A 71,397-nucleotide genomic window follows, 5' to 3' on the forward strand; every position below is an offset into this window, starting at 1 on the left:
TTACCATTTACACACCAGCTTTCACAGAAAATTGCTACCTTTAAGGAGTATGCTCCCAGTGTGACAGTTGGGCAGATCGTCCATGTAGCCCACACGAACACGAAGTGTCTGTTACCGACTACCAAAAACTATGATAAATAGTAACGAATGAGCTACAAAATCACTATCAGTTTTAAGTTGCAGGTAGAATAAGTCTGTGCCTTTGTATAAAATACTATAAAAATAGTAGAAAGTGAGCAACCAGCTGAAAGTTAGTCGAGGAGACCTTAACCGCATATCATTTGCATCTCATTGTCGGCTACATGGACTGTGTGTCGACAGTTGCTTCATGGCTTTTGACAACGACCATGCCACTGTTTGGTCACAAGGCCTCTCTGCAGTGGACATCACCTGGAACTGATAACAATCCCTCCCAGGGTTAGCAGCTAACAGTGACCAACTACACACGTACACCATAGAAGTACACTGAATTCATAACAGTTCATTCAATTTCCTCATAAAGTAAATCATCAAGTCATTATGACCGAGGATACACCTTACTACTTAATCTTCAATCTTAAAATTTTTGCCTAAGTCCTGCTCTTTTTCCTTTTTTTCCTTTCTATTCATACATACACCCAGTTCAAACGTTTTTTTCATTCTCATACTGTGAATGCTTCTTGATTATGCTGGTGTTAATTTAATAGTTTCCTCCAAGAGACAAAGAACAAATTGTGACAAAGTTTTCAACATGATGTTATTGGAAATGTTTATTATATAAACACCGCTATGCTATTTACACTGTCTTTGTTGAAGCAGAGGGAACATTCCGGTACACATGACATAATCTTGACCAATTTATCATTTATGCTAATTTTAACAAATAGTCTTTTGACATAACTACGTTGAATGATTTTGCATGCTGTGAAAGTTGACCCTTAAACATAGAAAAGCAAGTTCCCTCTTATTGTAAAATGTTTTGATTAATTACAGCAAGATTATTTCACAGTATTTCAGTTCAAGGTCATGGAAAAACTTCACTCCAGAATCCGAAGTGGGAAGCCAAAAGATGTTTCCACTCTCTTACATGTAGTTCTCATGTAAACATTGCCAAGAAAATGAGATCAACATAATCAAGTTCTCAGAAAGATTTTCATTTTACTAATAACTATTTTGATGTGTAACTCCTGATTAAAGGGATGTAAATAAAAGACTGCATGGAGACACATAGCCCATGAGATAAATCATAGTATTCAGAAATTTCTGATAAAATTGCTTTCAGTCTTGTTACAAAGACAGGCATACACAACTGGCATTGCTACTGTGCTACTGGTGATTTTGAATATCAAAGGCACACAAATATTTATGCTTAATCTAAAACAGAGATGCCATGATATTAGGTCCACAGTTTTATTTTTCAGCAAATTGATGACACATGTGAAGCTAAGTACAGTCTCTTTCCAATCATATTTCCATTAAAAGCATTTTTCCCTTCTGCCCCAACCTGTTTACACCAAAGTCCCTGAAGAAACGGACCACCATCTGTCGGTAACATAAGGTGCGGACCAAACCATTGTGATGAAAGGGTAAGTTTTCTTTGTCTTTAACCCAGGAATGTGATAGATCATCCGATTTTGGCCAGTTGTGACAGTGATGTAAGCCTCTCCATAGTACCACCACCCCTTCAAATGTGAAAAACATTAGCCAACAGATGTTGCCAACAGATCTGTCCATATTTCAAATGACACACCCAATAACATATAGTACTGTGCACACTGAGGCAGGTGTTTTGAACACATCAATTTTGTCTACATACCTGTAACATGAAGACACTTGGAACAGTACCCTGAAATATGTTTTACACTGTATTACATGTTCACCAACAAAGCAAGATTGATAAAATTCCTGTGATTATCTCTTGACTCACTAACAGTCCATAATAACAGGCTAACTGTGATATAACAATTACTGTGGACAAGCCTGATCTTCTCGAAATCTTAGCATGCACCAATGTTCACCAATAGCTATGGACAGTGACCCAATATATTTGTATGGCACGCAGATCATCAGGTGAAGACACACTGAGTTACGGTATTTCAGTTACAAGCCAGTGTAGCCAAACACAGCAAAACTTTCAAGTTGCTCCTAATTTTCAGGGTATTTTTGTTTGTCTCTCTTCTGTATGAAAAAAATCCTGCGACTTGCCCCTCTGTCATGGAGGCACAACTCCTGGCAACCTGTTACTATAATATTAACTCTGTACACACATCTCGTCTTCACGTATTGCTTTTAGTCCAAAGCATACTGTGTGTACACCTGATAACGTACATGCTTTGACATCAACAAACAAATCACTATCCTATAACATGTGTGTATGTTTGACTTGGTAAAGTGTCAGTCAACCAAAAGCAATATTCTGAGGAGACGTACATCGCGACGTTCTACAGTTGAAAACTACTTAATACAAGGATGAAATTGAAATTTTACAGGCCATCATTGTAATAAAATTCCTTATGCTATCATAAATATAAGCATCAAAAAATGCCACATTACTGCATACATGTGTATGAATAAGATGATGCAGGTGTGAAAAAAAAACTGAAGTAACTGGTATTGTATTTTGTGAGGGAGCTCCAGACCTAGAGTGGTTGGGTTGGAGGTGCTTGAGCATCCTCACATGAGTGAATCTTTCACCCTAGCATTACAACTGAGTGATAAAACTAGAGTACACTAATAAAAGGACTGACATGCTGAGTTTAATACACGGCGTCAAGTGCTTGATCCCATTTTGAGGGCAATGTTTTCACTTTTTGCAATGCTCACAGTTTCCATGTTATGCATATACCTTTCTATGGTTAGGCATTCAGGTCTTCACAGTTTGCAGCTGCTGGGGTCATTCAGTCATTGGCCGTCACTCAGTGCCACCACACCGGGTAACTGCTTACCTAAAAAAAATTGAAAACAACAAAGCATGAGTTTGACATCTTAAAATGGATCTATGACACAGAAAAGGAAAAAGTGTGATATTGTCAAGCTCAATTATCAAGCAGTACTTAGGTATCCATCAGATTGCAACTCGTTAGACTTGCACAATTTCATTTATAATAAATGTGGCATAAAAACATTCCAAGGCCCTCATAGGTCACAAGAATGCACTGCATATATGAACACTTCATGTTACATCAGTATTTTGAGCCATCAAAACAGCCATAATGTACCATAAACATGATATTGAATTTGTACAGTAATTTCTCAGAGCCAGTACAAATCCCCCCATTGAATTCAAAAATCACAAATCACATTTCAAGACTTTTGAATACCACTGTTGACAGTTACCTTCCAGCAGCTCAAGACTAGCCCCACCACCAGTGCTGACATGGCTCACTTTATCCTCCGTCTTCCATTTTGCAGCACAGGCGGCTGTATCACCTCCACCTGTCGACAAAAAAATTATCATAAAACAGCCATTAGGATATGAACATACATTCTGCTATCAGATAGCTTACTTGTACATTTTGAGCTGCAAATTACATCCACATGATATGAACAATCTCTTCAAAAGTTTCTGCCTCCTAGTTTCACTTCCAAATTGTGGATGTCACTTCTGTAATGTTCTGCAAAGAGAGCACCATTTCTTATAACATTGTACGTGAATTAAGTTTTCATAAAGTTATATAAAATAAAATTTCTCTGTATTTATGTGTGATTTATGTGTGATTCACAAAACTTGAGGATGAACTTCCCGCAGGAGAAGTAGTTTCTATATGATGTATGTAAGTTTATGTATATATCATGCATACATTTTATATATCATATGCATACATTAATGCATACATGTATACATTGTAATACATACATATAAATGTGTGTGTTCATTCATTATCTTTGATCATATTTGATTAGCTTTTGTGTCTCACTAGATTATCTCTGACACACTAACAAGACAATATCATTTCTGTATTTGACTGTCTTACCAATTATGGTTGTGGCTCCTTTCTGTGTAGCAGCAACTACTGCATCCATCATTGCCTTGCTGCCGGCTGCAAACTTCTCAATCTCAAAAACTCCCGGTGGACTGAAAAACAGAAAACAACTCCAGACTCAGCATCTCCCATGTTGCACCATAGACAGTAGAGGGGGTCCTTCTACTGTCTATGGTTGCACGTATCAGAACTACGGTAGTAGGGTTGTTTGCAAATGACCTCGTTGTTCCTTTGGGGAAAGGTTACACATCTGTCCCCAGGGGTGGGGTAGGGGTAGGGGAGTCTTTGTTGTTCTCTCATGGAGGTAATATGCAATGCAATTTGTCTGCAAATTCACATTTCAATTTTGGAAATTACGCATGCAAGAATGATTACAACGGATAGGTCACTGCCGAAGTTACACAGAATACTAGAAGAGACACGAACAACGCAGACAAGAAGCTGCAACAACAGCCATGCATGCAACACTGACATAATTTGTCTGAATTTCTAGCAGCAGTGTCCAATGTAGCGCATGTGCAGCTATATTTAGTAATGAACCTGTGACCCAGAACCACCCTGTTGTGAAACATCCAAAAAGGGTTCTTTCACAATTTTTCAAACATAGCACTCAGGTAAGAATGAGCCTTGGGGACAGATATTTGGACTTTCAATTTCACCAATTTCACAAAGCACTTTTCTGGTCTACCACTAATTTGAGTTCACTTTGAAGCTCATGGAGTAAATAAAGTTTTTACTGTATTGAAAATCAAAAATTTCATTATTCCCTATAGAATTAACACAGGGAAGATGGCATTTTGAATTTCAAATATTGTAATATTTAGTAATTTGTATCTCTGGTTGACAAATTTTGCAAAGGGACCCCTCATTTTGCATTTCAAAAGTGAGAATGGTTTATAAATTTCCTGGAGGAAAGTTTCAGCAAAAGTTTAAGCCTTTCAATTTCAAGGTGCATTCTACTTTGAAAACAAACAATACTTCACATTACTGCATTAACAACCAAACCAAAACAAACGATATTATCACATCACTATAGGGATGATAAAATTTTAATGCTAACAGACTAGACAATTGGATGATGAACCTACCCGTTCCAAACAATGGTTTTGGCTCTGGCGACAGCCTCTGCGAAAGCTTCAGAACTCTTTGGGCCAACATCTAACCCCTGTAACAGGAAAGTATCAGTGATAAATACTTCCTAGTCAAGCTAAAAACGAAACTGGTCAAATTGTCCCTGTGGAATAACCCCCTTGTTTAAGAATGTCTTCTATAAGTTACATAGAAACATCCCCCTACTGTACTGTTAAATTCTAACAGGTTAAACCCGGAGTTCGAATGGACCACAATACAAGCATAACTCTGTGCACAAAACGCACACAGAGCTATGTGCATTTCTGTACACGTTTGTACACATGAGTTTGTTTGCTGGCATCACGTGATATCTTGGGTGTACTGAGACTGCAGAACACCATGTGTCTATTCTATTTTGGAGTAGAACCCTTGGACTGAGAGTGAATCCAGTATTCTGGAGTGTTTTGATCTCAAGTCTACATGTACGTGTAAATGCCAATGTCTTTCCTCTTCCTGTACTGATTTCCAAGGGAACACAAACCCTGGACTCAGGAGTCATATTCCATAAATTATTCAACAACTGACATATCACAAATTAACATTTCTAATCCAATGGTGTTGGGTAATTTAATGCCTTCCAATAGAGAAACAGGAGTCTTCTTGTTCACAATATAAAGCCAGGCTTTAGCCGATCAGATAGCAGAATTGAGACAAGGAATTTATACACACAATAAAATTTCACTCTCACAGTGACATACCAGTGAGCCGGCAGGAATTCCTGATTCTACAGTGGCTTGTCCTACATTGGCATCCTCGCCAAATTTATCCCCTGTGACAAAGTCTACGGGCAGGTGAACTTTGACCCCATTCTTTTCAGCTTTTTCCATCAGATTCTTCACGATCTTGGCACCGTCTTCATCATAAAGAGAGTTTCCGATCTGTTAGAGGAAGGGAAAGAAGACAATAAGAAGATTAACAGGACAGGTGAGTAAATAATTAATGAGAGGCAGTTCACACATGTTTGCCAGTTCATCCAATAGATGGAGAGAGGAATTGCCATTAAATCTTGCAGATTTTCTTAACACTGGATCCCGCTTCAGTTGAGAAATTTAAATGGCCCAAGTCTTTTTTAAATAGCACTGTTCCTGATTTCAAGTTTGTTTACTGAATATAGCTGCACACACGTGTCATCGGACACTACTGCCTGAAATTCAGACAAATTTTATTGTTGCATGCTGGACTTTTGTTGCAGCTTGTACTCTGAGCCATAAATTAGTGTGACTTTGGCAGCCATTGTAACACCTGTTCAGCAGGTTTAGTTTTCGTTGTTCTTGCGGAAAATTTTGACAAATATTTATTTTTGCATATTAACGAAAGAAAAAATAACGTTATTTGCGAACAGCACTATTGAATGTTCAGTATGAAGTCTATCTCTACTGGAAAGCAAAAACACAAATGTTAGACCAGAGATATCAGGGTGAAAACTGTTTCTGGGATTTCCTTTATATGCCTTTGTGTTGTTGTTATGCAATGTTAAAGGTGTTAGACTAAGGTGCTTTCCAAGGAATTGTAATTGTCGCGCCATATAATTTGAATGAAAACTAGTAGAGAAATCTACTACACAGATTTGAAGGGTATTGCTAAGGTTTGTCAATGCATAAATTTCAAACGGAAATCGTGCAGTGTGTTCGCTAAAGGGAGGAAAAAACCGATTTTGGAAGGTTCAGCAAAACGCTTGTCACGTGACTATTATGCAAATAATGACTATGTACTGTCCACAGTCGGATTTCCCAATATCAGGTCTTTCAGAAAATATGTACTTCTTTAGGGTTTAGGACTTCTATGACTAAGAAAAAAATTAAAATCTGAAAGTGTCTGTAAGGTATGTAGCTATCTTAAATTATTTCAGTAGTGTTAATTTCTTATTAATTTGAAGATCTCAAATTGTAATTACTTTTTTCTGGTCAAATTATTAGGGTTTTTACAGTACATCTACAGGTAACACACATGGATATAACATGTATACTTATGAAATCATAAACCCCACATAGCTTAACCTGTTCACCCCCAATTCCCTGTGAACAGGTCTACAAACACCATTGATAACAATGGGTTTGGGCTAAACCATGTTGGTGAAAAAGGAAGGGGTCGTTGGAACTCTGCTCAGTGGTTGCCAGGGAACCTACGGCTGACGTAAACACTGTGTCTAGGACATGTTGGCGATTGATGAAAGTTACAACATTTTTGTTAACAATGAATATCGTAAAATTTAAATGTTGCAGCTATGTTGAATTGATGCATCTAGATATCATGCATGAAATATAATGTTTGTAAACAAGAAAGTCGCAAACACACAGTTCCGATGACACTCTCCCTTTCAGACAAACTGGGAACACATGGATATAGGCCACCAATTCACACATAATGCCAAAGACATCTTACCTCCATTCCATTGAGAACCTTCAAGAAAGTGAAAGCCATACCACCTCCAATGATCATTTCATTGACCTTGTCCAACATGTTTTCAATCAGCTGAATCTTGTCCTTGACTTTGGCTCTGTAACAATCAGAAATTTCAAGGTTATGATCCATCAACGTAGCCATAAAGAAATAACTGAAAGCGATCAATTTTCCCTCTCTCTTTAATATGGGTCAATCTTTTATGTGTTTGCAAACCTAAACAAATATTAAACATCTATTACCTGGTCATGAGGGCTATAGCACACGTTTATTACCCCGAGGGCTGTGTGTTACCAGAAACACATCGCTATTCCCCGAGGCTGTAGGCCGATGGGTATAGCGATGTGTTTCTGGTAACACACGGCCACGAGGGCTAATAAACGTGTGATATAGCCCGAATAAAGACCAGGTTATAGGTGTTTTATAACACACCACATGCCCATGTTGTATTATGTTATAGTTTTTAATGGGTTTTGATATTTTGCACCGCAACAATCAATTGTGACAAGTTTACTTGGCTATATTTCTACAGCAGTTACAGTTGTACGTGGTACCAATTTTTTTTAAAAATATCCTAAGCATACCAGCAACATTCTTGGTTGCACTTGAATCTTTTTCTTTGGTAAGCTGTTCAAGTTCCTATACGCTGTTGCAATGTTGGAAAATCTGTTTTAGAGAAAGGCTCGTTGTTCATCCCATACGCACATCACATTCTAGTCACCCGCCATTGTTGCAAAGCTGCAGATGACACTACGGTCACGTGACCGGGCACTTTTCCAAATTTGGTCAAAACTATTTCCCTAGGGAAATAGCTTTTCAAAAACTACCCTCTGATGTCACTTTTGTCAATTCAGTGGGGACAAGACGTATCTATTTTCTCGTCACGTGACGTATTCTGGCGAATCGCGACACGAAATGAGCATGTGGCATGTTATAAAATGTACTAAACATACTTTTCTACGCTTGATTTTGCAAGCTATTTTGGGTGAACACTGCAGGGAATGCTGGGTAATTTTTGGATTATCTTATTGCCATTGCATGCTCCTACAGCCCTGTTTAACCATTATTCTATTACTTGACTTGTAATCGCCTACTTTGAAGATGAAATTACCAATGGACATACACCTGCTTGCAAAGCTGTCAAAATTATTAGACACTCCCAGAGTAAATCCATGTCTGTCCAGGTAAGGGTAGTGTGCCCTCTATCACAAATCATCTTGTTCTAGTCTTAAGTCTTTTAAAATCAAATGTAAGTCACATTGTTTCGGCAAAATCTAGTTCTGAAGTCATTTTTTGGCTTTTTGGGATTTCACAGTTTGTTACATGTTGTCTTTGTATATAAATGTTTTTTTTTCTGTTCTTTTTATTTACATTTTAACATACATATTATACATATGATTTTGGTGTGTCTCAACACTGTGTGAGAAGTGTTTGGCTCAACAGTCTATCGAGTTTTAATGAAGTCTAATAGTGATAATAATACTAGTAATAAACAGTTACATGTTCATTTGATAATTGTGAAGTAAAACCCCCTTCCCCTCCAAGAAAAAAAGACAACTGGACTGGACTCCCAGTATGTGCAGTAAAGTGGTAAACAGTTTTATTTTCCATAATGTGAGGATTTAGTGCTGACTGACATATATTCTTACCCCTCTTCTACTTCAAGATGATGCAGAGTACTTTAACCTGTTCACCCCAAACTCCCTGTAAACAGGTCCACAATCACCATTGAAAACAATGGGTTTGGGTCAAACCATGGTGGTGAAAGGGTTAAAGACAGTAGAAGATTTTGCATGTAAGAATTTGAAGTCCTTACCCTCCAAGAATGGCTAGAAATGGCCGGTCAGGACTCTCCAGTGCCTTGGCAAAGTATCTCAATTCCTTGTTCAGAAGAAACCCACACGCTCTCTTTGGTTTGTCCACCCCGACCATTGAACTGAAAGAAACCATGCAGTGACAAACTAAACATCACGTCACTTCAGGGACATCAGTGGTATTCAGAATGGAACACCAATAATACTACGTGTACACACAAGTTTTAGGAAGAGGGGCAAGTTCCCTAAATGTCTCCACCACTGCAGAGGTTACGATTCTCTTACACAGAGAACATGGAGCTGAAATTTGAAAACTTTGGACATGGTATGAGGACATTTGACATAATTGGTTTTAACTGAAATGGCACCTGCCAAATTGCTTTTAGCAAGACCAAACAGGATGATGTGTTTTTGTGACAACGTTGTTTTGAGATGAGATGGTTTCGGAGGAAATGGTACAGGTATGAAAAACCCATGCCCTGTCTGCATTCAATCCTTACAGGGCAGTTAAGTTTTGGATTCAACATTAATAAAATAAATCACATTGTCACATTTTAGTACATTAAAATTTCAAAAGTTGATCACTTACACAGAACATCCGGTAAAGTCATAATACTACATTACTGAGACTTGATTATATTAAGTTATCTATGTTGTATCACCAGTAAAAGTGACAAATAGAGAGGCAACACTGAACAATAGTCAACAAGTTCTAATGGGTCCAGTTGCTTCACAAAGCTTTGGGGAGGGCCCTTATCAAAAACTGAACTGAGGTCAAGTTGCATCACAAAGTTTTGGGGAGGGCCCTTATCAAAATCTGAACTGAGGTCAAGTTGCATCACAAAATTTTGGGAGGGCCCTTACCAAAATCTGAACTGAGGTCAAGTTGCTTCACAAAGTTTTGGGAGGGCCCTTACCAAAAACTGAACTGAGGTCAAGTTGCATCACAAAGTTTTGGGGAGGGCCCTTATCAAAATCTGAACTGAGGTCAAGTTGCATCACAAAGTTTTGGGGAGGGCCCTTATCAAAATCTGAACTGAGGTCAAGTTGCATCACAAAGTTTTGGGGAGGGCCCTTACCAAAAACTGAACTGAGGTCAAGTTGCATCACAAAGTTTTGGGGAGGGCCCTTACCAAAACTGAACTGAGGTCAAGTTGCATCACAAGTTTTGGAGAGGGCCTTTACAAAAAACTGAACTGAGGTCAAGTTGCATCACAAAGTTTTGGGGAGGGCCCTTATCAAAATCTGAACTGAGGTCAAGTTGCATCACAAAGTTTTGGGGAGGGCCCTTATCAAAATCTGAACTGAGGTCAAGTTGCATCACAAAGTTTTGGGGAGGGCTCTTATCAAAATCTGAACTGAGGTCAAGTTGCATCACAAAGTTTTGGGGAGGGCCCTTATCAAAATCTGAACTGAGGTCAAGTTGCATCACAAAGTTTTGGAGAGGGCCTTTATCAAAATCTGAACTGAGGTCAAGTTGCATCACAAAGTTTTGGGGAGGGCCCTTACTAAAATCTGAACTGAGGTCAAGTTGCATCACAAAGTTTTGGGGAGGGCCCTTATCAAAATATGAACTGAGGTCAAGTTGCTTCACAAAGTTTTGGGGAGGGCCCTTATCAAAATCTGAACTGAGGTCAAGTTGCATCACAAAGTTTTGGGGAGGGCCCTTATCAAAATCTGAACTGAGGTCAAGTTGCATCACAAAGTTTTGGGGAGGGCCCTTACCAAAAACTGAACTGATTTCAAAATGAATATATGGTCCAGTATTCATTAGGTACCCTGTCTTACCTGTGAGCTCTGTGTGCAGTGCCAAATGCGTCATTGACATAGATATCACCAAGCTTTGAGAGTGACTCTCTGAATGCAGCTACAGCTTCAGCACTTGCCTTGATCTGTAAAATATATAAAATAAATTTAAAATCCAGTCACAGAACCACATAACTTGGAAGAGGGGTGGCTTGATAAATATATATGTTTACATGACCATGGCGGGATCCCGAATTTCATGCTTAAAAAATCTTGCAAATCTTTGAATTTCTTCACTGTGAAAGAACATCAAGCAGACACAACTACAGTTGCCATCCCTTTATTGTCTTGTCTTTAGCATTCACATATGCTAGTCATTTGTTTTCTGGTATTTTTTTTAAATCCTTTGAATTTGGCTAACAGAGATAAAAACCTTCTCACTTTAAAAAGAAATTTAATTAGCCAAACCCTATGACTGTAACCCTCTTGTTGAAATTATTTTCGTCAGTTATTACATATGCATATCATGAATTGTGCCAAGTTTGAACAAAAATGGCACATATGTGGACAAGATATAGTTGCCCCTACATAGTACATTGCTGATTTGGCAGATGCATGGGCAGATCTCCTTGCCCAACCCAACTGTTAGTCATATTTTGTGATTTGATGAGTGGGCAGCGCAAAACTGCCATCAGCAAAATCTTTTAGTATCACTAACTTTTATAAAAAATAACATACAACTCAAAAACAGTGTGCATTTGAAATCAAACTATCAACATTTTGTTTAGATGCAAGTGCCAAGTCACTCTACTTTATTTGGTGTCATAATAAAATATGCGTCTTCTCTTTAAATGAAGCAATGCTCAACAATTGTACGTACCTTTTGGCCACTTTCATCTGTCCCTTTTCCTTCTTCCTCAATGTGGAAGCGGAGATTTTCAAGCAGGATAACTGTTCCGGCAGCAGGATTGGCACATGCTGCCTCCACCTCAGCCCCAACACAGTCTGGCAAGAAAGTGATCTCCCTGGCACAAATAACACAAAAAGCAAACAAACAAAATAGGTAAAATCAGAGTATTGTTCAACCGCTAACACAGAATCTTACAGGACATGGTTACACATGAATCCAGAGGAACTGCCTCATAGCTATTTGCAGGAGCATAGTCCCGTATGTATTCTTTTCTCTTCAATGTTATTGTTAGAGATGAGTCAGGCTTCAATACTGAGTCAAGTCCATACAACGCTAAGAGACAAGTTAGATTTTAGTGCTGTGTTAAACTTGATGGGCTCCAATGTTACCTCCAATCTTATTGTTTTCGTTGAAAGCACAAAACTTCCAGTTAAAAAAAATGATTACAATAAACAAGTCCAACTTCAAAGTTTCTAGGGCACTAAATTAACTTTAAAACAGATCTCATTTCAAGTATGCATACATATATTTCAAATCACAAATATGGACTAAGATGGCGTGATTTAAGATGAAATAACATGCATACATTGATGGAAACTACAGGTACTGGCGCGCTAGAGTTAGACTAAACACCAAAAAATAACACAGCAAGAAGCTTTGGGATTATCACATTTCTTTTAGAGTTTGAAACTTACCAGGCTGAAAGATCTGTCATGCGAGGGCGCTCTCTACAGGGGGAGTGTAGAGAGCATTCTCAAGCCACAGATCTTTCAATCTAGAAACTTACTTGTTGAGAAGTTTCTTGAGTTCCTCAGCGACAGGAGCCAGAGAGAATTTATCTTGTTTCCTGCCATCAGGTCTACCAAGGTGACTCATCAGCACGACAGACTTGGCGCCTTTTTCCAGGCAATGTTTGATAGTCGGCAGAGCTGCAACAATTCTGGATATGGATAGAATGTTTATCAAAAGTGTTGAATAAGATTGCATTCGGTGGTTCAACTGACCAGCATCAAGGCAAATCTCATGAACCTGTAATATACCTTGGTTGTCTTGCATTCATTTTTATAGCACACCTCATCCATAAGCTCTGTCATGATTTGTCATTGTATAGTCACAGGTCTATAATGTGTTATTTTGAAGCAAATACATGAAAACAGCCAGTTACTGATCAACAATAATGGAACTGTTACTTGAATGGGTAACAGTTAAGACATCTGTTTCCTAGACAAGTTTGAAAGTGTCGTTTGCATATTTGCATATATGTAAATGAAGATGGCAGTGTTATCTGCAGCTGGGACAGTGACAGCAGATGAATTTCTAGATTATTCAGTAAGGAAAGTGGACAATATTTCATAACACACTTCTGCAAGTTGCGCCTTTGGAAACCGACTGCGTAATGAAGGTCTAACAGTCAGTCCCTTGATAGTGAACCAAGCATATGCCATTACCCTCATGGAAGTCAATATGTGTATAATAATTACATTTGCATGACTACTCACTCATCTTGGCAAAAACAACAGTTATCAGGGACTTCAGATATCTAGGTTTGCTCAACCCTGCTTATAAACAATTATCCATGATAAACAAACAAGATAGAAGGTAATCCTAGATGGTCAAAAGTTGCAGAAGTGTTTCTCTCAATCTTCCAACTTGACCCAGTTAGAGGCATGCAAATTTCACTGACCATGCATATTTTGGTGTGGAAGAACACACCCTCCACCCACTGTGGTGGAAGCAAGTAAATAAAGAATTTTGTTAAAAAGTACACAGTTAGTCTTACCTCTGATCACTGGCAACCTTTCCATCCTTGATAGGTACATTAAAATCAACCCTTTTGGGAGAGAAAAATCAATAATTTAACTTTCAAAATTTCATTTCCTGGTCAGAATAATTTGTTACAATATTGCGTTTGACGTTTGTGCTCGTATTAAGGTAGGAAGTGAACATTTTGATGAATAAAGAATTACTGTAAATCAGGGAAATCATACAAACAAATTATAAACATGGCATAAAATGAAACAAATCATTGTTGATGACACAGTCCCCACTTGTTAATGAGTATTTTGATTACAAGTCATTGGAGAGGATAGAGTCCTGTTCATTAATTGGGTCTGTGATTAAGAATGAGTTCCATGGTGGTGAAAATGTAAAACCAATGTGGGCCGTCACCCTAATTACAAAAGGTCATTGAATAGGTCAATTAGTAATTAATTGACAGGATGTTGCAAAACATTTTTGCATTCTATTATAACACTGACAGATTATCACTTGTACCACATTTCATAAACGATACCGCTAGGTGTCAATGAATTGTATTACAGCACTGTGAGATCAACATCTGTACAAGTTTCATAAAATTTGATGAAACATTTCTTGACATATTAGCCTTATTACAAAAATTCATTATATATGCAAATCAGCAGTTAATTGACATGATACTACTACATATCTATGCACACCATTACACTACCGAAACATCAACATCTGTGCCACATTTCATCAAATTTGATGCAGCATTTCTACATATATCACAGTAATTATAGTGGTCACGTGACCTGACACGAAGGCATAGCCAGAGCACTTGGTGTCCTGAAATCTTGTTATTTTTTTCGCATGAACGATTCGGGTTTTGCCTGTCAATGTTTCCGCAATATATATAAGACCTATCTGAATCATGGGAATTGGAATTGTGGCTTGGAGAGTTGCCATTGGCGTGTTTTTTCACCCTAAAAGTTGGCGAGCCGTTTCAACTGAACGGTACACGCCGCATACCGAGTGGTCCGAGGCAAACGAATTCCTGTACAGGTGTGTATGTTGCTGCATTGTCATTACTTATGTAATGCTGGCTACAAATGGCCTAATTTTCTCCGTGGACATTTTACATGCATGGATGGAAGAAAATGGTAAATTTGACATGAACATTGCTCAAGATTCTTTGGGCACCATTTTCAAAATTGCGCGTTGGAGGCGTGTGATTTCATCGGAGACGACAACATGCTCAACCGACAACCAACGTGCACAAATATTGTGGGCATGTTTGAAGTGACGGCGAACCCTCATGTTTCCCGTCTGCTTCAAGTGAGCGGAGATATTGAGTTAAATCCAGGCCCAAGAAGGCAGACAACTCTCACAAGTTCGGGAAATATTAGACGGCCGATAGTTGGCAGCGAACCGTCAAGCCCTACCCACGTTGCACAGGACGTAGACGTGGAAGGCAGCCATATGCTAAATATACTGGTTGACATTCAAAACGAAATGAAGAACTTACGACGCGACCTCAAAGCTGAGTTAAAAGATGTACGAAAAAGTGGCGAATATCAACGATTCTGTGGCTTCCTTGCGGGAAAATCATCGAGACTTGCTTGAAGAAAATAAACAACTACGACAGAGAATAGAGAGACTTGAGGCTGGATGTGACAGGCTACGGGGACAAGGCGGTAGGAACAATTTGATATTTGAAGGCATTTCAGAAAAAACGAATGGAAACGAATCTTGGGAGGAATGCGAGGATAAAGTCAGGAAATGCTAAAAGACGAGTTGAAGATTGAAGATGCTCACAATGAATCTGTAATTGGCATCGAAAGAGCACACCGCCTACCTAATTCTCAAGCCGGTAACTACCCTCGCAGAATAATTGTGAAATTTCTGTCCTATAAAACGCGGTCTTTGGTCTTACAAAAGGTAGAACAATGTTGAAGGACTCAAACTTTAAAATAAAAGAGGACTTCTCCCCGTTGGTTCGCGAGAAGCGGAGAAAACTGATCCCTTTCCTGCGGGAAGCCATAGCAGCTGGTAAACGAGCAACTTTAGTTTACGATAAATTGCTGATAGACGGCGAAAGGTTCAAATTCAATGAAGAGACGCATAACATAGTCAAGTTATAGGGATCAGGCCAGGTCCGTACAGCCAACGTACATAAGATGAACTTAAATCATCACGAAAACCTACACTTTCGATTGTCTCTTGGAACTCAAATGGACTGAAAAATTTGTAAACAATTCTGAAATCAAAACTTTTCTGTCAAATTTTGATATCATTGGCATTTGCGAGACTTTTGCTAAATCACTTACTGAATTTGATAATTTCCTGTTAGGGTATACTGTATACTCGACATGTCGTACGCGACGTTCAAATGTTGGAAAATTTTCGGGGGGAGTCAGTGTCTTTGTGAAATCAAGTCTGGTGCGTTATATGAAAAGAATTCGTAGCTGTGATGATTCAATTTTTCTTATTTTGTGTAAAGAAGCTTTCAATCTAATTCGTGATATTGTTATTGGTGTCGTTTATGTTCCACCAGAGGGATCCTCTGTGTACAATTCAGGTGAACCAAATGGTATCACGCGGTTAGAAAGCTGTTTAGACGATATCGCTGTTAGTCATAATAATTACGACTTAATTTTAGCGGGCGATTTTAACGCTCGCACTGGGGGTTTAGACGATTTTACCCGCTATGATTCAAACACAAATCGTCTCTCTTTGTTTGAAGATGATACCGAGTTCTTTGATCGGGAAAGAAAGTCAAAGGACGAAGTTGTTAATAATTTTGGTAGAGCTTTAATTGACTGCTGTTGTAAATTTGATTTTCACATTTTGAATGGTCGTTTTCTAGGAGATAGCAAGGGTGAATTTACATGTACTGCAAATCAGGGCGCCAGCATTGTAGATTATATTTTAGTCTCCACTGTTCTTTTTGAAAATATTGATGATTTTGTAGTTGACAATGTTGATGTCTCAGATCACTTCCCTGTCTATTGTAAATTTTCCTTTCCAACAAACACCAATTTGGACACTGATATTACTAGGCATATTAATGTATTTCCATGGTATAGATACAAATGGAAAACTGAGTTGTTAGAGTCAGTTCGGGCAAAGCTGCAAAGTGATAGTGCTGTTGACCTTTTAAGTAAGTGTAAGAATGAACTTGAAACTGGAAATGTAAATGGTGGTTTGCTAATTTTCAATAATGTAATAGCCACTGCTTGCAGTGAAATGAAATCACGTCCAGGTGTTGGAAACTCCAGTACAAAACGTAATTCAGTTAAACCATGGTGGGATTCTGAATGTGACGACCTAAGGAAAAGAAAATTTGATCTGTTAAAGAAATTTCGTTTGTCTGACAACTTTGATGACTTGGCAAGTTACAAAGTAGTTCGTAACCAATTTAAACGTCTTTGTGTCTTTGAAGCTAAAATCATACCAAAATAATCAAAGACAAATGTTGATTGAGTTAAGAAATGATTCCATGAACTTCTGGTCTCTCGTCAAAAAATTACGGGGTTCTACTTCTGCAGGGAGTCAGTCCAGTATCCTGCCTTCAATGTGGTTTGATTATTTTAATAACTTACTACATAGTGATTGTAATATTCAGAAAGACCTTGTATTTTATGACGGTATCAAACGAGATATAGAATCACATGATCTTGAATGCGCGTTCTGCCAGGAAAATGTTCCACGGGATGTAAATACCACAATTTCTGTAAGGGAAGTTTTGCAATCAATCAGAAGTTTCCCAAATAACAAAGCGCCTGGTCCAGATGGCTTCGATGCAGAAATTTTTAAAAATTCTGTTGACATCATTGCTCCACATCTTTGTCATTTATTTAATGCTATTTTGAGTTCTGGTGTATACCCTGAAGAGTGGTGTAAGGGAATAATTTGCCCTCTACACAAGAAAGGCTCAACTATGGATGTTAACAATTACAGAGGGATCTCTTTGTTGTCTGCTTGTAGTAAATTTTTTACCAAAATTTTGAATTCTCGTCTTGTAAAATGGGCAACCGAGAATGGTATCATTACAGAGGCACAAGCTGGTTTTCGTAAAAGTTACAGCACTATTGACCAAATATTTTGTTTACAATCCTTAGTCCAGAAATACCTGTCAGTAAAAGGCGGACGCTTGTATGTAATTTTTATTGATTTCTCTAAAGCGTTCGACAGGGTCAACCACGATATGTTATGGCATAGATTAATTACATACGGTATTCATGGCAATATTTTACGAGTTTTACGCTCTATGTACTCTCAGAGTAAATCATGTATTCGTTGCAAAGAAGGTCTTACAGATTTTTTTAATTGTAACATTGGCACGCGACAAGGCTGTATGCTCAGCCCTTTTTTATTTACACTGTTTATAAATGAGCTTTCTAACTATATGGATAATGATCCGTCAGGTGGTATCTATGTAAATGAGGAATTCCCGTCAGTTGGAATTTTGCTATATGCTGATGATGTAGCTGACGCAGCTGATTTGCCAATCAAATTACAGCGCAAGTTGAATCAACTTGAAAGGTTCTGTAGCAATTGGGCTATGGAGGTAAATCTTTCTAAATCAAAAATCATTGTATTTCGTAACGGAGGTTATTTAAGAAATTATGAGAATGGTTTTTCGCGGGGAAGAAAGTGGACACTGTCACATATTACAATTATCTTGGTATTCTGATTTCATCCAGACTGTCCTGGTCACCAGCAAAACGAAACTTAGCCACACGGGGCTTAAAAAGTCTTTTTTCAATTCAAACTGTTATCCGAAAGCTTGGGGAATTCCTGTTGTAGATGCTTTTAAATTGTTTGATTCAGTTATTGTACCTGCTATTTGTTATGGCAGTGATATCTGGGGGCAGGGGTTTTCTTTATTCTGAAAGTATAGAGCAAGTTCAGTAAAATTTTGTAGATATTTAACAGGTGTCAGTAGCCGTGCCAATAATGAAGCGGTACTTGGTGAGTGTGGAAGATTGCCTTTATGTTGTATTTATTTTAAACGTTGTATTGCATATTGGTTAAAATTACTTTGCATGACAACAGTAGATACTCAAAGGCATGTTATAACATGCTAAAGAGCTTAGACGATGCAGGCCGAGAAACTTGGGCAACTCAGATCAGACATTTACTTTTTAGATATGGTTTTGGTATCGCCTGGATTGAGCAACAAATTGGCAATCCAGAATACTTTTTAAATATATTCACACTTAGAATTAAAGATTGTTACCGACAGAATGGCATCAACAAATCACAGAGTCATCTAGATTAACATTGTATTGTGAATTTAAATCGCTACTAGAACCGGAAAGATATTAAATATTTTAAGCCAGAAGTACAAATTTGTGTTATCAAATTTTCGCTGTTCTTGCCATAAACTTAATGTCGAGATCGGGCGTCATTTATAGCTTCCATATCAGGAAAGAATGTGTGTTTATTGTAAAAATGCAAAAGATATAAGAGTTATTGAGACAGAGTTTCATTTTGTATTTATTTGTCCATTGTATGCAGACATTAGAGATGAATATATACCAATGTCACTGAGAATAAATCCATCACAGGACAAGCTGATTAGAATTTTATCTTCCCCAAATCCACAAGTTATTTGTCAATTTTCTAAGTATTTGTGGAATGCCTTTAAACGTCGTGATGAAATAGTTTCAGATTTGACAATTTAGCAGATATCTGTTATGACTCATTGAATATACTGAATTGTTGTTGTATCTTTATTTGTCTACTGGATTATAACCATTCTTCCTTTTCCTCTCTCTGTCTGATTTTGTATATTTATACATTTTTTTTTGTGTTCGGCTAGAAATTCACTGACCATCGATCATATTTAATGTATTTTGTAAATATTCTGTACGATGGGCCGAGGCCCTGTATTGAAATAAACTGAACTGAACTGAACTGAACAGTAATTATAAAATTTCATCAATATGCAAATTAGCAATTAATTGACATGATACTGCTTCATGTCTTCACACAGTATTACAGTACTGAGAGATCAACATCTGTACAGTGTTTTCATCAAATTTGATGCAGTATTTCTGGATAGCCTACTAATTAGGAAAGTTCATTTAATATGCAAATTAGCAATTGATTTGCATGACACTGCTAAGTGTCTTTGTACACTATTATGAGACTGTGTGCTAAAGATCTGTACCAAGTTTCATCAAATTTGCTGCAGTATTTCTAGACATATCACCCTAATTACAAAAATTCATCAAATATGCAAATTAGCAATTAATTAATGCAATACTGACATATCTAATGTGTGCAATCAGAGCTCTGTGTGATGAACATCTTTACAAAGTTTCATCAAATTTAGTGCAGTTGCTCTAGAAATAGACCTCTTTTTCAAAAAGTCATTGTCAATGATATAGTCCCTGCATTTTTATTAAATGGCCGTCACATGACCATATTTGATCAGATCACAAAACAAATCTACATGCACATGTATGACAAAAGGAGTAATCCTTTTACCAAGTTTAAAAGTAATCGCTCCAGGCATCTTTGAGATATCAGCATCAATGGACGGACAAACAGATGGACACACACATGCACGCACGTATGGACATGACCAAACCTATAAGTCCCCCGGAAGATATCTGTGGGGACTAATAAATCAGTGTTGTCACACAAGCAAAGTTCCTAGGCTCTTTAATCGATGTAATAACAGCTATTGATGGACAACTTCTGAGGATGTTTTCTTGTTTGCAAAGATGTTCTTATATTATTTTTTTCTTGTAACTAGTGTCAATCTGATACTAGTTACAAGAAATGGTAATATTAATAACATCTTTTGCAAACAAGAAAAAGTCCTCAGAAGTTGTCTATCAGTAATAAATAACATGCAATGACTCAGATTGCTGAAATATGTCACTGCATTGCTGAAATATATACAGAAACTTACTGTATAGGGTTTTATATTTTTTGGACAACTGGATGTGTTAAAAAATTGATCCTCCAAAAATTTTAGCACAAGATTTTACCAGTTTCTATGGATTTCCCTGCATTTAAAAAAAAATATTCTAGAACAAATGGCCACAACTTTTCATTGGCTAGTTTCAGTTTTTTGAGGGGCAAAATCTTAAAAAAATTGTATGGATCTGAAAAAAAAACCCATTTATGTTGTGTGTTTATAAATGTGACAAAATTTACTTTGGCACTCAGAGGGTTAACTTTCATGGTAGGTGAAGAAGCTGTCCTTTGACACTCTTTCAGTTTCAGTGAAAATTTCTTGTTAATTCTTCCACAGAAACACTGTCAATACAAGTATCCTGAGTGTATGAAAGTTGGAGAAGAACACATTCTTGCTATGGATATATTTTAATAATACTGACTACTTGGGAACGCCATTTATGAAAAGTGCAGCTGACCTTTCACCGGAAACAGCAAAATCAATGCTAAAACTAAAGCAGTGAGAGTGAAATGCTGTTTGTCAATGCTATGAGCACTGGATGGTGCACCATATCCCAGACATTTTGATTTTTTTAGTCTCATCTTAATGGCCAGGTGAGAACAATCTTAAAAAGAGGTCAGACATTAAACACAGTAAGAAATAACGCCATTCACTAGACAGGCTCTTTGAGTTTATGCATAGTTGCGACTAAAGACACGCAGCTATGGTTACAAGCAGCTGTTACTTGAGACGATGTGTGCAATAGTTGTAAATCTTAAGCTGCTGGCTGCATGGTTGTTAATGATCAAACACCCTACAACCCTAAAACCCTCGAGAATTTTTTCTCAAGTGTCTGTGGCACAACCAGAGATACCATTTTATTGTGGCAGCATTTAACCCTTGACTCTGTGATGACCCTTCAATATATTCATGTATTTCCATACAACTATGCTAGCCAACTATGCTTATTGTATCACTGACTAGCAATTCTTTGGAGTTATTTGGGAAGTTGTGCTACTCCCTTTTTGATGCCTTTCAGTAAGCATGTGATGTGATAGCGCCTGATTCCATAAGTTACATACAGTTTGTATTGTCTATGCAACATATTGACAGTACTATCCTCCCAAATTTCAGAAAGCTCAGCCTCAGAGCTATCAGAAATCAGAGGCTCTACAAAAACTCTTTCACATCATCTTTGGGCGAAAACCATTACATGTAATTATGTTAACTTGTACCAATATTTCTTATCACAGGCTCTTGACTCAATGCAGGCGAACCGCTAGCCGTCACTGATACAGCGGTTCGCCTGCATTGAGTCAAGAGCCTGTGTTTCTTATGGTCTGGACAAAGGGGTATTTTCTTAATAAGACCTTTAGTTCACCACCTGTGTTACATTGCGCTTGAACAGATTACATATGGACCTACCCATCATAAACGGAAGCAGGGCCAAATGACAACCTATTCAAATTTCTGGCACACAAAATGAAATTAAAACGAAAAGACTGCCTCCTATTAGTTACTTCCCATCCAAATTTTTATCTGTAGGTGAGGAATATGTGATATTTTGCCCTTCACAATGTCAATAAGTAATTAAACAATTATTACAAACCTACCCCTAATAAAGGCTATAAAATGTCCAAATTTAATATAAAATCTTTCTAACCTGGCCTCAACTTCCCATACCATGGTCAAACTGCCTTCCCAATTCCAATGAATTGTTTTAATGTGTGAAGATCTAAACAAAGTCTGGTTTACAGTAACTAACAAATTAGTAAGCTGAAGCACATTTTTTCTGTTTGTCTGTGGCTAAGGCGAGCGACGCGAGTAGTCAGACATTAAATTGGACCCTGAAATCCTTGTGTCGTGAATCGAATATCGAATACAAGAATGCATGTAGATGCAGATAGTGATACGTTACCTCATGATAACACGTTTGTCTTTGAAGTCGACTGCTTCGATACTCAGTTTATTCAGAGCCATAATGGATTTCTTGGTAATTGAGATGGCAAGAATAAATGACGTCGGGGAAAGATTGCTCGAAATGTCTCCAACTGCACTCCAGGCTCAGGGACCGAAGGTTCGTGCTGTCGGCTGCAACAGCTATGGTGAAGGTCATGAAAAGGGTCAGCTGCGCAGACGACATGCGCTGCACATGATGACCCCGGAAAAGGTCAAAGGCTATCGACCTGTTATATACACATGCATACACAGCAGGCCTGCAATGACACGGAGAGAAGATCCAGTGTGACCGACAAAAATTGGCAAAAGATCTTTTAGAGGCATGGTGCACACCGTGCTAATAAAAGTTCACAGAACTCTGCTTTCAAAGCACAGTGTGAACAGCAAGTTAAAGTGTGTACGACTTGTTTCTCAGGTAAGTTTGATATGCATTTATGATTCTTCATGTGGCAAGTTTATCACTGTTGCACTTAGTCGTCAGATCCGCTAATTCACTGTAACGTTTTACGACACCTCTGCCTTCGTTTTGAGTGCCCCCCCCCCCCCAGATATTTAATTGCTCACCGGTCGAATCAGACCTTCATCGTATAAAATGCTGCCGATTGCAAACTTGCGACGAGTAAAACTGAAGTCCCATGTTCTTCACGTGCGTGAATGTACCGACGTGAGATGCATTGTACCGAAAAAGTGTGTATGCCGCCCTCTAAAGAGCAACTGAGATGACAGTACTCACACTTTGTTTTTTTTTCAAATGATTATTGATTGTTCAAATAAAAATATGTATGAAAATCAAATAAGGAAATCACATATATTTAATACTAATTTCACACTCTTTGATCGTGCAATCTCAGTAGTGAACATTTTTATTATTTGTGTGCAGTGATATTATTGTTTATCTATGCTGTGCAAAAACAATTTTAATGTGTTTCATTCAGTTTCTAATGTGCTATTTCTCTTTCAAGGTAACCAAAGACAAGACTCGCCGAGGTCTACCCATTGTCCACCATGAGGGGTATGTTTCCCATCTACCCCCAGACCACAGATTCAAAATGAGGAAGTTTGAAAGACTCTTCTATTATTTACTGAAAGACAACGTCATTGACAGGAAGCAAGTGTGGAAACCAGAGAGAGTCAGCAGAAAAGTCTTGATTGAAACTGTTCACACACAAGAGTACATAGATGATTTTTTCAGTGGTCAGATTGGTGTCAAGGAACAGAAGAAGACGGGATTTGAATGGAGCAGAGGGCTTGTCAGTCGGTGCAGATACGAGACAGGTTGGAATTTGCTGAGGTTTTGTCTGCATGTATACACTGATGACCAGACAATATGGTTTAATGACTGCAAGTCACCAGTAAAACACATCTTAGTTTCCTATTTGTATGGGCAAAATTTTACATTTATAGGCTAAAATGTGGAATCTTTTGTAAATAGTTGTTAACATAATAGGGAGAGGGGCCGTCCCTTCTGCGCATGCAGCTGGGCGACTTTCTTTTCAATGTAAAACATTGCCTCTTGCCAGAAATTGGCGATCATTGATGAGCAAGTTAGTGTGAAGCAAAATCAATATTTGATGCATGTTCATAGTTCACCAGTTGTGTAAGCTTTCTAATCGCTGAAAGACTTTTCCAAATAAACTTTGGTTGCATTTCTTCATTTGGATGGAGCTGCTTCGACCATCACCAGTTTCAGCACAGCCACCACTTTAAAAATGGTGATATTCACAAGGGATGTTGGGATATGTTGTACATTGCCACAGACCCATTCTATGGGTCCCATATGCACAGCAGCCTACATGATGATCCCCTCCTTCTGAGTCACACACAGAAGTTCAAATAAACCAAGTGAAACAGCCAGGAATGTTTTGATGTTCAGTAATGCTAGATACAAAATATAAAAATACACAGAAAATTCATGCTATTCTAGGCTTCCATGTAACTGACTGCATATAGGGATTGACAGCATCCCTGGCAGCTTTGAAAGTAGCATGATCAGAGCCTTAATTATTTTTAGATGTGATTAACTTTTATACGTTCAAAATGTATTCTTCCCTCTGTGAGTGTAAATGAGCTCACAAAGTGTGGCTCCCCTGGTTCCGTTGTCATTTCCTTCAAATGCTTATGCCTATGCAAAGGAATTTGTCCTTACCTTTCGATTGTCTCACCCTTTTCCAGGGGGTACACTCCTAGCAGTTGAAGCTGCATTGCAGTATGGTCTAGCTTGCAGTACAGGCGGTGGAACACACCACGCTTTCCCTTCACATGGCTCAGGGTTCTGCCTCATCAACGACATGGCTGTCGCTGCCAGATACTTCATACTCAGGAACAGAGTCTCAAAAGTTTTAATAGTTGATCTTGATGTTCATCAGGTAAATATATAGTGATGTGATATATTAGAGAGAGAGAGAGAGAGCCCCTTCAAGTTTATTTTATTACATATAAAGCTCTTTTAGACGTGTACAAGATGTCTAGCTTTTCTGATTCTCATTGTGGAAGCACATTCAAGTTTGCCTCAACCTTGACCCAGGTCAAAGTTTATGTACAGACACATGTAAGTATGATTTTAGTAGCACTGGCATTCAAAGACAATCGATTAATGATGGTGTTCATCTTTATTCTTTCAAGACAAAATTTCACCTCTTTCAAGATTATAACAATGACATATTAGAATACAACATATTTCAAATTTTGTTTGTGTTTTTTTCTGTGACAGGGCGATGGCACTGCATTCATTTTTGCAGATGATCCAAACGTCTTCACATTTTCCGTTCACTGTGGTAAGAACTTTCCTCTCCACAAGCAAAAGAGTGATTTGGACGTCAGCCTGGAGAATGGTGTTGGAGACGACGAATACATGGAAGAGATTGGCAAGTGGCTGCCGTTGATACTCGAAACTTTTAGACCGGACCTGGTCATCTACGACGCCGGAGTTGACCCACATCAGAAGGATGCACTGGGCAACCTTAACCTCACTGACGCTGGTAGGTGGGCTGCCTGTGATCAACCCGCAAAATAAAGTTTGCATTTTTGAGAATCTGTGGCAATGCAGTGATTTGTAGAGTATGCTCAGATAGATGATAAATGAGTTTATTATCAAAATGACATATGATTACTTTTAAACAGTTGCCAGTCATAATGACACGGTGAAGGAGACAAGTGTCCATTTATTAATTCAGTGTTCGATATTTTGCTACATTCACAGTTAGCAATAGAAGGCAGGCATCAAGGCAACTCTAGATAAGTCATAATTAATATGTTGAAAATAGAAGAAATAAGATTTAGAATACTGTTTGTTAACCCTTGGAATGTTGAAGTCATTTTTTTGTCTTTATAAAGTATACCTCCGTCACGTTTTTCAGATTTTTGCTAAAATTTTGATAAAAAACTCTAGCCAATGAAAAGTGATGTCTGCTTGGTCCAATATTATCAAAAAATTGCAGAAAAATTCATAAAATTTGGTAAAGTGTTGCACCAAAATTATTCCAACACTAAAACGGTTAATGCAATGTGCTGAAAAAAAAAGGATTATGACATTACACAGAAAGTAATTATTGTTCTATCTTTGACAAAGGATTATTCCATAGGGATTACTGGGTCATGGACAGAGTTCTCTCCCATGGAGTGCCATGTGCTTGTGTCATTGGTGGCGGATATTCCAAGGATCTGGATGAATTATCACTCAGGCACACTATCCTACACAGAGCTGCGACAAAAGTGAGTAATTTCTTTCAGCAGGATAGCTGTGCCTATTTTCTAGTTTTTCCCCCAGTACTGTCATCATTCTTCATACAGGTTTCATAACTTGTCATTCAACTTCCACAGGTCCTGTAGTAATTGATCCAGTCTTTTTGATTTCATTCAAGTAGATTATTTGCACCCTCAGCAGAGATGCAGTCTTGTTTATATGTGGTTGTTGGATTGACATATATACATTCCAATTTCACATCTGCTATCATATACAAGACCAATGGCAACATAACATCAGAGATTGTTGAAAGTAGTTTGATGGTCTCACACCCATTCCTCATCATTTATACGTAGTTGCATATGTATTTTACCCAGTTGTAGAAATGACAATTCAGTAGTCAATGCGAAATAAAACCACCAGATTCTGTCACTGCTGATTTAGAAAGCCTGTGGATGGTGAGCGCCCTCTATGCCAATAAATTGTCAAGCACGCTAAAAGGACTTCAAAAGCAACTCACGAAAAGAACTTCACAAGGCATAAACTATCAGCAGAAACATATACCACATTTTGTCCTCTCTGCTGTCACATCACCAGTGTAGTGCGCCCTCTATGTCAACTAATGGTAACCCCACTGATGTATGGGGATCTACATACATGGTGCTTGAAAATTTATCATAGTCATACAATTTTTTTGTAGAAAATTTCCAACTTGATTCAAATAGCTCAATAGGCCATTAACTTAACAATTATGAACACACTTTAATATAATTTGAAAATTTGCAAACGCATTGTGACCAGGTTAGTATTGTCTGTCAAGTCATGTGATCATTATATGAAAATAAAAAGGACATCTTTTCGAATTTTTCAGGTTTGGACCGACAGAGGAATGTAGTAGAATCACACATCGAGAAGATAACAGAATGTCCATGAACTGTTTTTAACTTCCTGTGTACATACTCCTAAAATCACATTGGTGCTGAAAAGATATTTATTATAATTGCAAACCTTCTCATGTTTTATTCATTTCCTCAAACATCCCGACATAGTGATTCACTTCTAAATTTAGTGATGGTATGTTTAAGCAATAAACCACACCCAGCGACGGTATACTACGAGATTTTGACCAGTTCACGACATATATGCACGAGCGATAGCGAGTGCATTTATGAAGAGAACTGGTCAAAATCGAGTGGTATACTGTCGCTGGGTGTGATTTATTGCTATTATATCACAACAGTATATTAAAATTCTGGCATGGAACGTCAAAAACAGATTTTTGCTCAAGCTGAGAGCTCACGCGTATGCCAACCGTGGTATATCGCCAATATACCACGGTTCTTTTCGCGTCTCGACCAATCAGATCACTGTATATATCAATATACTGGTATGATATAATAACAGATATATAATGTATTAATATCCATTTGTGGCAAAAAATATGCAGAGTTCATCAGAAGTATGTTAAAAGACCTGCCATAAAGTTTTAATGTATCCACTTTGTATGTGGTTGTCTGCGATTACCTTATCTGTTTACAGTCACACTCACAGATATTTGTGGCTTACAAGCCTAACCAGGGAGCAAGTCAGGCAAGTGTGTTTTGAAAGTATTTATTGCATAAAGTATGTAAAAAGGTCCACATTTACATAAAAAGACCTCAAGATACTTTTCTAATATCTAATTTTGACTGTCACAGTCAAATAACAGTTTGTCATACTGAAAGAAAAGATGTATTACAAGACTTTAGAAAGAGAAGCAGTGTTTTTATCTTCTTTACATTTACAAAGATCAACATCATCATACGGTTTTACTGTGCTGTCTTTTGCACAGGTGCAAAGACCAGTAGAATGGAAAAAACTAGCAAATAACATCTTTATGTTTTGACAAGGTCTTTTAAGAAGCTAAATGACAAATGTCTCTGAGGAAATAATGCTACATTTTGAAATACAAATTGCCAAAGCTTTGTTGATTTAAACTGTTTTCCTTATAAAACATATGAAAGAAATAAAGATCATTTTTGTAATGTTGAAAACCAATTTCTCAATGCTGGAATTACAATGGTTCATAATTACACTGAAGAAGTGACCAATTTTTTCTCATACCGTGATTGCAGTGCTATATGAAGTCTTGGAGCAGGGCAGGAAATAATTGCCCACACACCTGTCCAGGGCAGGTAAATTTGACAGTTAACTGTCTGATGGACAGACTGAAATAATTGCCAATGTTCTCTTTGCTGAGAACAGCTATAATGAATATAGATTGTGCAAGACACAATTATCAGGACAAGTTCTGCTAACACGATGTACAGTATTCTGCTCTGATGTGCAACTTTTCAATGTTGCCAATCTGGTGGTTATTTTTCATGAATGTCCTTCATGCCCTTATTTATCATGTTCATTAGCAATGTATAACGGTTAGATTCGAATATATCATATTATTCAGAAGTAACAGAAACCCCTCTAAAAAACCTTCATCACCACACTTTGGTTAATCCCGCCTGCTTTTCAACGATCTCAATAACTTTGCCACCGCACAAAGTATATGGTTATGCTATTTCCAAGACAAGTTTTAGGTGTACCGAACTTTACATTGGCTTTTCTTTGTGATGGAAACGTCTGAAACGCACATACTTCTTCTGTCATCCACCTTGGAGTCAATTTCTTTTCCACAGAAAATGCAAGTCTGTACTACAAAGCCAGGTTGAAATGCCATTGTCAAGGACAAGACAGTCAAGTGTAAATATTTATACTTGAATTACAGCACTGGCGATCAAATACGGCGGAAATACTTGGTGATAAAGGATTTTGTTTTGTATTTTCGAAATCTCTACTCCTTAAATTAATAACTTGTTCGTGTTCAGACCATTGAATCATGGGATAGCTATCAGGTCCATAGTTCACAAGCTCCCTGAACATACAAATCCAACAGTTGAAGATGTGAACTGACATAACGTTGCTGCAACAAATTGTTTCAAACCTTCGAATAATGCTTGCTTTCATGGTTAAAATTTAGAAGTTAATTTAGCCGTATTTAATACTGTCTAGCAAACTTTAGATGAGCCTGTAGACCAGTCTTTGGAAACAAAAGTGAAAGCTGCAGCTGTTGAATTCGTATATGCTCTGTATTTCCACATTCCATCATATCTTTAATATGTCAGTGTATTACCTTGTGAATACGAGCTTTCGTACAGAAAATAACCTTCAAAATATGTCATCTTTGACAGCATGCCCTACACTAGATACAAAACATAACAATAATGTGAGAAAATTCCTCAGGTTAGCAAACGTGTTACGTCAATCAGTTGTTCATACATAGATATTGACTGGCATATCAGTATCATAATAGTAATGAGCTCCAGAGGGCGTTGTCGGTGGCTCCGGGGAGTGTCGTACACTCAGCATCGAATTGGAAGGAGGCTGCAACGAATTATTCGCAAGTTTCCCTTTCAGCAACGCCAAGTCTGCGGCAACGGCCTCTTCGTTTTCCGGCGATGCAGCTGCAAGTTTCTCCTTCAAAAGAACCAAGTCTTCGTCCATATTTTCGCCGGACTCTCCCGATTCCACCGCCCCGTCGTTTCCGCTGTCGCTTGGAAAGTTGACTGACTCTCCATCGATCTCAGTTTCTGCCGTATCGGTTAGGCTCCTTTCGCTCGAGAAGGATGAATTTTGTTGTTCGTAGGACCCCGCTCGCGCCCTGAACCTGTATATTTGAACAGTAAAACAGTCAAAATGATCCCAATCTTCAATAGCGCCTTCCCCCATCATTTCAACATAGGCTGCATTCACAAATACTTGGGAGGGGTTGACAGTCTAGGGTTAGAAGAGAGGGGACTTGAAGGTTTGCTGTCGGTGTAAGGGGGGGGGGGAATCTACAAACCTTTTAATAGCTCCCTTTTTTACATTTCCAGAATCTATAGTTTAGTAGGTAATTCAATGAAAAACCAAATAACATTTTATGTCAGGGAAACTATTCTATGTTAGTACTAAATTCTTGCTACAATAACTATCATCAACAGAAAAACAACACATTTCTTCGTTTTTACTGAATCAAACGAGACTTTGGCCAAAAATCTAATTATTGCGCCAGATCTTGCAATTGAAGATTGTATTTCCATACAAGCATGTTGTAAACTATATCATTTCACATCACATTAATATTCACAGACACTTGTGGACAAAAATTCAACTTCTAATGCCTTTTGTAGGGTTTGGCCCACAGACTAATACTTTTATTTCAGAATCTAAAATAGTATGAATGCAATTGGATTTTCATAAGCAAAACAACAAGTAGGTCTTGTGACGGAGCAGAAGCTGCGAATTTTGATGTTTTCGAATATTTCTAATTAATGCACATATACTCCGTACATCACGCCTAAACACAATATTCAGCTTTTAACATTTAACTTTTATATATTGTTGACTGAAAGTCATTTGTCAATTATACAAATGCAAGGTAAACATATTCTGGCCGTGTCCGCAAAGTGGACAGCTTAAAGCCCCAACTCCCGTATAAAAGCGCGAGAACCTACGAGAGTGGTCATAATGGTGGGATATTCAAACGTACTCGGTACGCTCTGGACGCCGTCCATAAAACCGTTAATTAAGAAATCTAACGATTAATTTTTTCTTGGAAATTGAGGGATATGTGTATAAGTATTTGGGGCACAATATACTTGGTTTCTGACGAAATTAAATTTGAAATGACGTCTGGAACCAGAAAAAGGATAAAATATTTGCCGGTAATATCGCCGGTATAACGTTCGATGTTCAGTTTGAATCTGCATGATTGACATGATATGCAAATTGCAAATGAGTCATTAGCGATACGTTGTTTACTTTTTCCGTACGTAGCGTTGATTGTTCAAGGCGGGGAAAAACACCAAATACTCGGAGCGTACCGAAAGATACAAACGCACACACACTGTGTATAACAAATACATGCAAACACATTTGATTCGGTAGTTCTCTTTTTGGAAAATTTGTTGGTCCTGAAAAGGACCGTTTTCATTTGTGTTGGCCTACCTGAGCCGTACATTTTACAGACAGGAAGGCCTATACTGTCATTCATGCCCGGCATAAAGTACGTCTGGTATGTTCGGGTTGAGACCACGGACAAGTACCAGCACAAATTCTGGCATGATCTTTCACTTTGTCTACACTGTCTGTATATCTTCTATCTTCTTTTCAAATGTCAAGTTTTACCCTCTAGTCAACGTACTGTTGAAAGCGCAATCATCGCAATGCGATATGCGTAAACTATCGCTTCTTTATAGCTGTTTCCAAAAGTGATATACATTTTTTTTCCCGATCTAAAGCCGTGCATGCCTATGCAACACAAAGCGAACAAAGTCAAATTCAAAAAGACAAGTAGCCTCCAATGTGCTGACAAAACCGGGATTTTTTTGACGCCTGCAATCGCCTTCGGCATATTCGGTCGTCACTGTGCTGGGGTCACTTATACTGATCTCAGTGATCACACGTCGAGTTGACAAACGTCGCCGGCGGCAGCTGAGGTCACCGTACTAATCAGTCCCATAAGTTGCACTCAAATGTCCGCGCTCGATCCCCATCACAGTTAGCTCCAATTCATTCCTGGCAAAGAAATTCCCGTGGCTACCTCTAGTGCTCATCAGTGACCGCTATCTTCATAAAGCCAGCTGACATAGTGTGATTAGCAGTCTGACTCTGACTACCACGCGTTTGTAATGAATAGTATCGCGACTGCGTGGAGAGTGTAGAAGTGCAGTGCACTCGATTTTGGCGGGATCGTTCAAAGTAGCGAAATACTAGAACTCACCATTTTATAAGGAGGGATGAACATTGAAACGAATGCTCGGAGAATTTATGAAATCCACTTTATTCTGATTTTATTTTTGGTGATTAAATATTAACAGGTTTGATTTCTAAAATAAGTATTTTTCAGAAGCTTTTTGAAATAATCATAAGACAACAAATCGACACCACATTTCATTTCGGTCACCATAAAACTTGTAATCGAAGCCGGGGAATAGTCGTCGGTACCCTCCCATCCGACAGCGCCGAGTTCATGAGACAACGAAAGTTTTGAAAAGGAAACTACAACTACCATCCAAGAACTGTGGAAAACTACGTTTTATATGGAGACACAGCCCTGCCTCGCTGAACTAAGGTCGAACGAGGAAAGGATTGTTTGTAAGACAAAAGCTCTACAAAATTTGGTAGACGACTTGGCCGTTGAGCATTGTGGTAAATGTCCGTCTCCATTGAAATAACCACACTCGATAAATTTGGACATCTAGTAGGCGAATTTGCTGTTCTTTCAGAACTGTTTTGATTTTTTCCCGTTCTTTCCTGAAATGCGGCATTTCTAGGACGGCGTTTGGACAAAACGGTGCTTCATTATTATCTTCAATCAAGACTCCCTGCAAGAGTGATGTACACTATATATACTATGACTGAGCCGAGGAAAACCCCGATAATAGATCCCGTGGCAGAAAACTACATTTTCTACGATTTCTGCATCGTTTACCCGTATACAAAGATGCGGATAGCTATTGCCACTGTCATGATATGCATTATGTTGAATCATTCAAAAAGGCGCTGAATACAATGACAAACGCTTCGTTTTCGGACGAGAAACGTATACCATGACGCATGAGAACTAAGGAGTGTCGATCGATCGCCTGGCAACGTCATCACGGTTTGTACAAATCCGAGGCGACGCCGCGCCGAACTCTGCTCCAGTAAGACTTCGAAAAAGTCTATGTTCAAGAAAAACCTATTGGGGAAATGAGTGGATGTAACGTATGGAAAGTAAACCGTAAAATTGGGTGAAAATAGTATACGTAAAGTCACCGTGCAGTCAATGTTTACAGTATGTGGCGTGCACGTTCTATTTTTGGAGGTGTTCAACCAGCTGTTTTAATTTGCTACTTTTTGTTCACAAAAACCATATTAGTTATGTTTTGCTCCGCCCATTTTCATCGATTTTTCTCGGTAGGGCCCTACCGAGAGTTACCGGTTTAATGTGCTATAGAGAATAGGACAAAAACGCAGTTGATAAACTGAGCAAAAATATTGTCAAAATTATACGGCTACTGTATGTCCTACGGACAGTGTCACCGTCACTGCATAGCGGCAGTGACAGTGACACTGTCAATTTACATGTGAAAACTTGTCTTAGGAATATGGCTCTACAAACTGCTGGCGACAGTTCTATATAAGCACTACATAATATTAATCCGTGCGTCAGAAGAAAGTACGAAAAGATAAGTTTAGTGTTACACATCTGCGCGCAGAACTGTGCAATACGAGTGTTTATTTTACTGTGTGTAAACCTGATAAATATTTGGCCATATGATAGTCGCGGGACTTGGAAATTTTCGATCATGTAGAAGAGAATTTGAATTTTTTTTAAGGTTATTGAGGGGATCTCAAAAATACAAATTTCAATAACGATTTCTCCACATCCACCCCCACCTCCACTCCACCCGGTATTTGTGAATGCAGTCAAACTATAGAATATCATTTAAGGCAAGTAAAAAGTTCTCGACCAAGTAAAACATTTCTGGCACCAAGTTCAAGCAAGTTCTGTGAACGACGCATACAAGAATTCGCGTGCAACTTAAACACGTTCAATGGGCAACTTTCAAGAATCGATGATGTGTCTCACCTCTTGTATAGCAATGCTGCTGCCACTAACAATGCTACCAAGGCCAAGGCAGCGATTGCTGTCGCCGCGATCATTCCAGCCGTTGCTAGGCTACTGTCGTCACTGACATCTGTTAAAACCGGAATATAATGAGGAGTGTCAAAAGCAACAAACATGATTGGAACTTATTTGGGATAATTGGATCTTCATAATTTTTCAAATTTCTCAAAAGGGTTAAGTGCCATATAGCTGAATGTTGCAGTATTACAAATTACTCATAAAAACAAGTGTGTAATTTAAAAAGAAAAGCAGATGAGCGTACATTTGCAGGTTAAAACAACCTTACCTTACCATCCAATTATCCCGAACTAGTCCCAATCGTGTTTACATTTGAAATGTCTATTCGATCAAGGTCTCAGGGATGTGCATTTAAAATTACAAGGTAACATATGCATGGCCCAGATTTACAAACAAGTTGGCTTGTCTTACGACTCTACTGAGCGTAATGGAAGGAACAGTTTCTCAAGTGTTTCACAAAGTTACATCTTCGATAAACTTTGGGCCGTTTTAAGCAGAGTGGAAACTAGACATAAATAGCTTTACAAGTAATTTCATATGGGAAAACTCGTGCAATAACGACAAAATGTAATCATGTGACGAATTATTTTGTAGTCCATTGGGATTTTGCGAAGAACATAGCGAAAATATTCCTCTGTAATACAAACCAGGAATTTTTTCCTTACGAGCTTACCGACAACAGTAACTGTGAAAACACAGTCGCCAATGTTGTCATTGCCATCTTGAAAAGCATAGGTGACCGTTGTGGTGCCGATGTCGAAAATGCTGCCGGGACTGTGTGACGATGATACCAAACTTGGATCGACTCCCGTGTTGTCTGTGGCAGTTGGAGTTGCCCATGTGACGTTGTTGGCGTCGCTGCCTACAACGATATCATCGGGGCAGTCTACGGCGGGCGGTTCCGCATCTAGCGAAAGCGAAGAAGAGTAAGATTTTCAAAAAGACTGACTTCTTGAATGATTAAAAAGGAAAAGTGCCTTATATGAAGGGAACTATAGAACGATTTGAGTTGTACCAAGCAGTATTCACCTGTTAGAGCAACCAAACCCCGTTGTCTGCGAACAAGCTAGTGTATCTTACAGCCAAAGTGGAGGCAGTGGATCAAATTCAATGAGTGTCTATCATAAATCCTGCCAAAACGACAGATACCTGTGATATTTTGTTCATCGAACATTTTGTTGCTGAGATCGGCACACCTGCTTCACAATACCGTTCAAACGGTACATACTGCCGATAATTATCCTCGACAAACATGCCGTAATATTTAGCCTCCTTCAGACTGTAATACTGTATACTTACCTACAACTGTCACTATGAAGGAACATCCTTCGGGATTGAAACTGAAATCCTGGAAGATGTACGTCACCGGAGTCGATCCGATGGGAAACACATCGCCGGGCGTGTGCGATGCAGTCCATGTTGGTGCAACTCCCGAATTATCAGTTGCCGTGGCAGCAGTCCACATGACACTGGCTGTAGGTAGTCCTGCATCGGTGTTTTGTGTGACGTCACTCGGACATGTCGGTACTGGAGGTTCCACGTCTGATGGAGAGGAGTTGAGGTTCTTATTAAGATATAGATATTTTTAACATAAAATGTGTCAGGTTGTTCCTTTAACCCTTTCACCCCCAGTTCCCTGTATACAGGTCCAACTTTACCATAGAAAACAATGGAATTGGGACAAACCATGGTGGTGATAGGGTTAAAGGGAGTGGGTCGTCGGAACTGCATATGGATATGCGGAGCAGTTTGTAAGTGATACCTATGTTCGAAACTCTGGTGTGCTTATTCTTGGTGGGGAACTATGTAAACTGCTTTCTTACTTCCACCAGAAAAAGTTATCCTTTACATCGGCAAAACAGGCGCACCTATACATTCTCTTTCCTCGGATAACTATTCTATCCACAAATTAAACCGCTCTAAACTTTCACGCCATTGCTGGGCCAATTCATCCAAAGTGCTCTTAAAGAATAAAATTTATGAAACTCCTCTCGGAATTTCTGCACACAAAACAGATAACCTTGGCTTCAGAGGCAACATCAGTTCCTACAAGTTATTCTTTCGTTACCGGTAATCGAAAGTATCATGGAAATTCAGCCAAAAATTGACAAATCATTTTCATTCATTTACAAAGACTGACCGTGGCCCGACGGTGAAGGTCACGGCTGCACTTTCTATCGATTCCTCTGAAACGAAAATGCACTGTTTGCATACGAAGATGACAAACCCCCTATGTAAAATAGAAGAGTACGACAAATATAACAAAAGTAAGCAAATTTATGAAGCTCAATTCATGGCGATGACACGTTTTTTTTTAGGACTCCCCTTACCAATGACAGTAACCGTGAACGAACAAGCTGCGGTGTTCCAACTCCCGTCCCGGAAAATGTAGTTGACCACTGTTGATCCGATGGCAAAGTTATCACCCGGGCTGTCCGAAGACATCGATACTGGCGGAATTCCAGAGTTATCTGTCACTGAAACGCTCCAAGTGACCGTAGCTGTGGGCTGACCAGCGTCCGTGGTCTGTGTGATGTCACCAGGGCAGCTCGGTACCGGTGATTCGTCATCTTTAATGAAAATTAGTTTGATACAGGGTCAATAAATTGCACATCTACCGCTACAGTTTGTAACTTATCAAATCTACGAGTATATGAAATTGTCATCAAGAGTGAATGGTAAACTAAAATTTTCCTTTGGTGGATAGGAAAATGTAATAAAGTTTAAAATGTTTGTAAGTATTTAATCGACGAGGTGCTCTGTAAAATACATGTTTTTCCATGAATGGCAATAAGAAATCAGAGGATCGGGTGGACAATTACATAATCATAGAAACTTCCATGCGTTTAAAACTTTTAAAAGATTGTTTCAGACGTGTCGGTGGCCTTGTAGTCCGGACATTGCAGAAAATTCGTCAATTGTAATTTTCACAATAGTTGTGAGTGACGGGCATCTCTTACCGTTGACAGTTATTGTGAATGTACAATCTGCAGTGTTGGAACTCCCGTCCTCGAAGGTATACGTCACTGCTGTGACTCCGATCGGAAAGTTATCACCGGAAGTATGAGTTGCAGACGACGTTGGCGTCAGTCCCGAATTATCAGTTGCTATAGCAGCAGTCCAGGTGACACTGGCTGTAGGTAGTCCTGCATCGGTGTTTTGTATGACGTCACTCGGACAGATTGGTATTGGTGGTTCCACATCTGCAAGGTGTTTACATTATTTGATAATCAATAACACTTTTTCAATTTTTGTTGGTGCGATTAGTCAGTGAACAAATTCAGAGCTCAAAATGAATATGTTTTCACTCTTCTTGACTCAATCTTACTTTGTTTTGGTGGATAGGGTGTTTTTACTACTTGATCAGGAGTTGCAAATAATATGTCACAAATCTAACGCAAAAGTTGTAGCATAGACCCTTCACAGTCCTCTACCAGCACGTACTACTTCAAGAGACGGGGATTTCCTTTGTTGTTGTGAAATTTCGATTCATTAACCTGTCGACAGTGGTAAAATCCCTCTGCACAACTCTCGACCACCGAACCACAGGCGTACACTTATAGGGCAGTAACGTCTACGTCACTGATCAGGAATAAGAAGTGTAAGCGAAAAAACGCTGGTTAATATTAAAAGTCAATGGTATTATTTTGTTTGCCTACCGTTGACGGTAACTGTGAAGGCACAGTCTGCTGCGTTTAAACTGCCATCTTGAAAAGTGTAAGTGATGGTGGTGACTCCGATGGCAAAGTTATCACCGGAAGTATGAGTTGCAGACGATGTTGGTGTCAGTCCGGAATTATCAGTTGCTGTAGCAGCAGTCCAGGTGACACTGGCTGTAGGTAGTCCTGCATCGGTGTTTTGTGTGACGTCACTCGGACAGGTGGGTACAGGTGGTTCTATGTCTGAGGTTGTAAAGCACGAGAGAAATATATGGTCTAGACTGTGAATGGGATTTGGTCGTATCTTTGACAGTACACCACCGAAACTTTTGCCTTGACAGCTCTACCCGGCACCGAGAAGAATGGATGTTCCAGAATCGCCGCGGAGAAAGTTCCATAATCATCATTTATTCATCAAGTTCAAAGTCACTTGGACTTGACTACTAATATTGTTGCCTTAAATAGTTTATCACAGTCTGGCCAAAAACTGTTTCTGGTCCCTGGCTTTCATCAATAGTGATGCGGCGACGCAGTTTTCCTTTTTTCTTTTTTCTCTTTTCTTCTTTTCATTTTTTATTCCCAGCAATGCTGGTTTGGCACTATTGATGCAACTCTCGCTTCCTGACTGGCATCGCGCTATAATTATTCACCAGTACTGATCCAAACATTCCGAATAAAAGATTGGGCGAAGGTTACCACCGAAAAAGGACGAATTCCATAATATTGGTAGTCAGTGCAAAACAACATTATCTTTTCTTACCGTTTACAGTGACAGAAAACGTACAGTCCTCGGCGTTGGAACTCCCGTCCTCGAAAGTGTAGGTTACGATGGTAATTCCGATGGCAAAGTTATCACCGGAAGTATGAGTTGCAGACGATGTTGGTGTCAGTCCGGAATTATCAGTTGCTATAGCAGCAGTCCAGGTGACACTGGCTGTAGGTAGTCCTGCATCGGTGTTTTGTGTGACGTCGTTCGGACATGTCGGTACTGGGGGTTCCACGTCTAAAAACACAGTGAAATGAACACTTTCTACTATAATTTTTAGAGTTGAAATATTTACAGTCAATTGGTAACAAATTTCAAAAGTGCTTTTTTATATCGTACTTTTAAACGAACAGGTCCATCACAGATACATGATTATCAAATTTTGGTTCCTTAGATCGCATGATTAAATACATTTGTATAAGATCATGGCTTGTATTGTAGATTTCAAATCTCGAAAATGAGTCTTCATGTGCGTAAGTATCGTAAATAGTTAAGCAATTTGTCTCCTTACCATCCACAGTGATTATAAAGGTACACTCTGCACTGTTAGAACTGTCATCTTGAAAAGTGTAGGTGACGTTTGTCGATCCGATGGCAAAGTTATCTCCGGAAGTATGAGTTGCAGACGATGTTGGTGTCAGTCCGGAATTATCAGTTGCTATAGCAGCAGTCCAGGTGACACTGGCTGTAGGTAGTCCTGCATCGGTGTTTTGTATGACGTGACTCGGACATATTGGTACTGGAGGTTCCACGTCTACAATATCAATGGCAATGGAGTAATAGAAATTTATCACGGGATAGGGAAAATGACAACATCTTCATTAGGAAGAATATGAATATATATTCTTTTGACATGCTATAAAGGCCACGTATTGTAAGCCTTTTCTGAACGTTTGACAGTTGACAACGAAACCATAAAACTTTTCGCTCCAGGGTGTATGATAAACCCACTACTCATGTTTAAGAGGGTACAAAATAATGGCCCAAAAATATTAAACGTTTCTTGTCTTACCATCCACAGTGATTGTAAAGGTACACTCTGCCGTGTTAGAACTGTCATCTTGAAAAGTGTAGGTGACGTTTGTCGATCCGATGACAAAGTTATCACCGGAAGTATGAGTTGCAGACGATGTTGGTGTCAGTCCGGAATTATCAGTTGCTATAGCAGCAGTCCAGGTGACACTGGCTGTAGGTAGTCCTGCATCGGTGTTTTGTGTGACGTCACTCGGACAGGTAGGTACTGGAGGTTCCACGTCTGCAAAATTTATGGAATGCAGTAATAGAAGATTTATCGTTGATAGGACAGAAAATATCCCTACATCTACATTAGGCCGTTCAGGAATAGATATGATTTTGTCATGCTACACAAAACGTTAGTATTTTAACCTTTTTCCATTCTTTGTCCGATAGCGACAAAATAATAGACCTTTTCGCTCCTGGTTATAGGATAAAAGCACAACGCATGTTCATATATTTCATATTTGCTTTTTAAATGGGGTACAAATAATGAAATCAAAAATACATTATAGGAGGTTTTTATCTTACCGTCAACAGTGATTATAAAGGTACACTCTGCCGTGTTAGAACTGTCATCTTGAAAAGTGTAGGTGACGTTTGTCGATCCGATGACAAAATTATCGCCGGAAGTATGAGTTGCAGACGATGTTGGTGTCAGTCCTGAATTATCAGTTGCTATAGCAGCAGTCCAGGTGACACTGGCTGTAGGTAGTCCTGCATCGGTGTTTTGTGTGACGTCACTCGGACATGTGGGTACTGGAGGTTCCACGTCTAAAATACAGTGAAATGAACACTTTCTACTTATCATATCTAGAGTTGAAATATTTTCAGTCGATCGGTAACAAATTATAGAGTGCTTGTTCTCTTTTTCGTACTTTTAACAACAGGTCGATCACAGTGACATGATTGTGAAATTTTTGGTTCGTTACATCACATGTTCAAACACATTTTGACAACGATCATGGCTTGTATTGAATATTTCAAATCTCAAAAAATAAGTCTTCATGTGTGTAAGCATCGTAACTAGGTAACTATTTTGTCTTCTTACCGTTGACAGTGATTATAAAGGTACACTCTGCACTGTTAGAACTGTTATCTTGAAAAGTGTAGGTGACGTTTGTTGATCCGATGGCAAAGTTATCGCCGGAAGTATGAGTTGCAGACGATGTTGGTGTCAGTCCGGAATTATCAGTTGCTATAGCAGCAGTCCACATTACACTGGCTGTAGGAAGTCCTGCATCGGTGTTTTGTATGACGTGACTCGGACATATTGGTACTGGAGGTTCCACGTCTACAATATCAATGGCAATGGAGTAATAGAAATTTATCAGGGATACGGAAAAATGACCACATCTTGATTAGGAAGAATATGAATACATATTCTTCTGACATGCTATAAAGGCCACTTATTGTAAGCTTTTTTTGAACGTTTGACAGTAGACAACGAAACCATAAAACTTTTCGATCCAGGGTGTATGATAAACCCACTACTCATGTTGAAGAGGGTACAAAATAATGGCCAAAATATTAAACGTTTCTTGTCTTACCATCCACAGTGATTGTAAAGGTACACTCTGCTGTGTTAGAACTGTCATCTTGAAAAGTGTAGGTGACGTTTGTCGATCCGATGGCAAAGTTATCACCGGAAGTATGAGTTGCAGACGATGTTGGTGTCAGTCCGGAATTATCAGTTGCTATAGCAGCAGTCCAGGTGACACTGGCTGTAGGTAGTCCTGCATCGGTGTTTTGTGTGACGTCACTCGGACATGTCGGTACTGGAGGTTCCACGTCTAAAATACAGTGAAATGAACACTTTCTACTTATCATATCCAGAGTTGAAATACTTTCAGTCAATTGGTAACAAATTACAAAAAGCTTTTTCTCTATTTCGTACTTTTAAACGAACAGGTCCATCACAGATACATGATTATCAAATTTTGGTTCGTTATATCACATGATTAAATACATTTGGACAACGATCATGGCTTGTATTGTAGATTTCAAATCTCGAAAATAAGTCTTCATGTGTGTAAGTATCGTAACTAGGTAAGTATTTTGTCTTCTTACCGTCAACAGTGATTATAAAGGTACACTCTGCCGTGTTAGAACTGTCATCTTGAAAAGTGTAGGTGACGTTTGTCGATCCGATGGCAAAGTTATCACCGGAAGTATGAGTTGCAGACGATGTTGGTGTCAGTCCGGAATTATCAGTTGCTATAGCAGCAGTCCAGGTGACACTGGCTGTAGGTAGTCCTGCATCGGTGTTTTGTGTGACGTCACTCGGACAGGTGGGTACAGGTGGTTCTATGTCTACAATATTCATAGTAATGGATGAATAGCATGAGAGGACAGAAAATATCCCTACATCTACATTAGGCCGTTCAGGAACAGATATGATTTTGTCATGCTACACACAACGTTAGTATTTTAACCTTTTCCATTTTTGACCGATGGGGACCAAACAATAAATCTTTTCGCTCCTGTGTATATGATAAAACCACAGCGCAGTTTAAGATATTTGATATTTACCGTTTAAAGAGGATACAAAACTAGAAGAACACATTACTCAAGGTTTTTTGTCTTACCATCCACATTGATTATAAAGGTACAATCTGCCGTGTTAGAACTGTCATCTTGAAAAGTGTAGGTGACGTTTGTCGATCCGATGGCAAAGTTATCACCGGAAGTATGAGTTGCAGACGATGTTAGTGTCAGTCCGGAATTATCAGTTGCTGTAGCAGCAGTCCAGGTGACACTAGCTGTAGGCAGTCCTGCATCGGTGTTTTGTGTGACGTCACTCGGACAGGTTGGCACGGGAGGTTCCACGTCTACAATATCCGTTGTGATGGAGTAATAGAAGATTTATCGTTTGATAAGACAAACAATATCCCTATATCTACATTAGGCCGCGTTCAAAAAAAGTGGTGAGGGGGGGGGGGCTGGAGGAATTCAGGGGGGGATTCGAAAATTTTTGGGGTAGTCGAGTGGGGGACTTGAAAGTTTTGCTCTGCCTATAGGGGTGGGACCTGAAAATATTTTGACTCCCAATATTTTGATGTCGTCCAAAGGTTCTAATGTTAGTAATAATTAAACAAAATCTAGAACTGTTTTGTCATATGTTATGTCTTTAATCTCGAAAAAGTCTAAAAATGTATGAATGCCATTAAATTTTCATAGAACAAGTTGGCCTTGTAATGGGGTATGAGCTTCAACTGTTGATAATTTGTTCAATATTTCTATGCAATGTATCAAACAGTTTCTTGGTGTCTTTCTACAGCATGCTGCTGAAAAACACAATATTCAGTTGGTCAACAAAGCCCGTTTGTCTAAATATTGGTGATAATTGAATGATGCAAATACACGGTACACGTAGGCTGTGTTGGCAAGATGAATACTGGATAGCTCAACATTCTGTAGGGAGTAGAACAAGAACACAATTGTGTAAACTGAACAAATATATTGTCAAAATGAAAAGTTAATACAACTACTGCCCTGCTACTACATACTGACAGTGACAGTGATACATGTAGCTCTGACTCTGATGTAGTTTAAGAAGAGTTTCGGTCATAGGACACCCAATTGACAGTGAAACAATTACACAAGATCCAGCCAGAGAGCAACACATAGAAGACTAGGGGACTAACAGTTACCATGAAGTTTTGATTTCTGGCATATGAGAACAATCAAATATTAGAAAAAAAAGATGGGGTCACCATACTTGATCTTATGCAAATGTACGATGAAAAGCCAGTTTTTTCTAAAATCACTTAAAATCAATATATAAAACCATTCATTTCAAGTTCATGCAGTGAATGAAATTTTCACATCTCTTTGTACCAATAACACAAAAGTAAAACTCTGAACAGTAAAGACTAATTTAAATGGAAAAATGTGTGATTAAAAGGAATGTTTTATTTGTTATCAAATTTGCCATTATTACACCCAAAATTTCTGAGATTAAAACATTAATTTCCTGGAATATTTTAACCTTCCAGTATTGTCAATTTTGTAAAAAAATTTATAAGTGGCATCTAAGTTGTATATGTCTTGTACTTTTGAAAAAAAAAATTCGGTACGTCACTGTGCTCATTTTTTCACAATTTGGTTAAACGTAGCTAGGAATACACAATTTTCATACTCTCTCATGATTGTCATTTTGTGTGCTTTTCAGCTGGTGCCATTGAACTGGCCAGAGTTGGATAAACTCAAAGCGGCTTAGACTGAGAAATCCAAAAATTCACTGATGCATTTAAAAATGAATCAATTTAAGAACTTGCCCTAGGTATATGGCTCTACAACCTGCTGATAAGAGGTAGTGTTGAACATTTGCGTGCAGAACGACACATTACATTTTTTTTACTCTGCGTGCATTTCTAATAAATATGCGGCTATATGGTAATTTTTTGGGGGGGACTTGAAAATTTTTGAGGGTATTGAGGGGGGGATCTGAAAAAAAAAAGATTTCAATCGCGATTCCTCCAGCCCCCCCCCCTCACCATTTTTTTTTGAACGCGGCCTTAGGCCGAACTGATACAGATATGCTTATGACGTGCTTCACTCAAAGATAGAATTTAAACCTTTTGTAATTTTTGAATCAGCGACCAACCATAGAGTTTTTCGCTTCTGGATTTATGATAAAAGCACAACGCATCTTTATATATTTGATATTTGCTTTTTAAATAGGGTATTACAACAAAATACATTATTGGAAGTTTTTGACTTACCATCCACAGTGATAGTAAAGGTACACTCTGCACTGTTAGAACTGTCATCTTGAAAAGTGTAGGTGACGTTTGTCGATCCGATGGCATAGTTATAACCGGAAGTATGAGTTGCAGACGATGTTGGTGTCATTCCGGAATTATCAGTTGCTATAGCAGCAGTCCAGGTGACACTGGCTGTAGGTAGTCCTGCATCGGTGTTTTGTGTGACGTCACTCGGACAGGTAGGTACAGGAGGTTCCATGTCTACAATATTCGTAGTAATTGATGAATAGCATGAGAGGACAGAAAATATCCCTACATCTACATTGGGCCGTTCAGGAACAGATATGTTTGTTATGCTACACACAACGTTAGTATTTTAACATTTTCTCATTTTTGACCGATGGGGACCAAACAATAAATCTTTTCGCTCCTGTGTATATGATAAAACCACAGCGCAGTTTAAGATATTTGATATTTACCGCTTAAAGAGGATATTAAACTAGAAGAACACATTACTCAAGGTTTTTTGTCTTACCATCCACATTGATTATAAAGGTACACTCTGCCGTGTTAGAACTGTCATCTTGAAAAGTGTAGGTGACGTTTGTCGATCCGATGGCAAAGTTATCACCGGAAGTATGAGTTGCAGACGATGTTGGTGTCAGTCCGGAATTATCAGTTGCTGTAGGAGTAGTCCATGTGACGCTGGCTGTAGGTAATCCTACATCAGTGTTTTGTGTGACGTCACTCGGACAGGTGGGTACTGGAGGTTCCACGTCTGCAATATTAATGAAATGCAGTAATAGAAGATTTATCTTTGATAAGACAGAAAATATCCCTACATCTAAATTAGACCGATCAGGAAAAGATATGTTTTTGTCATGCTACACACAGCGTTAGTTTGTTAACCGTTTTTCCTTTTTTGACCAATAGCGACAAAATAATAGACCTTTTCGCTCCTAGTTATATGATAAAAGCACAACGCATCTTTACATATTTGATATTTGCTTTTTAAATGGAGTATTACAACCAAAATACATTATTGGAAGATTTTGTCTTACCATCCACATTGATTGTGAAGGTACAGTCTGCCGTGTTAGAACGGTCATCTTGAAAAGTGTAGGTGACGTTTGTCGATCCGATGGCAAAGTTATCACCGGAAGTATGAGTTGCAGACGATGTTGGTGTCAGTCCGGAATTATCAGTTGCTATAGCAGCAGTCCAGGTGATACTGGCTGTAGGTAGTCCTGCATCGGTGTTTTGTGTGACGTCACTCGGACAGGTTGGCACGGGAGGTTCCACGTCTACGATATCCGTTGTGATGGAGTAATAGAAGATTAATCGTTTGATAAGACAAACAATATCCCTACATCTACATTAGGCCGAACAGATACAGATATGCTTATGACATGCTACACTCAAAGATAGAATTTAAACCTTTTGTAAGTTTTGAATTAGCGACCAAACCAGAGAGTTTTTCGCTCCTGATTTATGATAAAAAGCACAACGCATCTTTATATATTTGATATTTGCTTTTTAAATAGGGTATTACAACAAAAATACATTATTGGAAGTTTTTGACTTACCATCCACAGTGACTGTAAAGGTACACTCTGCACTGTTAGAACTGTCATCTTGAAAAGTGTAGGTGACGTTTGTCGATCCGATGGCATAGTTATCACCGGAAGTATGAGTTGCAGACGATGTTGGTGTCAGTCCGGAATTATCAGTTGCTATAGCAGCAGTCCAGGTGATACTTGCTGTAGGTAGTCCTGCATCGGTGTTTTGTGTGACGTCACTCGGACAGGTAGGTACTGGAGGTTCCATGTCTACAATATTCATAGTAAAGGATGAATAGCAGATTAATCATATGATAGGACAAAAAATATCCCTACATCTACATTAGGCCGTTCAGGAACAGATATGATTTTGTCATTCTACACACAACGTTAGTATTTTCAGCCTTTTCTCATTTTTGACCGATGGGGACCACCCATAAATCTGTTCGCTCAGGTGTATATGATAAAACCACAGCGCAGTTTAAGATATTTGATATTTACAGTTTAAAGAGGATACAAACTAGAAGAATACATTATGGAAGACTTTTTGTCTTACCATCCACAGTGATTGTAAAGGTACACTCTGCCGTGTTAGAACTGTCATCTTGAAAAGTGTAGGTGACGTTTGTCGATCCGATGGCAAAGTTATCACCGGAAGTATGAGTTGCAGACGATGTTGGTGTCAGTCCGGAATTATCAGTTGCTATAGCAGCAGTCCAGGTGACACTGGCTGTAGGTAGTCCTGCATCGGTGTTTTGTATGACGTCACTCGGACAGGTTGGTACTGGAGGTTCCACGTCTGCAATATTAATGGAATGCAGTAATAGAAGATTTATCGTTGATAGGACAGAAAATATCCCTACATCTACATTAGGCCGTTCAGGAACAGATATGATTTTGTCATGCTACACAAAACGTTAGTATTTTAACCCTTTTCCTTTTTTGACCCATAGCGACCAAATTATAGACCTTTTGCTCCGGATTATATGATAAGACCACAACGCATGTTTATATATTTGATATTCGCTCTTTCAATTGGGTACAAAAAATGACAACACAAATACATCGTTGGCGGTTTTTTGTCTTACCATCAACAGTTATTGTAAAGGTACACTCTGCCGTGTTAGAACTGTCATCTTGAAAAGTGTAGGTGACGTTTGTCGATCCGATGACAAAGTTATCACCGGAAGTATGAGTTGCAGACGATGTTGGTGTCAGTCCGGAATTATCAGTTGCTATAGCAGCAGTCCAGGTGACACTGGCTGTAGGTAGTCCTGCATCGGTGTTTTGTGTGACGTCACTCGGACATGTCGGTACTGGAGGTTCCACGTCTGAAGTACAGTGAAATGAACACTTTTTACTGGTCATACACAGAGTTGATACTTTCAGACAATTAGCAACAAATTACCAACCAATCAAAATCCTCGCATTATAATTGTTATCTAAAAGTTATTTGTCATTCCTCCGATGAGTGGAACTGGCGTTAAAAGTTTGGGTAAGATATTTTAGTTGTCGTCGTAGTCACACATGGAAATCATTGTATATGAAGACACAGAGTAACATCATAGACAGTCTATTGTACTCTGTAGATGAAGACGAAGTGACATGATTGATCGTCATGATTTGGTACTCGTCTTTATTAACACGGATAACCAACAACTGTCTCTTCGCTGCGGTAACACCGCAGAATATACAATAGACATTGTTGAAATATGAATTCTGGTCCCGATCGAGGTTATGCAAGGAGAACGTGAAACAGTATTTTACAAAAACATGATGAAAAGATATCTACAGTCACAACTTATTCTATAAAGTGAAAACCGACAAATCTCACCGAAAACAGTAACCGTGAAGTTACAGTCCGCTACCAGTCCCTCAGGGTCCGTGAATGTGTAGGTGACGACAGTGTCGCCTATACTGAATACGTCTCCCGGGTCGTGTGAACTCGTTTCCGTGACGAAACCCGAATTATCGGTCGCATCGGGAGGGATGTACGTCACCGTGGCGTAAGGTTGACCCGGATCTGTTGACGTTGCAGATGGACTTGGGCAGCCTGGACTGATCACTGGATATTCAATATCTATCGACACAATAAAAAGTGATGTGTTTATCATGGAACGCAATCGTGACATGATCGTATAATGACTATATCGTGTGATCTGATATGATATATGATATGCTATAGTATGGTATGTTATGGTATGGTATTGTTTTGGTATGGTATGGTATGGTATGGTATGGTATGGTATGGTATGGTATGGCGAGGAGTGGAATGTGTGCTATGGTTTTGGTATGGCTATGGTATGGTATGGTTATGGTTATGTATGGCATGGTATGGCATGGCATGGTATGGTGTATATGGTATGGTGAGTTATTGAATGGTATGGTATGGTATGGTGTGGTATGGTATGGTATGGCGTATATGGTATGGTGAGTTATTGAATGGTATGGTATGGTATGGTATGGCATGGTATGGTGTATATGGTATGGTGAGTTATTGAATGGTATGGTATGGTATGGTATGGTATGGTATGGTATGGTATGGTATGGTATGGTATGGTATGGTATGGTATAGTATGGCAAGGAGTGGAATGTGTGCTATGGTTTTGGTATATAATGGCTATGGTGTGGTTATGGTTATGGTTATGTATGGCATGGTATGGCATGGCATGGTATGGTGTATATGGTATGGTGAGTTATTGAATGGTATGGTATGGTATGGTATGGTATGGTATGGTATGGTATGGTATGGTATGGTATGGTATGGTATGGTATGGTATGGTATGGTATGGCAAGGAGTGGAATGTGTGCTATGGTTTTGGTATGTCTATGGTTTGGTTATGGTTATGGTTATGTATGGCATGGTATGGATGGCATGGTATGGTGTATATGGTATGGTGAGTTATTGAATGTATGGTATGGTATGGTATGGTATGGTATGGTATGGACGGTATGGTATGGCAAGGAGTGGAATGTGTGCTATGGTTTTGGTATTTTGTGATTTGATTTACTCCATAGCAATATCACGCAATCTTAGAGTAATTCAGCGGACCCTTAACTTTAATCTCAGAGAAGATTTAAGAGCGAAGGATCTGTAGACTTGTGCTTCTTGTGGCATCGGTTGTCGCCAGCAATGGATGCGCTTTCCTCATAATGAGATGTTAACCCGTAGAATATATAACTTTAACTTGAGAAAAATCTTTTGAAAAGTTTGAATGAATCAAGTAGTACTGGGTAAAGATTTGTGACAATCAATCACAAATTGAGACTTTCTATAACAGAGACTTTAAAGTTTATTTCACTTTCACCTGTACAAATGCCCGCCACTTCTGAGAAACCACTGCTGCAATTTGACGAACACGTGAAGTTTCCAGGTGTGTTGGTGCACACCATTGGGCAGCTGGAAGGGGAAAGGCACTCGTTCACATCTGTAGATACAATTCATTAAAATTTTAACTTCATTTTATGATTCAATTCATTCAGTACATGTTTATATAGGCGAGATAACGTGGAAAGCGATGGCACATGGAGGGTAGACCCTTTAAATCTGCATTGATGTTACGGGGTCAGATTTGAGCAAAATGACGACAATAGGCAATAATTAAAGTCGAATACATACTCATCTATTATCCTTGCATGAGTACTTACATATTGATTTAGTTTGGATGATAACTTTTAAATTATAACCTTCCCTGGCGCGATAATACATCTTAACATTCAGATAAACATATGTCCGAGTCTCAGACTAAATTGGGATGATTTGATCATCAACTACCTAACGTCGTTTTGGTTTTATGTGACCGCAGGGCTTTGATTACAATTTACGTCCGCGATTTCCATTTCACACTGACTAAAGTCACTTTATATTGTCCAAGCCTTGATTTTAATAAGCCAGATTCACAAATGAACGGAGGAACACCACTTCGTGAATTCCTGTGTGTGAACTCCTATCGGAGTTATCCATTACAGTGATCTACAGTATACGGCCTACGGCGAAGCTCTCGCCTATACGCAGTTCAAATAGACATGTCAGTCAGGAGGTCTAGTGCCACTGGGTATGGAGCCGGTCTCAAAAAATGTTACGACATCGGGGGAAGTGGACAGTTTAATTTTTTTTCCGAAACCAGAAAGTGCGGTCAGCTTAACAATAAAGAGTAGATTTTGCTGCTGCTAACTTTACCAATTTAGGAGAAAACACTTCCTACACCATGGGAATGAAAAGAGTTGAGCAAATTTCGTACCAAGTGTGCAGTCGTCTCCTCCTACGGTCTGGTTCCAACCTTCACAGCATTCGTAAATTCCCCCATTGTCGCAAACGTTTGTTCTGTCAGATTATGGAAATAATTCTTGGTAAGGTTTGACAAGATAAATATATGGTCGTTGAGTGCCATCACTCTGAGCCTGCAGTCACTTCTGGTCAAAATCGTCAAGAGATGGAGCAACTTCGATTACAGATTTTGTGATTACAGTTCCAATTATCAAATAGATGTTTTGGAAGACACCTTAAGGATGTCTCTCATTTTAATTTGATATTGATTCCTTGTAATTCTCGAATTTACCAAAGAGAAAATTATACTTTTAATACCGGAGGGGCCTGTGACATTAATTCTTTCAGATTATATATTCACCTGATTGCGCCGACACATCCAGTATGTGTGATCACAAAATTTTCGGTTTGGCAAGACTGATGCGGCCGAAAAAAATTGTGCTGTTTCAATAACCCGACCCATCCTATTTTTTACCTGCCGACCCTAAACTTTTTAGAGCTACGTAAACACAGAAGTAAAAAAGAAAGAAAAAAACCGTAAAATCACACGTTCATTACCTTGCATTTGATTTTTGCTTGAACAAGGATGTCTTTTATGTTTTTATTCTTTTTATATGTGTGATACGTTTTTTCTGAAAATGTTATGGCCGGTGTTTGATCGCCCTGAACCCCTGATCGCCCTGAACCCCTTAGAAAATGCATATTTAAAAATAAAAATATTTTGAAAAAAAAATCCCTTCCTGCCTACCTACCCTATTTTTGAAAACCATGTTATCGGAACAGTATTATTTATTTATTTATTTATTTATTTATTTATTTATTTATTTATTTATTCATTCATTTATTTATTGGCCTGAATAATGGGCCAACACTGACCAATTTTACAGATAACCACAATCCTAGGGGAAGTATCTTCACAAAGATTAGGAGGCCCCTATGAAAATCCCATCGTTTTCGTAAATGATACTAGGCCTAATAGGGAGCTTCAGGTGTGCCAATACGGAACCAAAATAGGTGAATCAGTCGTTGAATTTTTGGAAAACAGTTTTTTAATCGCCATTAAGCTACTTCTTCTGGTCCAAGATTTCATCTGTATGAGTGCAGTCTTAGCGACACAAACATGCTTTGAATGCTATGATGATGATACGCAACCATTAACCGTTTTATTATTGCATTAAAATTGGGGAACCTCGTGAGTTAAATGATCCGTTAACGTTTCTTGAAGTAACACGCAAGAAATATCATTTTAGAGGTGTTGTGATGTTATTTTGCGATTCATATTTGGTAGCCTGTCATGCATCAGATGCATTCAACAAAACTTTACAGGTATTTATTCTCTGACTTATCTCCTGAAGTTACCAATTTTTAATCAAAATTAGCCATGCTTTGATATTATTTTGTTGATTAAACATCAAATCTAAGAAACTACAAACGTCTTACACATTTACCAATCACTTGTGACTCATTAAAACTCTACTTTATACGATGCGATTTCTAGACCAGTGTATTAAGAGAAACCATGCTGTTTATGGCTGACTGGAATAGTGTCTGATGGGTATCGCGAAGACTGGAATAAAACAGACACCTCATTTCATTTACTTTAGACAGGTTAATGATACAAAACGTTTCATTGCTCAAGTAACTAAAATATACCAAGTGATCCCGCCATAATCTCTCATATTATAAATGTACAGCATCTCACACATCACGCTTGCCTAGGAGTTCTGACATGCAACAAAAACCGACAAATACTGTTACTTACCCGTTGGGGTCCAGAGCGGACAAAACATGGCCTACGTAGAGGCAGAAGCAGTATATAATAACCTTACATATTGAAGTGGCCATCTTGCTATCAGTATATCAGAAACTTGTTCACTGTTTCGAAACACCCAGTATTGTTGACCCCGTGTAAGATTCCTAGGGTCTCTGTCCTGCAGAACTCCCGTCCGTTGGTTGAGTTTCGGTGACTTGGTTCTACGTAACCGTCCAGCAAACTTTCGAACTCCGGTTTGGTTATAATTCCATATATACCGATAAAAAATGCTTACAGGTTGTCGGTATCTGAAGGTACGGTCAATTCGCCAACGGCCTTTTCCCGGTTTTTCCCGCCGACGATTTCATTGGAACGTACGGGAATGGGACACAGGAGCCGTTGTTTCCTGTTAAAAAATTCGTTGATGTGAGAAGACCCCTAGGTGTATACGTTACGTTGCGTTGGTCAGAATACGGATGGAATTGTCGTTGTCGGAGTTTGTGAATTTTCCTTTACGTGAGGTATTCTACGTTGACAAATCACTTTGAAATACCGTAATGAGACCATTGCCACGTCCACATAAAGTCTTCAATTATATTTACTTCCATTACTATGACAAACCTGGTGACGTCGCCCTTCAGGTGTTCACTACTAACGTATCGGAGTTCTAATTTGTTTATTTTACTTTCGAACCATTTTTGTATTTTGACTCAATTAAGGCGCACAACAATTGACAAACTTTACAACACTTTCAGCGATTGAATGTAAGATTGCAAAAGAGAGTCACGGTTGCTAATGGTAATTGCAAACACATTTTCAATAAAAACAAGAAAACTGTTACCCGTTTCCCCTCGAGCTCTCTGCATTTCGGCCAACAAATGAACTTCAAAGACCATCGCATTCTCTACAGCGTTTTCCCATGTTACCGTGGACAGGTTTACAAAGTGCTTTTGAATAAAACTGTTGACTTTGACGAAAAATTGGATGTATATACTGTAGCGGGCCTTTTCTCAGTGGGTGTGCTGTGTTTGTTCTCGTGTAGTATCAAAACAGTGTCGCGTTGGCAGCACGTATGAGGCAACGGCGAGAACCAGTTTGCCGTGCAACAAATGTCCAGTGTGGGAACCAGTGACCTAGAATCCTTCTATAGCGTAGCAAAAAAAATCTCCGTTTCACACAGAGTTCTTAAATGGAAGGAAGGCACAAAGCTTTACTGAACCAGAGACAAAATAATGTTCCTATGATTTTCCTGGCAAAGTAATAGAGACTGTGAGCGAGTTTTCGCGAATCATACCATACCAAATAATTTTATGAATGCCGAGTAACTACTTTTTCACAGAGAGAGAGAGAGAGAGAGAGAGAGAGAGAGAGAGATTTGTTAGCATTGCCTTTCCCTTGAATGAAACAAAGACAGTTGCTATAGTGAATTGTTTAATCCAAAGATACCTTCCGATATTTTTGCAGCATAGACAGTCCAACTTAATTGTTTCCTACCAGGACAGAGTTGAACCTGTAACGGGCAAAAATGCGATGAAAGTTAGGGCAACTGGTTATGGCCAATATTCAAGTGGTCGATACTCCCTGTACATATAGTCAAATTTATATTGACATCGCATTACTTAAATTGTCAAAGGTAGAACTGAACAACACAGAGACAGATGATTATACAAAGTGAAATCTATGCATTTAATATGCGGGAATAGAACGAGAAAATATAAAAAAGAACAAAAGTGTAGAATTAGTATACGTACAGAGACTAAAGATATGACTTAATGTTTCAGCTTTTTCCGTTTACTTTGTCGCCATGTTTTAGCCTCGTTAGTTTGACGACACATTTGACATCACTGTACCGTCCGATGGCGCTGTACTGTGATATGAGTGACTACATTATACACCTGTCATCTAGGGAAAATCGCCTTGCACTTCAAAACAAACCACTATCTTCAGGAGATGGAATTCATGGTTACCGGAAAGGGGTTGAATAAATTTATTGAGAAATGATGTGATGAAAACGATTCAGGTGATTTGCAGATTCCGGCAAAAAAGCAGAAGCAGCGAGTACGAGGAACGATTTATTTATACGGCGTGGCCGTAGCTGTAACCTTTGTTGGGTATTTTCCATTACTCGTGCTGCCGTTTGTGAAAAACAGTTTCTTGCTCTGCCCTCAAAATCATGTCAAAATGACTTGTGTTCTGCCTGTCAACACGGCATGTACGTATAGTGTCTAGTGTTATTGCCGACAGTTGACGTTTTGGCCAGTCTGGAGTTCATAAGTCGACACAACATAGCTGTATTTCAGAAAACTTCAGGGAGTAGAACAGGGGGTGTATTTGCTTTGCAGAACACAAATTGTGGTATTATCGAAAGTTACTGCAATTGACTCGGATTTTTTTTATCTTTAATGTTCCTTTATTGCAGTTATTTCAAACAATGAAATTTACACATCTCTAGAAAAGTAAAAGTACATTTCTAGTAAAAAAGTCTACTTATGAGATTCTGTTTATGGCTCAAGAATTCGGAGAATTTCACCCCATTTTTCCATGTTTTCTGACAATACCCTTTCTTTTAGCAATGTACAATTCAATTCTTTGTATGTTGCTTACAAATGCTATTGATCAGTTAACGTATCATAATAGTCATCATAACTAACTATATATCTGACTGTGTTTGCAACGATTGACGAAAGTATTAGCAATGCTTCAACCATTACTAGATTTGTACTTGATGGAAGCCAGAAACTGCCCTCTTGCGTTGGCATTTGGCGATTTTTCAGCGACTTGTTGACTAGAGACTTTTTTCTTAGCCCTTGTCATTCGTGGTCGTCAAAACTAATCTCACGCCTATAACAGTTGCGAAAACCAGGATTTGTTGAACTTGAAAATGGATCCATAGATGGTTGCATGATGGATGGATGAAAATAAATCGATGAATGGTCAATGAATGTATGTATTTGTAGATAGAAAATTCTGAGTACTGGAAGAGTTGATGAATGGAGGTCGAATATGGCTTGTTTGAAGAATGGAATAAACCGTTGAGTCCCAGAACGGTGTCGGCAGCAGCCAATGACCGAAAGTAACTTACACTGACCACAGTTTCTGTTCGAGGTCAGCAATGATTGAAACCTTGATACATTAACTAGTCTTGCCAGCCTACATTGATACGTTTAACTGATTTTCACCCTCTTACATTTCTCTGTATGGACGTCTGGTCTGAACACTTCTCGAATGATTACAGGGCTGAGTTCGTGGTGAACCTTCCTTGCAGTTTAAAATTAAGTTTGACAAAAATGATCGGTCATAGGGTCGATGACTCGCGTTATAGTAAATGCGTCGGTCTAGTTCTCTTCACGTTACCGTATCGTACCAATGCTGGTTATGAGGTGTAACCGAGGTCGCTAGAAATAATACAGAACGGACTTCAAAAGGCTGACGCCGTTTCCAAAATAATCTTTAGATTCGGTTCTTTGACAGTACGAGAACTTCATATCTTTTGTACAGATGTGGACGTGCCACTTTGGGCGAATTTATCACATCTCGTGATTTTTTAGTGAAACTTTTTTTTTTAATTTTCTCTGCGCTCTATCAACGTTGTGCTAAAATTCAGGACATTTTCGCTGCGACGAAGTTTCTCGATTTTGACATCTACGATCATTTTTCACCCATTTATTTTCGTGTTTTATGTTTTACCACACACGTAAGAAGGAAATCGACCTCCCTTGCCTTGCATACAGATTCCCTGTCACCAGGCGCCAATCTTGCAAATTTTAATTACCCTATACTGAAAGCTTTTCACATCCCCATTTTTTTTCAAGGTCTCGACTCTAACAATTTTGAGGTTACCGTCAGATGCTGTCTGTACCGCTGTCGTCACCCTGAAATACAACTTTCCCAAAGAATGGTGCATCGAAAGTTTTACGGGCCCGATACTGCTTGTGATTGTATAATCGGCTTGTTTTCGTGCTTACAACGTGGCTTGAAGTACCACGGGTGAAAGACTTAAACATCTCGGCAGCCCATGTAAAGACAACCTTACTATAGATGCAATAAGGTCTGGGTGACAATCTCACTGAAATGCTAGTATTAAGGTAGGTCTGTAAGACTTGTTTTCTTTGCAAAAGGCCTTTAATAAGTTGTGCCAACTTTACGTTCAGTTTCTGATACCTGCAATAAGATTACTTTGAAGAAAGTAAAGATAACAAAGACATGCAGTTTAGTTTTAATTGGTTTTAAGTACATTCTTAAGAATGATTCTCACTGCAATACCTCTATTCACGGTCCCCCACTGACGAGAATTTGTCCTATCCAGTATTACTCTCTATATATCTGTCGATGTGTCTCTATCTATATACATGCATCTATCTGTCTTTCTCTACCTTCCTACCTACCTAGATCTACCTACCTACCTACCTACCTACCTACCTACCCACCAGCCAATCTATCTATCTATCTATCTATCTACCTACCTACCTACCTATCTATCTATCTATCTATTTATCTAATATCTATCTATCTATTTATCTATCTATCTATCTATCTATCTGTCTGTCTGTCTGTCTGTCTGTCTCTTTGCCTTTCTATGTGTTTCTATCTATCTCTATATGTGTGTTTTTGGTTGTTTGTATATTGGTTTACAAATCTATCTATCTCTCCCAACTCACTCTACTTTAGTGTTCAACCATTGAATTCACTTTCTGTTATCAGCGCATGCCCAAATTACCCAACATTTCGGAACAGACATTGACACAGAAAACGACGGCTAACGCTCGGACGCACACACTGGAACAGAGGCAGACTGTCTGATCTAAAATGCCTGCAAAATTATCTCCACATGTCTGGTAATGTCCACGAATGGGGGGTCTAACAGAAAGTAAAGCAGTTCTTTTCTGTGTTTCAAAAGCCAGAGAAAACAGTGCATGAACTTGTGAACCTATAAGCAGCAGACAATAAGTAGGTTAACAATTCTAAAAATAGCTGTGTCCGTGACGCTCCGAGGTCTCATGTCTCGCCAAGGAGCCAAACTTATCTCAGTGATTTATAACATGTAGGCCTACACGTCTCACATACTGTTAAACACATTTCAGTCTTGAAGGAACGTGCGATGGTCTTTCATGTGATGAAAGAAACTTGACGGTGACGACTCGTGAACTCTACTGGTATCTCATCAGCGAGACTCCTGCTCGTTGAGGGCGCCCCTTTCATGAGAATACGTGCAAATTTTCCGTCGTGTAGCAGGAGTAGACCTGAGGACAACTGGAGACATTCACTCCGTCTGCGAGATGTCTAGCATTCTACATAATACTAGGACAAGCCACTGTTTGCAAGAGAATTTGTTTTCTTTTTTCTCATATGTAAGTCGTAAACATACCTGAAATCACAGAAAGTCAGCTAAAGAACTCCCCAGATTTGGCAGAAACGACAACGTGTTCAAATTTGTTCGCACCAAAATATTCAGTTACTCTTGTAAAGACACAACAACGGCTTCTTTTAAATCTTCGTCTAAATGCATGTTTTAAAATGCAATACGAATTGCAGAACTCCAAAGTAAATGACCACCCTCTCCTCGTGTTCACCTTCATGCATAGTATTATTATAATTTTGAGGGGGGCGGGCAAAGCGCTTAGATTTCCGGTAAAATTTAATAACCCTTCCGACGGAAGTACTAATAAATGGTATATTTATGGTGGAAGTGATTGATAAATTTTTGAGTTGTGAATCTATATCTATCGATGCCAAATATTTAGACAATGAATCAAAGAAATACGCAGATAGCCGTCGCCTAGGATGGTATTCTACCTCTTGAACAGTGTAGCGGTGGACTTTGAGATCGATTCCTGGGACAACCAGTAAATAATTAGTTTGGAAAATTACTGTAACAACTTTAGGCCTACATATAGAAACCTTAATTGTTTGACTGTCACCACTGAACTTATTTTTGGAGACTTTAAAGGGAGGGGGGTCATCGGAACTGCGCATGTGCATCTTTTTTGTTTACAAACAATGTATTTCATGCATGGTATCCAGATGCATCCCTTCAACACAGCTGCAACATTTAGATTTTACGATATCCATTATTAACAAACATGTTTCAACTTTCGTCAATCACCAACGTACCCTAGATACAGTATCTAGATACAGTATTTACAACGGTCGTAGGGGTCCCTGGCAACCTTCGAGCAGATTTCCGCCGACCGCCTCCCTTTAACGTAACAAAGTTCATGCAAAATTTCACAGATTTAAACAGGTTTTGTTTTAATTTAGCAAAAAGCATTGCCCTTAATGATGAATTTGGGTAAATGGGATGTTGCTGTTATCACATATGATCGGCCGATAGTTTCTGATAAGACCTCTAGTTGAATCGGAACGCCACTGAGATATCTAGGTCAATCTCATTGATAACGTTGAGAAAAAAAATTAGATAAATGTTTGAGAAACAGGAATGCGAGGTCGCCAGCGACTATTTAATCAGGACGGTATGCACCCAGATAAGACAATGACTGCTTCCCCAAAATATTCATGCTGGAACTTTCGTTATTTGCATGTCTACATTTTTCATTTCAAGCTTCCGCCCCTTCACAGAAACTCCAAACACAGAGAGATGGTGTGTTCCTACATGATTTGCCTCGGTCTGGCGATTCTTTCTGCTCATTGAAAAGGCCATTAACTCTAACTATTTATGATTTTAAAATTGTTTATATTTTGTAAGTCGCTTGCTAGTATTTGATCTTCTCCCCAAAGCGTTTTGATACATCCACTATTTTGTTAGTTTTCAGATATATATGTTTAATATATATGGGCGTATACATGTGTATAATGTACTGTGAATGTTACATCTGAATTCTAGTCCTGATCAGAATGCAACCGTCAACAATAGCAATGCAGTCTACATATGTACAAGCTGAGCTAACAAGACGAATACCGTGTATGTCAACATGCTTTTGGGAGTAGAGCAAGAAATTACGGTGACATTAAAAGCAGACATAAGTTTAAAAAATCATCAAAAGTTTGAGTTACAGGCCTTCAATCTATAAACCTGTACAGTTGTAAGGGATAAAGTTTAGGTTACATGTAGGTATGTATTGTAATTAAACTCAGCAGAGTTAGTCTAGAGTATGTCATGTGCAGAATTGGACATGTCTAAAGTCTCCTCAATTACGATGACAGAGAGGTGATAATATTGAACATCCAGAAGATGAATTGCTAAATTCTTGGATTCAATATGGTGCAGTATACCCACACTAAAGGTTCATGGGAAGGGAAAACGATGGCAATATTAGGTCACATTACGTACACGTGTGGTAATGCTTGGATTATCATTGAGACGGTTGGTTGGTCAACTCAATTCCCATAGACGAAACTGGCCACGAGTCTTCGTCTTTCTGTTCGTAAAGTCGTTGTTAACCAGGTCCCATGAGGTCGCCGACTTATGCGGTTCCGATTGAGGTCGCCTGGAGGTGACGCTGTCGCCCAAGTCTGATATCTGTTATGTCAGTCGCATGCCCGGGAGATCTGGACATCGTTTTGCGTCTTGAAATTAATGTAATTTTAATTGTGATAAGAAGCGATACCGTCACAAGACACGATACACGTATACCAGGGCAACCGCCGCGCCGTCGCGAGTTTTCTTAAATATCAATGACAGATGTATGACTTGTGCGATTTAAGAATGGCGTCTGCTATAGTAGTTGTTTCATGCACGTGAGCGAGAAGCGTTTGTACAGATGTGCTCTGCGAAGAACATTTTTCGAACATGTTGGATTTAGTCTATAATAAATAACCAAGCAAGGTGTCGGGGTTTGATCAGCGCACTTGAACGACCACAAATTTACGCGTTTGGAAGGTACAAAATATCAATAATTACCACGTGCCTCGTATATTGAACGCCGTGCGCTCCACAGAATTCAATGGTATCTTGTTGATGACGTCGTGGGACGCGAAGTCAAAATTGGATGAAAGTGAACTGGAACTATTTTCAACTTGACAACTTCGGGATTTAAAAATGATCAAATTAAATGTTTTTACAACACTTTTTTCCCAAAATCATGCATAAAAATCTAAAACCGCTTAACAGTGATTTCAATATATCAATGCGCCGTTCTATAATTAAAGTCGTTCTATTTCTTTCAACAGATTTTCGTCTAACATGGAAATAAAGCATACGATTGCATTTCTATGTGAACCAAATCTTATGTAAGGGGGTTATGTAATAAAAGACATCATAGCCCAAACAAGGGAATATGTACACTCGAGGCGAGGCAGGAGACCATTTGCCATTCTGACGTCAGACAAATTGTCACCTACCCTGGGGCACATAGTCCCTTGTTTGGGCTGTAATATATTTTTGCGCTCGTTTGCGAGGTGATATCAGTGCATTGGTGCAGGTGGACGCTGATACCAATGTCCACACGAGACAGTGTTTGTGATGCTCTCACACACTAGCCGATATTGGGGGTTGTATACGCAAGAGTGATTAATACATGATCCATGTCGGTAACATCAGTGCAGGTAGTGACAACGTCGATAACATTGGTGTAAAAATTTCTCCACTTGCCGAACTTATGACTTATCAGGTCAGATAAAGTCACCTCAATCTGGTAATCATCGGGCTCTTTTCACTCAGTGTCGGCACTGATATTCATATAAACCACAAACGAAAACTGAGACGATAGAGTGAAACATTTCTAGACGCAGAGTTCGTAGAGACATCATAAATCTTTATTTGATTCGAAATATCACATCCGTTAAACGAGCGGATATCAGATTCGTAAGATACATGTATTTGATTCAACAGTACCACAGTCACGTGACTATATAAATCACAAGTCGTTCAGTGAAATTTTGCAAAGAAGACTAATATTATACCCTATACATTATTCCTAAACTCGACGAAAAGGAAATGACGTATACGTGGAAGTCGTTGTGCATGCGTGTGGCTACGCTGACATGTGAGTCCTAGATGCATAAGCTTAGTCGCCAGGAATAAAAGAGGGAGTTCTCATATATAGGCTATGCTGACAAACAAAATAACACTTCTACAATAGATGAATGAAATTCAATGCGAGCAACAAAAAAGATTGACTAGCTCTGAGAGAATCTCCGAACTTTTCAGTTAAACGGGCTTTAGGCTATTTTCAAGCGAGAATAATGTTATGGACCATAGGCTAATAGAAGTAGAATGCTGGACAGCCAAGATTTCCCTAGCTCACATAAATATTGTACACGAGTTACTTCTTATAAAAAGTTAAAGTAGAGAAAGTTTGTTTCTGTATGGTTGTCCTACCCGATCCTTTGCGGTAATACGATATTTCAGGTAATCGTTTAACTGATTTCGATACACAACAGGTGCAGTGACCGTAGAGGTCGCCCTATTGTTCTGCTCTGGGTCGTCACCCAAAGCATCAAAGTGGTTGCGTGTTTTGCCAAATTATACACAATGTTTGAAACGATTGGTGTAACGTGACTGGAACTCAGCCAGAATAGGGTTAACTGATATATTTCGCTGAGAAGGGATCCCAAACCGGTGTTGCAAGCCAAGGTATTCACTTCAGTGCTTCATTTGAACTTGACAATGGACGCACACCGCTGAGGAATTCAACAGCTATGCACTTGATTAAAGAAAAGCTGAGATACGACGATTTAATCAAGGACAAACCGAGAGAGGTTACAGCCCGCGAGTCAAACGACACAGCATGGCTGTGATACATATCAAAAGAGGATATCCAAAACCGAAATCGAAACCGTAGGATTTTGTTTGTAGTGTCGCGACTTTTCGCATTATCATACCTCACTAGTCGGTTCTCAAGTCATAATAGGTGATTTGTGTCGTTTGCTCAACAAAACTGTACGGTCATTTTCAATCGCTCATTTCATCTGTGTAACTCATTGAAGAAACAAGAAAACTTTAGGAAGACAGATATAAATATAAATATTTTTTTTTAATATTTACATTAAATGTACTGGGACGGCGTATTCCTATGTCGGGGAGGCTTTGATATCATGAAACATACACGGTTAGAAATATTTGTGATCTACCCACAGTCCTGTGCTTTACTTCTACACATGAGTCCAGTTTGATGTCGTGGCCCCAGTCAATCAATCTTAATTTTCACCCGAGGACCACACTTGACAATGAGTTGCCTAAAACACTAACTAAAAGAAGATTTTTTTGTCTGGCCGGCTGTCTCCCCGACCAGACACTTCTAGTAAATGTGGTCTGTGACCAGTCAGTAAATATCCCGAATAACTAAATAATCTTATTGTCATTAAAACTAATTGAATACAAAAGGAAAACAACTTTCATGTAAAAATCAACGACAGAGGTACAGTTGAAAATTTTTTGTCGATTTATTGGAATGTTTGTAAATGTCGTTTGCGTCGCCGTTTACTTTCACCTGAACGTATGACGTTCTATACTTGGTTTGGATAAGAAATTTAAATGCAATATAAATCCTAATAGAAACCAAATGTATTTCCACTAAAAAAGTCATTTCCAGCCGATATTTGTGATGGTTTTTTGTATTATTCTGGAGCAGATATTAAGCTCTCGGACCGCCGCCAAACCCTTTTTGGGGGAAATAGCAAAGGCGAATATCTGGTTATCTAGCCAATCAGGTCATAGTACTAATTCTACACCTTACTTGCTGACCAATCAGCTGTTACCATTGCAGGAAATTTTGCCAATTGTTAGTTTTTTTGTGCCAAATTGATAATTATTGCACAGTCACTTGACAAACCGGGGTAAATGCTTCGTTTGTGATGAACTTTTAAGAGGCAACTTCGATTGCCATGCTAGAATATACTGACAGTGTGCATGTGGATCTAAATACACCTGTTATTTAAAAACTATGTCGTTGAATGGGCTGGCGTTGCGTACACAATAAATTCTTAACGGCCTCACATCCCATCTCTCCGGCGAGAGTCGCAAGTTCCCGTATAGTGCCTAAAAGCAGAGCTTAAGTGTCAATGCCTTCAATATTGCAGGCTTATAAATAAAACTTGGATGAAAATGCTGCTTCTTTGCGTCAGCATGATCGATGCTTGTTTGTACCGATTTTCAGAGTTCGGTTTTGATGACATCCTTGGTACCACACCCAGGAACACTACTGTTGAGTACACTAGACGATATTTGCAATAAATAACGTGTTAAAATTCTTACAGGAAAAAACGTCTGTAAATGTATAATACATTGTAAGTTGGGACACGACGCGATTAAATCGAAAACAAAGCACAGTCCCTTCTTGATTTGCTGAATATTAACGTAGTCAAGAGGAGATAATACTACTTGGGTAAAAATGTTGCTCCAGTCTGTCGATATAACATAAGCAACCATTTTTTTGTAAAAAATGTCCCTGTCAATAGTCAGTAAACATTTTTCCTAGTGAACTCGACTATCCAGAAGTAGTCTTCGTATGCTATACTTCGGCTGACTCCGGGAGCTGACTATGGGGCTTTCGGGATTCAGGTGACTGGCGTTACTGAGTAAATGAAGCGGACTCAAACTATTAATCCGCTATGTTTTCACTCACAAATAATGTCACAGAAACGTGTCAATTGTTTTCCTGTCTGAACGTCGTAGAAGTGACCAGTAATATCGATGACAAACACCAGTAGTGACGATCTTCTGCTAGTTGATAACGTGCAAATATTTATCCTCGCTTTGATCGATGTGACGTCAGCAGTCTTACGAGTACGTCATTCTCTCAGAGCGTCTGACCACATCTCAAACAGTCCAGGTAGCTAGTTTAAGCCTGGTTCGAGATCTCGCGCTAAGCTGAAGACTGGAAAAGCGTTCAGTCCACCGGTCTCTTCAGAAAAGCAACTTCTCTCCTCTTTATTTCTTTTTTCTTGCTTGTCGCCCTAACTTTTCCAGACTCCGTCATTTTCAAGACCCATTTTTCTTGTTTTCGCTTCCGTCTTTTCTTGTCTTTGCCCCTTGTTTTCCTTTTTGACTTTTCCGACTTTTGTCGATCTTTGCCTTTTATCCTTTTGTCATAAAGTCTTGAAAATGTCATGCCAACGTCTTCATCTTTTTGGTAGTTGTAGTAATCTTCAGCGAATTGGCAGTACTTATTCTCGAGACACGAGTTTTTGCACTGATGATAAAAGCAAACAAATATTTGGGGATGAAGTTTCTCAATGTATGTATGTATGTATGTATGTATGTATGTATGTATGTATGTATGTATGTATGTATGTATGTATGTATGTATGTATGTATGTATGTATGTATGTGTGTGTGTGTGTGTGTGTGTGTATGTATGTATGTATGTATGTATGTATGTATGTATGTATGTATGTATGTGTGTGTGTGTGTGTGTGTGTGTGTGTGTGTGTGTGTGTGTGTGTGCGTGCGTGCGTGGGTGCGTGCATGCATGCATGCATGCATGCATGCATGCATGCATGCATGTATGTATGTATGTATGTATGTATGTATGTATGTATGTATGTATGTATGTATGTATGTATGTATGTATGTATGTATCTATGTATCTATGTATCTATCTATCTATCTATCTATCTATCTATCTATCTATCTATGAATCTTTATACCTATGTATGTATCTGCAGATGTTTATCTGTATATGTATCTATGTATGCATCTATGTGGAAGATGACACCAAACTAATGCTCAGGGTCGCAACATTGCGTAGTTAGTCCATTTTATTTTTTTCCAGCACTTTCCAGAAAGAACTACATATTTGACAGCATTTAATGCAATAAATATACCATCTGTGACTATGATATACTTACACATCCCTTGACTCGTTTCTTTTTGTCCATTTGCAAGTAACATCCACTCTTGACTGCTTTTAAAGTGACAAGTAGCGAACCTGGCACGGATGAAATTTCAAAATAGACTGAGAGAGAGAAAGAGAGAGAGAGAGAGAGAGAGAGAGAGAGAGAGAGAGAGAGAGAGAGAGCACATTAGAACTGATGTATGTCGTCTGAATCAATGTATACATCTAAACACGTTGGAAAGTTCACAAGTTTATATCAATTGATATTGTAAATGATACATCTCTGCATCTCTGTTCCCTGAATGCTCGACACACTGAGAGATTCTAGCATTCACTGGATAAATGTGTTTTCCTTTGAAATACGGTGAACACAAAAAACATTACCTCACAGGGCTCGAAATTAGCGGTAGTCCTGCGTCCACAGACTACCAACTTTTCTCTGGGGCTACCAAAATCCATGAAATGGTAGTCCACACGGACTACCAAAGCCTGACACCTGAAATTCAGTCAGTACTTGGCATGCCATGCCCGGTTTGTCACTTTGGGGTGAGCTATTAAAATGCAGTCAAACCCAGCTGGAAACAGAAAGCAGGTCGTGTTTTTGTCATGACGACTGTCAAAATTAAAGATGTTCAATATTGTATAATATTGCACAAACTTGGGACTACGTGCCCGAGGGTCACGTATGTGACCAAGTTGCCCGACATTATTTGACAATTTCGGACCAAACGGAAATCATATTTCCTTGGCTACAGTTCTTTATCAAAATTTTGGCAAAAATCGGAAAAAAATGACTGAGGTATATTCTGTAAAGGTGACAAAAATTGACTTTGGCTCTCAAAGGGTCAAGGGGTTCACTATCATCCGATGCTTAGCACAAAAACGCGCATACACTGAGCAACCTGGCCGATGATTAAAAACATAACGATGACCAGTGAATGACCCCGACGCGATCACCCTAGCAACTAGAGACGTCAACTTGTCGCTATTACGGGATGTAAGGGCCACAGGTTATCAGAGAGATTGACGCTTCGGTGAAATTCTAAAGACAAACAAATAAGCTGTTGGCCAAACTGTGACTTTTAACCCGTGATAAATGAACAGAACGTGTACGTTAGAAACGCGCTGGGGCTTTGCTGCGGTTCTAGATTCACTGAGTATCAGTCCCAAGTCGAGGAAATTCACAACCTTGAGTGTATTTTAATGCATTTTGTCATCACAAAGTATTTAGACGTCTTAAGATGCTAAAAACAAAAATTAAGTTTTTGCAACCTAATTCTGTAATGACACAGCGACAAATATGCACACAGAGTACCGAGCCACAAGGATTTTGCTCACAATTATCTGACTGCTGAATTTCGCATACTCATGGTAATAAATGATTTGGTGGGCTGAGTTCATCAGTCTATGTGTGGTACAGGCAGTCAATGTACGGGGGGGGGGGGAAACAAATGAAATGTTAAACTGAATCTTTCTTACTTCTACCTGCCGGGGGCGTTGGCAAATGTGATCGACAAAGAAGGGCGCAGCGTTTTTGTACCCACTCGACAATTGCAAAGCCGGAATGTCGGCCAAGGACAGGGCAATTGGATGGCATTCTAGCCGCCCCCGCATAGGTTTTAGATAAATGGCCCTGATAACAGTGCATATGAAGGTGGAGAATTTTATATATATGGCCGCCTTTGTCGAAATGTGTACCTTTCGTTTCTATTTCGTAGAACAGTGACCGGACGTTAGATCCGGTGACGCGCATGGAAAGAAGTGCACACTGCATTGTAATGTTTTTAGATGTGGTCGGGAAATGCATTGTGTGTTTCCTAACAAATATTCTCCCTGACAGACGACCATAAAATGCAGTAATACAAGTAATACAAGAAGTAATTGTTGTTACAGTTGGGTATATTTTTAAAAAAGTGCACAGTAATGTTGGATTTTAATCGCAAAAAAATCAGCGTTTACGTCATTCACGTGTACATACATACATACATACATACATACATACATACATACATACATACATACATACATACATACATACATACATACATACATGCATACATGCATACATGCATGCATGCATGCATGCATGCATGCATTCATGCATGCATGCATACATACATACATACATACATACATACATACATACATACATACATACATACATACATACATACATACATACATACAACCACAAGTATATAGATATATATACATATATATATATATATATATATATATATATATATATTATATATAAATATATATAATTATATATATATATATATATATATATATATATACATATATATATATATATATATATATATATATATATATATATATATATATATATATATATATATATATATATATATATGTATCCGTTTATAATACGTACTATGGGAAAAAACGCGTCTTCAAAAATGGTAAACTGTGAGATAAGATGCCAGAGAAATCATAGATAGTGAAATCATCTGCCAATAGTTGATGAAGGCAGGCCTCCCCATTGCGCGTTTAAAAGATAACTACATGCGATTAAAAGTTATAGTTCCACTCTCTCGATCACTTGGATAACTAAAAGGACATAAAGTGAAGCTTTTGATAACATTTTCGCTAGATTTGTTCCAAAAATAAGATTTTTCCCGTTCTTTTTCTTTCCAAAGTATTTTTAAATACACAGTATTTTGTCACGACTGTTTTTGCAACTTGAAGTTTGAGCGGTTAAAATACCTCTATAATATTATCAGTCGTCAAACTATGTTGTGTTTTCGTCGTTTTCGCAAGATTAATTTCCGAAAATGTAATCAAAAATTATGGGAAAACGTTTACTTTGCTAAATAATGAGAAACAAATGACGTCATTTGCAAACGGTCCCATTGAAATGTAAATTATTTTGCATTGGGGAGGGTCACTTACTTTTGATCAAGGAGAAGAGGGGGTTCGGCATTTTGTGAGTAAGCAATCGGGGGAGGGACGGTATTTTTCATGCAACCGGTTTGTGAAAAGCACCAGCCCCCTCCCCTCTCCCTGTTCATTTTGTCCAAACTGAAAGGTTCAGAAGTCAATAACAACATTACAAATTGTGTACATAGAAGCTGTGGTGACACACTGAAAACTGAGCATCTTGGGATATGTTATTAGCGGTAGAACAAGAGCAAAAAGAAGGAAAATACATCAACGCTTACAATGCTAAGGGAACGTTCAAGTGCGGCAAACGTCTTGGGTAACCGATATTTGACTTGAGAGCATATGTAGCTATTGGCCGTGTGACATATATATATATATATATATATATATATATATATATATATATATATATATATATATATATATATATATATATATATATATATATATGCCCCAGCACATTGTGACACTGCATCCAACTATTAATATCCCAAATCCGTGAGACGTTAGCTCTGTACATTATTGGTCTTTGTTATCAGCAAAGAAAGCAAAGTTTACTGAAGTTATACCGCACTGCGTCATGCGGTATATGAAGTGCAGGTACGATAACACATTTTGACTCGGTTTAATTGAATATCAGAAGTGTCGGTTCCAAGATACGCCTCCTTTTTAATTTGAGTACAAGCAACATTCCAGGTCCTCGAAACCTTGTATTCAGTTCCTAATACGGCAAACGGAACGAAATTAAAAAAAGAGTCCATATTAAAGTTGGCACTGCAATCAGTTTCCGAACTGTTTTTTTCTTTCGTTTATAAGTGGTTTAGTGGTTTAATGGTCAGTGGTCTTTTACAGCCATCGTGACTTTTCGTTGACTGCGATCAGCTTGATAGGACACCACGAGAAACGAGGGAGTCACAGTGCCAACCAAGCCTGGTCATTTGGTCATTACAACAACCTGTTTTCTTGTAATCAAGTCACCATCTGGTACGTATGTAATATTATCAAATGCGGAAACGGAGACGTAAGGCACAATGGTACGATGTAATAAACACCCACAATGCGGTACTCTGAACTCTTCCATGCGTAAAATTACGTCGTTAATCAGAATACCGCTCACCTGTCGATAGTTAAACTTAAAACAGCACCATAATTTTCTTCATTTGTGATAACAAAAATATGCAGAGCAAAAAAAAATCGTAATAAAGTATTCTCCTACAACACTTCGATAGGCATAAAACGTTAAAGATAACGATAAACGTCAAATTGATTTTGTATAGGACCCCGTTCAAGTCCTCGTTCGCAGTATTCCATGTAAGCAAGTTCACATTCAAGTTTCTTTTTCTATTTCGGACCAAAGCGGCGCTAGAATGGTATTTTTACTGCATGCATATTTAACTTGTTATACAACATGAAGTCCCTGACTATACTCGTCGCTTTTATTAACCCATGGGGTAGCCTTTACCTGCCAAAACCTGGCAGCTGAAATAGTGCCTACGTCATCACCGGAGAATCAAAACACCCGGGGATTTCGCGAACACACGTCCTAGACATGATTGACGTTCGGAATATGAACAAATGAACTGCAAGTTCCGAAAATTTGTGCAGCTCTATATTTTGCAGGCACGCTGTGGATTGTAGCATGTGCACCTCGTTCGCGAAGTGTGTGCGGTTTCCACGTCGTTCGAAGCAGTCACTGTATATTAATCACCTCTCGAAAAAGCAGGTCATGACAGTATGCTAGTTTGCTGTAGATGCTTGAAGCAACCAGTGTATATACCAGCACATTAATTGTACTAACTGCAGAAAATGTTATCTGAACCGCCAAATCTTTATTTTTCTGATCACTTCCGTGGACATAACTGGCGTTTAATTCATAATCGTGGCTGTGCTACCCTAAAAACTGTCCCCTCCTGTCTGTTGTTGCTGCTGTTGTTATCTTTGCTGTTGTTATCAGTAACCGGAAACATCAAGCGGAATGTGTGCGAAATATTCTTATCAATAGATGTTATGAAAATTCAGAATATCAAGAAATACTATCGGAGGACGAAATTACTGTCACCAGTCATTTTAGGGTATTGGACGAGAGAAGCACAAACTAAAACGAATTGTTATTACTGCGATGCTGAACTCATTTTGATGGTCGACGAAAGTTATATATTAACCACTACACACTCCAACACCTTACTCGACGTGTCGGTACACGCACGAACAATAGGATAACTATAACAATGGGCTTTGTGTTTGGTTTCAATTACGAAGTCACTAAATTTAGGAGCTGCTGAGGATGGACTTTGCTGGACTTTAAATTTTGTTGTAGGACGTTCTTTAGACGAATTTGCGAGAAGTACGTGTTGGCACGGAACTTGACTGAGTGATGCAAAAGCCGTCTAGTTTACAATATCATCGCCTAGCTGCTCATATGTTCTGTTACTCTGTTGTCGTACATATATAAAGTGGAAACGACGTCAAATGAAAGGAAGTGATGAAAAAAATGAAGAAAGCTCCAGTCGGACGACTTACCATGCTGGTCCTCTCTGTCTGTCGTGCCGCTAACCTTTCCATCTGGACCAATTCGTAAGTACGTTCTATATTCCAAGCTACGGAGCATTACCTTCCTTTCTCCGGCACCTTGCAGCGGCCTGAAGTAATTCGGCCCGTCGTTTTGAACAAGGCGAATCAGCTTTCGCGTTTGGTTGTCAACGCCGATATTCGCTAAAGTGTCGTCGTCGTGTAAGAGCCTCGACATGTCCTTTCCACTGACATCGTCTTTACCGATAGCTGCCGCCTCCACGCTGTGTAAGAGAACCGCGGCGACGGCGAGTGCGAAACAAGACCGAAAGAAAGCGGCCGACATGGTTCCGGAATCATTCTGAAGAGTCTGTGAGACGGAGAAGCCGCTGAACTTCCGGCCGGTAAGGTAGGGCATGGAACCAAGGAATCGATTTGAAGCCTCAGTGTACAACTGAATCCTGACTTCTAATGGAACACTAAAAACAGATCCGAGTCACACCAAAGGTATGTAAGCAATTTACACACCTATGAATCTTTCCGTACAAACCATTCTTGATCGACTGCGTAGACGATGACTTTAGTCAGCGCTAACTTTTTTAGAGTTCCTCGTGGTTCCTGGTTTCAGTGTACAAGTATATGTGCCTACACAGTTTACGGTAAACCCTCTCTCACAGTCTTTGCAACTTTACACCGCTATATACTCACGTGATCAACCGCCGACCACTATTCGACGACTGTCAAGGTATGGAGATAACGCGATCATAGATATAGCCACACCATTAAAATATTTTGTTTCGCGTATCTCTCAGTGACGGAATTATCTGGAGTGCGGCTTTGAAGTTCCCAGCTGCCATAAATCTATCTCACGGGGACATTTTTCAAATACTTGACGTGGCTTAATAGCTCAAAGATGCATGCATAACTCCCGCAGTTTGCTTTGTCCGACCACGGAGTATTTCGCAGTAAAGGTAGATAGTTCCTGTGTGGTTTGACAACTTTTATGCGATCTTTATCATTAATGGTTCAATATCCGTCATCCCGCAGATATTGCTGAGTGCCCATTGACTTGAATGTGTTTAATCAGTGGTAAAACTATACTGATTATAACACAAATTCAGCCATATTTTATCCAAATGTCGATAAACAGGTGCCGGATTATCTATATCTATCAATCTCTTGCTTGGACATAATATCGATCGTTTAGATTATTTTATTTATCGATATTGACTGTTGTAATCCATTGGGTAATGGCCAGTGTTGACCTTAGCGCGACTTTGGTATGAGGTCTGTTATCGGTCCAGCAAGCAGGCTTATTTTACCACTCCTGCCATGTGTTTTCTTCGAGATTTCCGTTGATTTTCCGTTGTTTAATTGGTTGTTCCTCTCGGAAAATGTTCTCGAAAAGCCAAAATGTTCACCTTGCCAACACAGCCTCTCTGGAGCTGGGTGTTATGACTGGCTGACCCGACACCTGAATTTCAGCCTTGACTATACAAGTCATTTGTCAACAATACCATCACTTTATTGTACGCGGAGCATCGTCTTTG

At 38.9% G+C, this 71,397-nt stretch overlaps 6 protein-coding genes across 7 annotated transcripts in view; 1 reads left to right on the top strand and 5 right to left on the bottom strand.

Annotated features, from left to right (window-relative positions):
- Positions 1–722: 722 nt before the first annotated feature.
- LOC139131015 (phosphoglycerate kinase-like) lies at positions 723–22,766 on the bottom strand. Of its 2 annotated transcripts, XR_011552034.1 has the most exons (13): positions 22,541–22,741; positions 13,744–13,794; positions 12,751–12,903; positions 11,934–12,078; positions 11,096–11,199; positions 9,310–9,429; positions 7,476–7,590; positions 5,792–5,971; positions 5,051–5,127; positions 3,954–4,054; positions 3,316–3,414; positions 2,825–2,924; positions 723–1,661 (listed from the first exon to the last, which is right to left on the bottom strand). XR_011552034.1 is itself a non-coding variant. In XM_070696915.1 (12 exons), exons 1-12 carry the CDS (start codon positions 22,600–22,602, stop codon positions 2,881–2,883), a joined length of 1,251 nt encoding a protein of 416 aa, XP_070553016.1. In that variant the 5' UTR covers positions 22,603–22,766; the 3' UTR covers positions 723–2,880. The 2 variants fall into 2 exon arrangements, 1 of the variants encoding a protein (XP_070553016.1); XM_070696915.1 differs by having other exon boundaries at positions 723–2,924; positions 22,541–22,766.
- A 36-nt stretch (positions 22,767–22,802) lies between these two features.
- On the top strand, positions 22,803–28,287 carry LOC139131018 (uncharacterized protein SYNPCC7002_A1628-like). Its single transcript, XM_070696917.1, has 6 exons — positions 22,803–22,996; positions 23,544–23,856; positions 24,754–24,947; positions 25,292–25,559; positions 26,150–26,292; positions 27,135–28,287. Exons 1-6 carry the CDS (start codon positions 22,904–22,906, stop codon positions 27,156–27,158), a joined length of 1,035 nt encoding a protein of 344 aa, XP_070553018.1. The 5' UTR covers positions 22,803–22,903; the 3' UTR covers positions 27,159–28,287.
- LOC139131019 (uncharacterized) lies at positions 28,243–34,018 on the bottom strand. The gene is made up of 2 exons (XM_070696918.1): positions 33,915–34,018; positions 28,243–29,963 (listed from the first exon to the last, which is right to left on the bottom strand). Exons 1-2 carry the CDS (start codon positions 33,986–33,988, stop codon positions 29,570–29,572), a joined length of 468 nt encoding a protein of 155 aa, XP_070553019.1. The 5' UTR covers positions 33,989–34,018; the 3' UTR covers positions 28,243–29,569.
- On the bottom strand, positions 34,000–41,736 carry LOC139132100 (hyalin-like). Its single transcript, XM_070698491.1, has 13 exons — positions 41,481–41,736; positions 40,961–41,203; positions 40,462–40,704; positions 39,942–40,184; positions 39,409–39,651; positions 38,908–39,150; positions 38,391–38,633; positions 37,631–37,873; positions 36,932–37,174; positions 36,302–36,541; positions 35,271–35,513; positions 34,637–34,878; positions 34,000–34,023 (listed from the first exon to the last, which is right to left on the bottom strand). The coding sequence occupies exons 1-13, from the start codon at positions 41,734–41,736 to the stop codon at positions 34,000–34,002; spliced, it is 2,949 nt and encodes a 982-aa protein (XP_070554592.1).
- A 3,104-nt stretch (positions 41,737–44,840) lies between these two features.
- Positions 44,841–49,071, bottom strand: LOC139132101 (hyalin-like). The gene is made up of 7 exons (XM_070698492.1): positions 48,987–49,071; positions 47,513–47,758; positions 46,767–47,009; positions 46,235–46,477; positions 45,706–45,948; positions 45,158–45,423; positions 44,841–44,897 (listed from the first exon to the last, which is right to left on the bottom strand). Exons 1-7 carry the CDS (start codon positions 49,069–49,071, stop codon positions 44,841–44,843), a joined length of 1,383 nt encoding a protein of 460 aa, XP_070554593.1.
- An 11,317-nt stretch (positions 49,072–60,388) lies between these two features.
- LOC139131021 (uncharacterized) overlaps positions 60,389–71,397 on the bottom strand; it is an 11,299-nt gene continuing 290 nt past the window's right edge. Inside the window, exons 1-3 of the mRNA XM_070696921.1 lie at positions 69,860–71,397; positions 64,446–64,552; positions 60,389–63,787 (exon numbers count right to left, since the gene is read on the bottom strand). The exon at positions 69,860–71,397 is cut by the window's right edge and continues 290 nt beyond it. Of these exons, the coding sequence (XP_070553022.1) occupies positions 63,485–63,787; positions 64,446–64,552; positions 69,860–70,265 (816 nt within the window). The 5' untranslated portion in view covers positions 70,266–71,397 and the 3' untranslated portion in view covers positions 60,389–63,484. The remainder of the gene's footprint in view (positions 63,788–64,445; positions 64,553–69,859) is intronic.

The sequence above is a fragment of the Ptychodera flava genome, chromosome 4, assembly GCF_041260155.1.
Source record: "Ptychodera flava strain L36383 chromosome 4, AS_Pfla_20210202, whole genome shotgun sequence".
Lineage (NCBI taxonomy): Eukaryota > Metazoa > Hemichordata > Enteropneusta > Ptychoderidae > Ptychodera > Ptychodera flava.

What these genes read in the sequence shown, in the direction of transcription:
- LOC139131015 (XM_070696915.1), bottom strand. Translation starts at nt 22,602, where the DNA reads ATGGCTCTGAATAAACTGAGTATCGAAGCAGTCGACTTCAAAGACAAA. An exon ending in GACAAACGTGTTATCATGAG is followed by an intron (nt 13,795 to 22,540) that starts GTAACGTATCAC and finishes CTCTCCCAAAAG; the next exon opens with GGTTGATTTTAATGTACCTA. An exon ending in CAGATGAAAGTGGCCAAAAG is followed by an intron (nt 11,200 to 11,933) that starts GTACGTACAATT and finishes TATATTTTACAG; the next exon opens with ATCAAGGCAAGTGCTGAAGC.
- LOC139131018 (XM_070696917.1), top strand. Translation starts at nt 22,904, where the DNA reads ATGGTGCACACCGTGCTAATAAAAGTTCACAGAACTCTGCTTTCAAAG. An exon ending in TCGGTGCAGATACGAGACAG is followed by an intron (nt 23,857 to 24,753) that starts GTTGGAATTTGC and finishes ACCCTTTTCCAG; the next exon opens with GGGGTACACTCCTAGCAGTT. An exon ending in TTGATCTTGATGTTCATCAG is followed by an intron (nt 24,948 to 25,291) that starts GTAAATATATAG and finishes TTTCTGTGACAG; the next exon opens with GGCGATGGCACTGCATTCAT.
- LOC139131019 (XM_070696918.1), bottom strand. Translation starts at nt 33,988, where the DNA reads ATGATCGCGGCGACAGCAATCGCTGCCTTGGCCTTGGTAGCATTGTTA. An exon ending in GCAGCATTGCTATACAAGAG is followed by an intron (nt 29,964 to 33,914) that starts GTGAGACACATC and finishes TCAAATATACAG; the next exon opens with GTTCAGGGCGCGAGCGGGGT.
- LOC139132100 (XM_070698491.1), bottom strand. Translation starts at nt 41,736, where the DNA reads ATGAATATTGTAGACATAGAACCACCTGTACCCACCTGTCCGAGTGAC. An exon ending in GTTTTCTGTCACTGTAAACG is followed by an intron (nt 37,874 to 38,390) that starts GTAAGAAAAGAT and finishes TTACAACCTCAG; the next exon opens with ACATAGAACCACCTGTACCC. An exon ending in TTACTGTTGTCGGTAAGCTC is followed by an intron (nt 34,024 to 34,636) that starts GTAAGGAAAAAA and finishes CGGTTTTAACAG; the next exon opens with ATGTCAGTGACGACAGTAGC.
- LOC139132101 (XM_070698492.1), bottom strand. Translation starts at nt 49,071, where the DNA reads ATGGTGTGCACCAACACACCTGGAAACTTCACGTGTTCGTCAAATTGC. An exon ending in CTTCACGGTTACTGTTTTCG is followed by an intron (nt 47,010 to 47,512) that starts GTGAGATTTGTC and finishes ACTGTACTTCAG; the next exon opens with ACGTGGAACCTCCAGTACCG. An exon ending in CTTTACAGTCACTGTGGATG is followed by an intron (nt 45,424 to 45,705) that starts GTAAGTCAAAAA and finishes CGGATATCGTAG; the next exon opens with ACGTGGAACCTCCCGTGCCA.